Source organism: Penicillium subrubescens (genome assembly GCF_028828155.1).
Source record: "Penicillium subrubescens strain IBT 31985 chromosome Unknown utg000006l_segment0_segment0, whole genome shotgun sequence".
Taxonomy (NCBI): domain Eukaryota; kingdom Fungi; phylum Ascomycota; class Eurotiomycetes; order Eurotiales; family Aspergillaceae; genus Penicillium; species Penicillium subrubescens.
The window spans coordinates 3,340,611-3,408,571 of NW_026643156.1; the positions used below are offsets into that span (position 1 = coordinate 3,340,611).

At 47.8% G+C, this 67,961-nt stretch overlaps 20 protein-coding genes across 20 annotated transcripts in view; 12 read left to right on the forward strand and 8 right to left on the reverse strand.

Moving 5' to 3' along the window:
- Positions 1–4,224: 4,224 nt before the first annotated feature.
- On the reverse strand, positions 4,225–6,482 carry N7473_009728 (CocE/NonD family hydrolase; the record flags this gene model as incomplete). Its single annotated transcript, XM_057155667.1, has 3 exons — positions 4,225–5,357; positions 5,414–6,122; positions 6,189–6,482. The coding sequence occupies 3 exons, from the start codon at positions 6,480–6,482 to the stop codon at positions 4,225–4,227; spliced, it is 2,136 nt and encodes a 711-aa protein (XP_057006797.1).
- Positions 6,483–8,472: 1,990 nt separating this feature from the next.
- Positions 8,473–9,410, forward strand: N7473_009729 (MFS general substrate transporter; the record flags this gene model as incomplete). The annotated part of the gene is made up of 3 exons (XM_057155668.1): positions 8,473–8,600; positions 8,656–9,014; positions 9,082–9,410. 3 exons carry the CDS (start codon positions 8,473–8,475, stop codon positions 9,408–9,410), a joined length of 816 nt encoding a protein of 271 aa, XP_057006798.1.
- A 5,446-nt stretch (positions 9,411–14,856) lies between these two features.
- On the forward strand, positions 14,857–16,145 carry N7473_009730 (FAD-dependent oxidoreductase; the record flags this gene model as incomplete). Its single annotated transcript, XM_057155669.1, has 2 exons — positions 14,857–14,874; positions 14,937–16,145. The coding sequence occupies 2 exons, from the start codon at positions 14,857–14,859 to the stop codon at positions 16,143–16,145; spliced, it is 1,227 nt and encodes a 408-aa protein (XP_057006799.1).
- Positions 16,146–16,786: 641 nt separating this feature from the next.
- On the forward strand, positions 16,787–17,560 carry N7473_009731 (FMN-binding negative transcriptional regulator; the record flags this gene model as incomplete). Its single annotated transcript, XM_057155670.1, has 1 exon — positions 16,787–17,560. The coding sequence occupies one exon, from the start codon at positions 16,787–16,789 to the stop codon at positions 17,558–17,560; it is 774 nt and encodes a 257-aa protein (XP_057006800.1).
- A 765-nt stretch (positions 17,561–18,325) lies between these two features.
- On the reverse strand, positions 18,326–19,988 carry N7473_009732 (MFS transporter; the record flags this gene model as incomplete). Its single annotated transcript, XM_057155671.1, has 5 exons — positions 18,326–18,465; positions 18,519–19,270; positions 19,326–19,449; positions 19,537–19,709; positions 19,768–19,988. 5 exons carry the CDS (start codon positions 19,986–19,988, stop codon positions 18,326–18,328), a joined length of 1,410 nt encoding a protein of 469 aa, XP_057006801.1.
- A 2,134-nt stretch (positions 19,989–22,122) lies between these two features.
- N7473_009733 (fungal specific transcription factor domain-containing protein) lies at positions 22,123–23,588 on the reverse strand (the record flags this gene model as incomplete). Its single annotated transcript, XM_057155672.1, has 4 exons — positions 22,123–22,186; positions 22,272–22,865; positions 23,067–23,435; positions 23,494–23,588. The coding sequence occupies 4 exons, from the start codon at positions 23,586–23,588 to the stop codon at positions 22,123–22,125; spliced, it is 1,122 nt and encodes a 373-aa protein (XP_057006802.1).
- A 952-nt stretch (positions 23,589–24,540) lies between these two features.
- On the forward strand, positions 24,541–25,107 carry N7473_009734 (uncharacterized protein; the record flags this gene model as incomplete). The annotated part of the gene is made up of 2 exons (XM_057155673.1): positions 24,541–24,756; positions 24,814–25,107. The coding sequence occupies 2 exons, from the start codon at positions 24,541–24,543 to the stop codon at positions 25,105–25,107; spliced, it is 510 nt and encodes a 169-aa protein (XP_057006803.1).
- Positions 25,108–25,368: 261 nt separating this feature from the next.
- N7473_009735 (uncharacterized protein) lies at positions 25,369–25,590 on the reverse strand (the record flags this gene model as incomplete). The annotated part of the gene is made up of 1 exon (XM_057155674.1): positions 25,369–25,590. One exon carries the CDS (start codon positions 25,588–25,590, stop codon positions 25,369–25,371), a length of 222 nt encoding a protein of 73 aa, XP_057006804.1.
- Positions 25,591–26,547: 957 nt separating this feature from the next.
- On the forward strand, positions 26,548–28,936 carry N7473_009736 (uncharacterized protein). Its single transcript, XM_057155675.1, has 6 exons — positions 26,548–26,828; positions 26,885–27,187; positions 27,267–27,638; positions 27,702–27,758; positions 27,840–28,430; positions 28,505–28,936. Exons 1-6 carry the CDS (start codon positions 26,590–26,592, stop codon positions 28,701–28,703), a joined length of 1,761 nt encoding a protein of 586 aa, XP_057006805.1. The 5' UTR covers positions 26,548–26,589; the 3' UTR covers positions 28,704–28,936.
- A 1,869-nt stretch (positions 28,937–30,805) lies between these two features.
- On the reverse strand, positions 30,806–31,149 carry N7473_009737 (uncharacterized protein; the record flags this gene model as incomplete). Its single annotated transcript, XM_057155676.1, has 2 exons — positions 30,806–30,938; positions 30,986–31,149. 2 exons carry the CDS (start codon positions 31,147–31,149, stop codon positions 30,806–30,808), a joined length of 297 nt encoding a protein of 98 aa, XP_057006806.1.
- Positions 31,150–33,235: 2,086 nt separating this feature from the next.
- Positions 33,236–38,241, forward strand: N7473_009738 (glycosyl hydrolase family protein; the record flags this gene model as incomplete). Its single annotated transcript, XM_057155677.1, has 2 exons — positions 33,236–33,634; positions 33,688–38,241. The coding sequence occupies 2 exons, from the start codon at positions 33,236–33,238 to the stop codon at positions 38,239–38,241; spliced, it is 4,953 nt and encodes a 1,650-aa protein (XP_057006807.1).
- Positions 38,242–40,562: 2,321 nt separating this feature from the next.
- On the forward strand, positions 40,563–42,740 carry N7473_009739 (glycoside hydrolase family 32 protein; the record flags this gene model as incomplete). Its single annotated transcript, XM_057155678.1, has 2 exons — positions 40,563–40,964; positions 41,028–42,740. The coding sequence occupies 2 exons, from the start codon at positions 40,563–40,565 to the stop codon at positions 42,738–42,740; spliced, it is 2,115 nt and encodes a 704-aa protein (XP_057006808.1).
- Positions 42,741–44,634: 1,894 nt separating this feature from the next.
- N7473_009740 (sugar porter family MFS transporter) lies at positions 44,635–46,418 on the forward strand (the record flags this gene model as incomplete). The annotated part of the gene is made up of 4 exons (XM_057155679.1): positions 44,635–44,732; positions 44,795–45,120; positions 45,181–45,964; positions 46,025–46,418. The coding sequence occupies 4 exons, from the start codon at positions 44,635–44,637 to the stop codon at positions 46,416–46,418; spliced, it is 1,602 nt and encodes a 533-aa protein (XP_057006809.1).
- Positions 46,419–50,960: 4,542 nt separating this feature from the next.
- On the reverse strand, positions 50,961–51,900 carry N7473_009741 (fungal specific transcription factor domain-containing protein; the record flags this gene model as incomplete). The annotated part of the gene is made up of 2 exons (XM_057155680.1): positions 50,961–51,162; positions 51,215–51,900. The coding sequence occupies 2 exons, from the start codon at positions 51,898–51,900 to the stop codon at positions 50,961–50,963; spliced, it is 888 nt and encodes a 295-aa protein (XP_057006810.1).
- A 408-nt stretch (positions 51,901–52,308) lies between these two features.
- On the forward strand, positions 52,309–52,683 carry N7473_009742 (uncharacterized protein; the record flags this gene model as incomplete). Its single annotated transcript, XM_057155681.1, has 1 exon — positions 52,309–52,683. One exon carries the CDS (start codon positions 52,309–52,311, stop codon positions 52,681–52,683), a length of 375 nt encoding a protein of 124 aa, XP_057006811.1.
- A 2,629-nt stretch (positions 52,684–55,312) lies between these two features.
- On the forward strand, positions 55,313–56,878 carry N7473_009743 (glycoside hydrolase family 32 protein; the record flags this gene model as incomplete). The annotated part of the gene is made up of 1 exon (XM_057155682.1): positions 55,313–56,878. One exon carries the CDS (start codon positions 55,313–55,315, stop codon positions 56,876–56,878), a length of 1,566 nt encoding a protein of 521 aa, XP_057006812.1.
- Positions 56,879–58,832: 1,954 nt separating this feature from the next.
- On the reverse strand, positions 58,833–60,796 carry N7473_009744 (putative MFS alpha-glucoside transporter; the record flags this gene model as incomplete). Its single annotated transcript, XM_057155683.1, has 8 exons — positions 58,833–58,982; positions 59,033–59,137; positions 59,216–59,943; positions 60,003–60,043; positions 60,098–60,139; positions 60,203–60,326; positions 60,380–60,703; positions 60,763–60,796. 8 exons carry the CDS (start codon positions 60,794–60,796, stop codon positions 58,833–58,835), a joined length of 1,548 nt encoding a protein of 515 aa, XP_057006813.1.
- Positions 60,797–62,617: 1,821 nt separating this feature from the next.
- On the forward strand, positions 62,618–63,982 carry N7473_009745 (glycoside hydrolase family 172 protein; the record flags this gene model as incomplete). The annotated part of the gene is made up of 1 exon (XM_057155684.1): positions 62,618–63,982. The coding sequence occupies one exon, from the start codon at positions 62,618–62,620 to the stop codon at positions 63,980–63,982; it is 1,365 nt and encodes a 454-aa protein (XP_057006814.1).
- Positions 63,983–64,633: 651 nt separating this feature from the next.
- Positions 64,634–66,584, forward strand: N7473_009746 (fungal specific transcription factor domain-containing protein; the record flags this gene model as incomplete). Its single annotated transcript, XM_057155685.1, has 5 exons — positions 64,634–65,112; positions 65,172–65,525; positions 65,578–65,652; positions 65,704–66,318; positions 66,356–66,584. The coding sequence occupies 5 exons, from the start codon at positions 64,634–64,636 to the stop codon at positions 66,582–66,584; spliced, it is 1,752 nt and encodes a 583-aa protein (XP_057006815.1).
- Positions 66,585–66,646: 62 nt separating this feature from the next.
- Positions 66,647–67,961, reverse strand: part of N7473_009747 (glycoside hydrolase family 32 protein) — a gene marked incomplete at both ends in the record, with an annotated part of 1,789 nt that continues 474 nt past the window's right edge. The window contains one exon of the mRNA XM_057155686.1: positions 66,647–67,961. This exon is cut by the window's right edge and continues 313 nt beyond it. Within this exon, the coding sequence (XP_057006816.1) occupies positions 66,647–67,961 (1,315 nt within the window).

Sequence of the window (67,961 nt, forward strand, 5' to 3'; positions counted from 1 at the left end):
TCTTATACACACACGCATCTTTTCCTTCTTCTCTTCTATCTTCTACTACTAGGCCTATCACATGGACTTCTACTAGCCCTACTATAATCACATAACCCATATAACAATCTGATTCAATCTATTTTACTGAAAACCTCCACCTCCCCACCCTACCAACCATGGATTTTCCAGAGTCTCATACAATACCACCCACGCTACCACTAAGCCTACCACAATTCTATGCAACTATTAACCTTACAAAGGAAGCTCTTCAAGAATCAGCAAAGGAACAGGGTTTTACCCTAGTAACAAGAAGGTCTAATCCAAAAAGGATTGAACTATCTTGTTCCCTTTAGCCAGAGCCTACTAGGAAAGACCCTTTAGTCTTATCTAAGGCTAAATCTCGCGAGGTTATCAAAATTAGGACTGATTGCCTGTACATAATATATATCAGCTATCGGAAGGGTAAGAAAGGGGCCTCTGATTATTATAAGATAGTGGTTAAACATAGTGAACACAATCATAGCCTAACTCCACTAAATCTCCTAGTTCCACTACGGCAAAAAGAGAGGAAATGAAAGGAAGCGCGACTCCTTAATTACTTCGAAAAAGGCCTAAATCCCATAGCAATGTCAACACTTCTAGAGCCCGAAAAGAGTCTATTAAACTTAAGAGACCTTAATAACCTCCACTCCCGAACTAGATCTATTTTCCTTGCCGGGCGCACATCAATTGAAGCAGTAGTAGAGAGCCTACCTAGGTGGATTATACAATATAAATTATATAGAAGGCAGCGGCTAATCAAAATCCTTTTTATCTTAAGGATAAGCCTTCAATCTCTTTATATTTATCTAAATAATCTATAGATTGATACTATATACAAGACAAATCGGTAAGATAGGATAAATAAGAGAAAGATAAGAGGAAAGTAAGAGAAAGATAAGAACTAATTTACTTCGGGTAACAAGGTATAATATACCGATAATCAATATTGTCGGACAAACCTTAACAAGGAAAACCTTCTACGTAGCCTATTGCTTTGTTAATAATAAGCAAGAATCGTCGTATCTTTGGACATTTCAAGCTCTTCAGACACAGCTTACACAAGCAAAGATTCAAGCTCTAGGTATTATCTTCTCCGACGACGTAGACTCTCTTCTAAATATATATAAGGAGATCTTTAAGGATTCAACTTACATACTCTGTCTCTAGTATATTATAAAGAACATTAAAACTCGTGTGCGGCTAATAATTTTAAAGCAATTACTCTTATAAGACCCTGATTTAAACGTTCTAAAGAAGATGTCAACATGAGTGGGTGCATAAGCCCATGAGAGCTATCGAACTTGACAGAATGCGACGGAACGTCCACGTGACGACGATCTTCAACGATTGACATCAACAACTTGCACACATGACGAAAGAGCTTCAACACTCTATATTTCTCTTGATTTCTATGAGATTCTAGTCTGACGTATTGCCTCGATTTCATGAAGTTATAAATACTGCCTGTTTTCCATAGCTAGTTAAATCAAGTTTAATGATTGTGATGAAGTTGGAGCATTCTTCTATCATAAGTTAACTTCCGATTCTGAGCCGAATCGTACGACCTGACTTGACCTATACGATTCTTCGCCAATCGTATACTGATTTGACCAACCGTGCACACTCGCTTGCTTGTGCACGCCGAAGGATTTATGCTGACCCCGTAAATCCGACACATCTCCTTCCTGTTTGGGCGATAAGACTATATATAAATTGACCTATGTTGAAGAGGTTTTACGATCCTCAAGAAACAGTCTTTGACTATCTCACACAATTGACTTAGCTCCGTTTTTTCTTACCTCATTGACCGGCCTCTACCCTGACTTGTAGAGTATCCTTACAACTAGTTATATATAGAACTCCTGTGGGTCCTTATCTTTTATTTAGCGGGCCCTTTTAAGCTAGCTTATTACTTCAGACTAGAGACTAGCTATATTTTTAATAAGAGTTAGGGTTTAAGTCCGACTGTTGTGATAGCGGCTTAGATCTCTCTTAAATAACTACTTGAGGTTTAGGAGCTATTCCTATTATTACTGTAATAAAGAATTAAGAGTGAACGTAAGAATATTTTTAAGCCGAATATCTTGATCCTTTCCTAATAAATCGTAGGGGTCCTAGTATAGGTTCGATAGGGTTTCGATTAGGTTTCGTCCTATAAGCTATAATCTAAGCGCTTCAGCTTCGTCTTAAAGGTCTTTAAGCCTCTATAGCTTCTCTATAGTAGCTTAAGTAGCTATAAGGTTAGCGTTAAGATCAGTCAGGGTTAAACCCGGGTCGGTCGTAAGTAGGATTTCCTTTACAATTCAAAGAGGGTTCGGTACCCCTTTAGCAGAGAGAGTAGAACAGGTCCTTAGTGCTATTTCTCCTAGGTGATCGAAGAAGAAGAAACAGAAATTATAAAGATATACTCTATAAGTCAGGGTAGAGGCTTGTTAATCAGGTAGGAGAAAGGAACTAAGTCATTTATTCAGAAAGGTCAAAGACTGTTTCTTGAGCAATGTAAAACCTCTCTAACGCAGATCAATTATATACAGTTATATCGCTTAAAACAGGAAGGAGATATATCCTTGGTAGGGGAATAGGAGCGGGCAAAGCACGAGGCTTGTGTAACCTCTACAAGGGTCATCCTTGCAGGAGTTCGTACACGTACTAGCAGCGAAGCCCCAGTGAACCTCCACCGAAAGCTTGCCGGCTTACCAGGGCCCTGGTAGCCTGAGACGCCAAAATTTGTGAATAACCTCATGTCAGGTGTCCCGTAACAATCTATGACAGCTAGAATAGAGCCACCACCATCGGGATAGTTTCGTACGCCGAAATAGCCGCTGAAAGCTGTCTTCATGGTTGCTCATGCGGGGAAATCTCTCTGACAGAGTTTCTTCCTTTCCGGCCTAGTTTAGATTCTTTATCTAGGATCAGCTCCTTTCCATATCCCTGTTTTTCTTGCACGCAAGTGGCTTTCCATCGGCTTGAATTGTTTATTGTTGATCAAGACCCCTTCCCCTTCTTCTACTTGTCAGGAGGTTTCGTTCGGATCATCGACGGCTATACCATCATCTCCTCCTGTCGTACTTTTCTCCTAGCTTTAATAGATTCCTAGATCGCTAGATTGACAACATTCTTTCTCCCCCACTTTTTCCTTTTGCGTAAGATTCACCCGCGAAAATAAATTGCGATTCCAGTAAATAGCGGCCTAAATACTATTAATACCCCTTAGATCGAACTTAGGTGAATACCCCTATTGTCAATTGGGATTGTTTTTGTACTAGGGCCGGGCATTTGTCAGCGTAAAGTGGTTCATGGAATTCATACATGAGTTATGCTGGAATTTGAAAATGTCTATCTTTGCCAAGCATTTGCATGCCTCTTTTCGAACTGTTACAAACGTGTCTTGATAATATTACTGAGAAGATATCGTACTTCTGGTGAATAAAACCAAGCCAAATCTCGGCGCAAGAATTTGTCCCTTTAACAGTAGCCCAGGCCTGCAAACTTTGGTGTCGGACAGGAGGTCCCTGGTTTGTTGATCATTCCGTAGCTACGACGACGTACTCCGCACATGTGCTAAGTAGTTAACTAGTTACGTTAACGTTATTAATAATTATTCATTACTAAGCAGTTTAGAATACTCCAACGTCGATCGAAAGTGATCTCCATTTACTAACACACTATTTTAACTACGTATTCTCAGGCCGGGCGCACCTGATCTTAAAACTGCTTAGGCCTTTCCACCAGACCCGTCGCTTTGCTTCTAGCAAGCAGTTCAGTCTGCACTGTTTGCGAGGGTCCTTACTTCTAAAAATGACCTGATAAGCCTATTTCGTGCCGCATCCTCGTCGCCAAGTCGATCTGATGTCCCTCAGCTTCAACCGGCTCTGTATCAGCATTTCTACCACGTCCTTCCACTCAGCAACGAACTTGTGGTCTAGAAGCTATCATAGGATTTATCTACGCCATCTAGCCTCGCTCGGGACCCCTTCTTGACTACAAAAATCGGCACGAGCGTAGAAAGAAGTTGGTCTACCTGCGCTCCGGATGGGGACATTTGTCGAGGCTTTTTATCTAACCGGGAAATTATGATTTGTACCTGTACAGCAACGATAGTAAGGGATGGTGTGCAGTGATTCAAGCTTAGTTGTTCAAAAAAGTGACAGAAGAGCTCCGGAGAGAAGTGGCACAGGCGCAGAGAAACCGGCTGTGCAATCAAAGAATCACATTAGGATAGTCCTCCTTTGGCGGCACCACAGGGCAAAGCACATAATTAGTTCGACCTCCTCCAACAAGGATGGTATTTGTCCCCTTCTCATGAACTTCGCCATACATCACTCTAAAATCTGGCTTGATGTAGCCTGGGATGTCAGGTTGATCCTCGGAAGGGGTAATATCGACTCGGAGCTTCCATCCCTTCCGGATCTTTGCTGCCGCCGGGTAGATTTCAACATCAATCTGGACCGCCTCACCGGGGTGTAGTGGCGCATTGTCAGCCTTTGTATGTGTGTGCCATGGCCTTTCCGGGAGCGTTTTAGCGCCATCGGTCTTGCGATGGCTTGCACGCAGGAAGCCTTTCGCCAGTGGTTCAGGCTGGCCCCTTGCGCCCAATGGGACCACCTGCCCGTCTCCATGCACGGGCCATAAAGTCACCACCACGTCCGCTTCAGGCGCAGACGAGGAGATACTCAGGGTTGCACTAAAGTGACCCGCGAATTCGACATCTTCCTCAAAAGGAGAAGAGTAAAAGCTAACCCCCGACTTGCCCGTCACCGGCGCTTTGGTGGAATAGGCAAACTCCGTGGCCGGATCTTGGCCCGGGTCCGTCGCAAGCATTCCCTCTGCTGTCAGATGCCATTTCTTGTACTGAATACCAGGTACCGGCCAGGTCTTTTCCTTCCGCCAATACCATCTTCCGTGCCCCAGTCGGACGTGGATTCCGACTGTCTCCGGCTTCGGATGTTCATTTCCCTTCAGGTGGTGGTCAAGGAATTGCATTATCTTCCCTGCAGATTCACGGCTAGGCCAGGGATAATAGTCGCGCGCAACGAGCTGGAGGTGAGTGTTTTCTGCATTGCAGGCTCTCCACGCTTCATACGCACCTCGGCCGTGGATCATGAAAATTTGAGCAGCGGCTAGGAAACAAGGTATGTCACACTGGTCCAAACTTTTATTGGTCATTTCCCAAATTGCGTCATAGAAGGGATGTTCGTTCATCAACTGCATAAGGTCCGTACTTTCCCCCCATTGAGGTGAGCATGCTTGGACCCGAGAAAACCAATCGGCCAGGTAAGTGATGGCAGGGATCCCTCCAGTATAAGCCGCTTCACGATATAAATCGAGATCCGCTGTAGCCAAAATAGTCAGTGGCCCAAATAGCCCCTTTCGTCATTCAGAAACTCACTCGCATAAGGCACGAAACACTTCAGCCCCTTGGGCTTCAAGCGCGCAACATCCCACTGGGTATTCGCACCGTAAGAGCTTCCGACCATAGCAACATTACCGTCGCTCCAGCTCTGCTCGGCGGCCCATTCGACAGCATCACGGAAATCGCTGGTAATCTGGCCTGGTATACCTCTAGTACCCGGTGTCTGGGACACGCCCCTCGGATCAACTTTCACCATTGCATACCCGCGGGGCACGTAAGTGAAAGTGTTGAAGGTCCCAATATTTTCGAAGCCTCTTTGCAATGCCCAGCTTTTGCCCCAGGGTTCTCTCGGAACTTGTATTTCGACGGTGGAGGCAGTTGAATGCCACTCATCCTCAGCCCGCTCAAAAGCGGCAATTTCATCCTGGCTCTCCAGGTTTGGGCCGGAATAGAAAACCCGACGGCCATATATGGTGCAGCTAACTAAGACAGGATATCTCTTTTCCGGTTGCAGAGGCAAGTACACATCTCCCAGTACATAGCTTCCATCCTGCGTGGGGATCTTCAAATCGCGCATTACCTTGAAGCCCGCTTCGTAACGTCGCAGATGGTTTCGAGTATGCGACACGGTCTTGGGAAAAAGGCCCAACTCATTGCAGATACCGGCGAGAGGGACATCAATGTCTGACAAGTTGCGAGAATCCAAATCGATCTGAGAAGCATACTTCTTGATAGCCTCTCGAATCTTTTGGGTAGCAGGAAATCTGGTTAGCGACTGATTGGGTAATTATAACTCCCTTGGATGACCGACCTTGCTATCAATAATAATCGGGGCTTCTAATCCTTGACCCGTGGTAAAGCTGAAGAGAAGCCTCGCTCGATTGATCAATTTGGGATCGGAATAGGACGTTTCAATGGGGACCAGGTCGTAGATGGTAAGGAAGTTCTTGCCAACAGACTGTCCGATTACCAGGTCTCCAATAGAGAACGTAACGACGGCACCATCATCATAGGAGTATGTGCAGTCCGTCGCGGTAACACCAATAGTGGAGTTACAATGATACGAGAGCCCGACAACGTCGGAAAAGATACCCTGTGCGCTCATAGTGTAAAGGAAGAATACTGGTTTGCAATATGCCCCACGAAAGTCATTCCCGCTTTGGCGATATTACTGCTATCAATATATATGTATGCGGTGGAAAATTTAGCGGCCCATTCGTCTAACAATTCAGGATGTCCCGGCAACAAGAATAATTCCGAAGGCGGGATCATCTTAAGAGGACTATCGGAGAGTTCTAATTACGTGATTCTTTTTTGCAGAAATTCGAGTCCCTTTGTCATCCCGGAAGGGCCTCTCAGCGGGCTCTCTGTGCTTCTGAACTTGTAATTCTGGAGCATCACGGCAATTGTGCCTGATCTTACTTTGCATTGTTCCTTGGCTACGCGATGGAAACTGACTTTCCAGAGCTGTGCCTTAACTTCGGATATTCGGACATTTTCACCTAAGGATGTTAGCGCCTGTCGGAGTTTCGGCTCTTTCTGATTCGCTGTTTCGCGAGGACAACTCTGACCCCTTTGTGTATATACGTAGACTGGAGGGGTTTCTAGCCCTGGTTCTCGTGATCGATTGCCACTCGGAACTTCGCAACATGGATTTCCGAATTCAACGCATCACTTAGGGCCGCTACGTAGATCTCCTGTCTTAAACCCCGGTACCATTTAATCAGGTTAACTACTCAAGTTCTAGATCCTACGATATCATAGTACACTGCGTCCTTTACATGGACATGCCTTACCCGAATCGGAGGTTCGCGGGGCAGTCGGCGTGTGCGAAAACCGTGCCAGCACGATTTAGCGGGGAGGTTTCGCTATGTCCGAGTGCTAACACCGAACACATCTAATATGTATGGCATGTACGTGCCAGAGAATGCGCTGCATCTGGTCTCGCTCTCTGAACAGCGCATCTGTGGGCTGTATAATGTCTTGCTGCAGACTAGGCGTGGAACGATCGTGACTGGTATGTCACTCCCTTTAATGTGAAGTACGTAGTCGGCTACATCGGCCAGCGGCTTTCACGCGAGGAATGTTCATATAAACTGTAAGACTAGAGCGGAAGGCGAGTGAACTTGGAAGCTACTTCTAGCAGAACGTAGATCTTAAGGACAGGGAACAACCGCACTTTACATGGAAAGCTAAGCAAGAAGTTTCATATGCTTTCGCCAGGTTCAGCAAACACTAGATTGTAAAAGAATGGCAATACGACCAGGCTCTACTTGCACAAGACAAGAGTTTCTTACTTTCTCAATTTAAAAGCTTGGAGCCAGAGTCGGGCCATTTGAGGCTCAGTGATCAACAGTACAAGGGTTTGACTCAATTAATCAGACGTAAAGATCAGTTGCTGCTAGCGTATACCGTTGGTGACGATCCCGGCAGTATTGAACCACCTAATTCAACACTTCATGGGCCACAACGAACGCGAAATACCACAGGCAAGCACAAGTCGTCTGACCTAGAAATACTTTCATGCAGGGCATACATAGAACGCCGCAGAAGAGAGACGGACTCGAATACCGATCCCGGCTCCGCATTGGATCAACTTTCCGAGGTCACCTACTCGAAAGCGGTTTAGTCTACGGGGACTATGAACCAGGTTTCATAGCCTGTGTAAGAGGCCTATTACGCAGAAGTAGCCCGTCGGGGGTTCCGGATTTACGGAAGTTGCGCGAATGTCCGAAAGTCCGCAGCAACTGGTCATATCGCTCTGACCTCGGCAAGCCCACAACGAGTTTTAGATCATCGCAATTGAAGTCTCAGACTGACTAGTCAGCTTATATTTCTAGCCCATGCAATACCTTTCGGTGAAGTAATAACCGGATTGTGGGTTTATGATGTCTATTTTCTCAGAACTTAGTCTGAGCTTTCGGAAGCTCGGTAATTTTCAAGAAACTCTTTGGTCTCGGAGTTTCCTAGTGGGCCCAACCAAATGGCAGTTCTTTAGCTAATACTGAAAAACAAAGTCGAATACTGACAACTTATAGCAGCCACAACTGACCAGAGAAGCCAGTCCACGAATTCGTAGTCGTCTGAGAAACAGGATGGCACACCAATTAGGGCCGGATAGTGACCGTCAGCTGATTCTTGTTCCCGAGGAAGGCCGCAAGGGGTGGTTGTGTGTGACTGGTGCCTTCTTCTGCCTCTTCAGTACTTTTGGTTTCCTCAACGCGTAAGTACGCGCATGACCATTGTTCTCTCCCTCTTTTGTTTCTAACCATATACAGGATTGGTGTTTTCCAAACTACCTACGAAGAAACATTACTCAGCGCTTACACATCGTCAGAGATTGCATGGATCTTTTCCGTCCAGCTTTCGCTGATGTGGGCGCCTGGTTCCCTGTTCGGCCACCTGGTCGACACATACGGACCAGCGCCAGTCTTGCTTCCATGCAGCGTACTGTGCGTCTTTTCACTGTGTATGACGAGCCTGAGCACAAGTTACTACCAGATATTCTTGGCTCAAGGGCTGGGGTTTGGGCTTGGGGCGGGCGGGATCTTCACTACCTCCTTAGTTTGCGTTGGACATTGGTTTGTAAGACGCCGGGGTCTTGCTACCGGCATCGCTATTTCGGGAAGTAGTCTTGGTAATAATTTTTCCTGGGCCTATGAAGGGCTTCTCTTGACTATGACTGACAATCTTATACAAATTAGGAGGGGTTATTTTCCCAATCTTCTTCAACATAGTCAAAAAGGATGTTGGATTTATTAATACCATCCGCTACACTGCCCTGTTTATTGGGATCTTGCTAGCGACCTCTTGTTTCCTCGTAACCAGCCGACTGCCACGGAAGAAGTGGGATTCTGGCTCGTCATGGTTTGACGTTAGTGTTTTCAAAGATAAAACATTTTCGTTATACACCCTTGGTGCTTTTTTTGTAATGTTGGTTTCCCTTCAGCTAAGTGGAAGCCACAATTGGAGGCTGACGATTTCCAAGGTGGGGCCTCTGGGCGCCGTTCGATTATCTACCTCAGATGGCTAGGGATAGGGGATTTTCTTCCTCATTATCGCTATACCTGATATCCATCATGAAGTCTGTGGCCTTCTCTCTAATCTTCCGAGCATACAGCATACGAAAATCCTATGCTAACAGGTAACCAGTGCCACATCCATGGTCGGACGTATTCTCCCAGGGTATCTTGGGGATCGAATTGGACACATGAACGTCATAGTCTGTGCAGCGTTCCTCACTGGAGTGACGATTCTATGTCTTTGGTTGCCATTCGATTTTTATAGATCTCATCCAGGGATCATTATGTTTGCTTCCATATATGGCTTCGTGAGTGGAGCATATATATCCCTTCTGATTCCGTGTGCTGCGAAGGCCGGGAAGCTGGAGCAACTGGGGCAACGGATTGGGAGCTTTCAAACAGTCCAGGGACTGTCGTAGGTCCCCCCTAAGATAATCGCCGTGTATAAGTTGCTGACATTTGGGCCAATAGCAATCTTACCGGACTACCCATCCTTGGTGCTATTTTAACCCGACAAAATGGAAACTTTCTGGGTTTAGAATTATTCGCCACTTGTTCGGTTTTTATCGGGACTTGCCTAACTCTTTTCGCCATATTCTTTAGTGTTCGGAATGGCAAAGACTAGCTTAGCCGTTTTTGTGCCGAATCAGAGGCTGGAAATACTTCTCTATTATTCAGTTTATCCGTTTCAGACCTTTTTACGTAGTAAGGTTGAATATGCAAACATGAATGCAGTGGCTAAAGTGAAATCTAGCACTATAGCCGAGGGAAGAGGAAAAAGTCGTGCTAAACTTTGTACCCCTATTACTTGGCATCTGATCTTGTTCACCTCATCTTTTCCTGGTATATGTGTACAATACCTGAATAACCGGTCAAGACACTCTACTGAATGCGTTTTTGGTAAAAGCTTGAAAATCGAAGCTATTCAAACAAAATACATAGAACACAATCCACGAGGTCACGTTCGTCTGGCGAGTGATTTACCCCCCGACTCCATATCCCGGACAGAATTGAGGTCTCAGCACCTCGACTTTGCCAATTGTCAGAGTAAAACATCGGGGCAGACCGAGGTAATTGAAAGGCAGCCTTGTTAAACCTTTAGACACTTTCTTAGGAGCAAATCACTTGCAAGCTGCCGGTCCACTGACACGAAATGGGCCACTGATCAGTTAGATTCCATCATCCAAATGAACCTTTAAGTTGGCTATATTGCTGTTCATTCCGGGCCACGCTAACTTCAAGGTATTCTAATCCTCCGGCAGGCCCTCGCTCTTAACGAGTTTCCTCAGGCATAGCAAATGATTATGTTGACGCAAGATGTCCCAATCAGTCTGGTGAACCCACAAAATATGAGAGTACCTTTCCTCCAAGTTTGAGACCATGAATGGCATCGGTGGCATACTCTTTGAGGCGTTTCGTATTAGCCTCTCGTGCGCCCTACGAAATTAATGGACTCGCTTGAGCCAGTCCATTCATCCCTGCTGTCAGGCCGGTCGGTGATTGCTTCGTAAACCCTGTCTCCACGAACATCCTGCCACCCTGCCCAACCGCGCCGGGGCATCCATTTCAACAGACCTCTGAGAGTTGAACAAGGTTGTACCCGGCCTTACTTATTCCCGCCGAAGCTGTTTGCAATAAGTGCACCATGACAAGGTCCCTCATGGTCCGTCTCACAACGTCGTTGTCCGGCTCCTCCGCGGCGCGAAGGTGTCATGCCCCCTCGAATATACTGCAAAATACGGCAAGGGCGACGGACATATGTCTTGGCTGACTCAGGTTAACGTCACCTTAGCCTAGAAGGGCGTAAAGTTCAGGCAGTAAGCGCCCGGCCATGATGCACAATTTCGATCCAGAAGTCGTTCATATCGTTAAGCAGGAAGGGTAGGTTATTCCACAGCGCGCCTTCAACTGTTCGTGCAATGTCGACCCCGTAGGCCCCTGGGGCAAATCTTGGCGGGCCCTTTCCTTGGATGCAGAGGATGCTGAGGACCAGACGATCGTGGTCAAACTATTCATCCCCTGTGTACCGGCCGAGCTGGTAGTACACATTCCACATGCACTGAAGATATCTGCCCCCCAAGGCTCCTCAGGTTCACCCCTAGCGGCGGGTTCCTGTACATCCTCTCGATTTCTGGAGGCGTTGTCTAACGCCGGCCTTTAGGCGAGGGACTGAGCAGGTTTTCACGGAGATGGCACATTTTCATATGATTGTTGTAATGATCAATGGTCCAGACGGGTGCAGTAACGAGGAAGAAAGTTAAGATAGACAAGGATCCTACGCAAAAGATTCGGCCCAAGATGATATTCATCCACGAGAGTTGTTTCTTCGTCTCATTAGACCTTTCTAAGTAGCAGAATAGTACTTAAGACCATGAGCCTCTTTGATAAGCTTTCTTTGGTTTGGAGGATAGCGTTACTGGGAATGTCTAACCCCCATTCCTCCATTTCAATAACTTTGCTATGGGATTGCTAACTAGTTCGTACGCAGTCGTCCGCTGTATGACCTATTATGCGCCAAAATGTGTATTGCATGGCAAAGTTTCTGCGCTAAAATGGCGTCAGAAGCTTTCGCTTGCCTACCTTCTGGCATCTTGAGAGACTTTCAACGTGCCATCCGATCACGCATGCCTCCGACAAGGCAGGCCGCAGGATCTAGCAATACTGTCACCGAAGGAATGTGGACAATAGTGTTCAGGGGGCGCTACCATTGACAAAAAATTGAAACCTCACCTCCGATGTGGCATGTTATCACGCCTCTCGTGGCGCAATAAGCTGGACCTACAATATTTCACTCACATGACGATTGATACCACTTGCCGATACGAGCAGATGGGCACATCCCGTTTGTGATGCGCTGTGCGCTGGCAAGTAAAGCGTAGTATTCACTCGGCCCCTGGTCCAAGCTGTGGCCGGTCTCAAGTTTCACTTCGATGAGAATGGCATCCAAGTCAAACCATCATCCTCGACGGCTACAGCGCTGGTGGACTGTTAACAGCGAGCCTGTTGGCTCACATTGTTTGCCCTTAGCCTTGACGCTGCCCATACTATCTTTGCGCTAGTCAGTTCAATGCGGCCTTTTTAGTCTCGACCTGGTTGACGATGCTAGCGGACTCAAGCGCACCTAACGCTGGACGATAATCATTAAGCTTACGAAGCTGCTTAGTCCATTGTTAAGCGAAGTATGGAGTAGCCCATACTTGGCAGAGGACGCGGTAGCCGTGTGGAAGAGACTCTTTCCTGGCGGATACGAGCATGCCCTCGGTCACAAGGTGACCACAGGCGAGGGGACACCAAAGACCCTTCTGTATTCCTGCGTGAAGTTTGGGCGGGATTGTGCTGGACGTGAGAGTATACTTGTCGACGTCGAATCGGACCTGGTTTTGGTAAAGGAACGGCCCTGTTCTTGCAGAAGTCCTTGGTGAGACGCACGCGCAGCCTGCGTGGATTTCATCTTAAGGTACCACAACAGACGTATGGTGAAGGCAGTCCTGGCCTTCCTAGAAACTTGTTAGGCAATAGGTACATATGAGGAAGAAATGGTTGGGTCCACTGTGCATCATTAAAGCATTTAGGACTATGCTGCTTGTGGTGGTATATGTTACGCTGTGGTACGAAAAGATGAAGATCAGACACGTAGTCAGTTTTGCGAAACAACGAAGCGTGGGAAGAAAGGTGGAGAGATCATGAGGGGAGATCTAAATACAGGTGGAATGTCTACAGTAGTAGGGTTCAACAACAAGCACTACACACCACACATGCCAATTTTCACAGTATAGAGATTAGTATCGTTGGACTGGTAACTTCAGATCTGCGTAAGAAGGGTCCTCTTGAGTTAGCCGCCCTTTTCGATTAGGAGATATATCAGAGAGCAGAAGTACGTCACAAAATGAAAATTATGGATCCAAGGCCTTATCCATCTGTGAGTTAATATTTACTCTGCAACCGAGTATCTAACTTAACTCGCAAGCCAGCGGGAACATATCATAAAAAGGATCCACTACGCACACATGGCTACCTTTCTGTCCAAGCCGAAGGTAGATAAAAAAGCGTGAACTGGAATGCGGCAAACCAAACCGGACCAAAAATTCGTTTGTACCGGTCGTAGTGGTTAGCTCTAATATACGAAAAGGGACCCGTAAACATGTGAGCAGCGAGTGTATCTAAATGTGGGTAGAAGCTGGCCTGACGATATTGGTGGGCCATGTGCCTTAATACATAATAATTTGTAGTGATAGTCACTAATGCTCTCTATTTAGGTCAGAGTGGTGTGGGTTACTCGTAAGTATGAATTTAGATGACCGTGAAACGATTAGTTGTAATTGGAAGTAGTAGTAGGCGGTACTCGTGAAGATATACGCTAATAATCACAAGGTGTCGGAATGCAGCAGGCAGAGCTAAATACACTATATGTCCACCAAGAATGGTCCTATATTTCGGCCCATCTGAATCACCAGCTAGGGCTTCGGGACCTATTATCCAGCTCATTGCGCACGCTTATATAGTAATAGCATCGTGATAAGATTCTGTTAGGATCTACAGTAGAACTAGGTAAGTATAACTCTGGAACGTTCTTAATTACCTAAATTAGGACTATTTCGTAAAATAGAGAAAATAGAACTACTTAATTAATATCTACAGCTACTAGACAGTATATAATATATCTATATAATATTTTACATCACATTATTAAAAAAAGTGCTTGTCGGATTTACGCGGTCGGCATAAATCCTTGGGTGTACATGAAGCGTTCGTGCACGGTCGAGTCAATCGATCTTATTATAGACCGATAAAGTCGTGCTATCTAACCGTATATCCACGATTATGGAAGAGTAACTAAGAAACAAGAGAGTAGGGTCGGCAATATTAGACAGAAAACGGTCAGGTAGGCCTCGACCTCTACTTATGAATGAAAATCGGTGTTAAACTTCAACCATGTTCGTTAAACTGATCTGGGGGGTATTTATATCTCTAGGCATGTGACAGGAGGATTATAGAAAAACTTTATACTCCGTAAAATCCGAAATAATCATGGGGGCATGATTCCCAACATTCTCCGCTAGGGGTGGTCCTGTTGATCTCTGCGGAGTTCTGAGTCAAGAGGGGGCCGGTGACTTCCAGGTTGCTCCGGGCAGGCCTGGCTTTTCCTATCTGGATTGTCGTCGATTTAGTGAGGGTACTCAGCCTCAGGCTCAATGAGTGAACGTTGTGGCTATGCAATGGTTTCCGTGGCCTGCCGGAAGCGGATGAGGCCAAGACTTTGAAACTCCGAAACACCGAGAAATAAAGTTCTTCAGGGACCCACCTTTTTCTCTTGCACTGTAATACCGATTTGGCCCGTCTGCGCTTGTTCTTAAGTCCCTATGATTTCCAACAAAGCTACATTATACAACCGAATTGCAATTCCCCTTCTCCAATCCAACTCAACACCAACTGTCAATACCAACAGTATCCGTGGCAATGGCGGGCATCGAGAAAGTAAGTGGACAATTTTGAACAACGCCTTAACTGTCAGTGACTGATATTTCGATGATCGCCAGGTAATTATCATCGGCGGCGGTCCCGCTGGCATTGCGGCAGCGTTGGTTCTACAAGAGAGGAATAATATCTCATGCCCAGTCTACGAGGTTCGCAGCGAGCCCACCACGCTGGGAGGTGCCGTAGGCATCCCGTCTAACGGCCTACGACTTCTCGAACGCATGGGACTCAGTGATGCGATGATGGCAAAAGGGTCAGAGACGTCGATGCTCAACCTGCATTCTCTCAATGGCAACGAAGTGGGCCGGATGGACATGGCGTCCTGGAGCAGGCAGCAAACTGGATTCGGCTACCTGAGGATTCGGAGGACTGACCTAATGGAAGTGTTGTTGAACACCGCCAGCGAAAGGGACATACCTATCCATTTCAACAAACGCCTCACTAAAATTGAAGAAAACAACGATAAAGTCACCGTCTTCTTCTCGGATGGCACTAGCGACACGGGGGACTTTCTCCTTGGCTGCGATGGTATTCACTCTACCGTACGCAAGCTATACGTGGACCCGGACTGCACACCGCAGTACACGGGCATTTCGAATGTCTTCTCTTTGATTTCCACGTCTCAACTCCCGCCTGCTGCTTCTTCGATGGACGCCCTCCACGCGACATTGACCTCAGATGGGATGTTTGGGATCAGCCCCGCCACAACCGCTCGTGATATGGTTTACTGGTTCTTCTCGCGTGAAATTGCTATGCCTAAATCCGGGGACACGCGCGATGGATGGGAGGAACGTGGCAAGATGGAGGTCGACAACTTGAAGTCCACCTTCATTACCCTTTTGGGGGAGTCCGATTCCCCATGGGTGAACATGCTGAGAGATGTCGTGCGCAAGACAGACGTGGTGAAATTCTACCCGATTTTCAAGATAATGCCCGGCGGGCCTTGGTCCAAGGGGCGATGCCTTGTCATTGGAGATGCAGCACACGCCATGCCCCCTCACGCTAGTCAAGGTGTATCAATGGCACTGGAAGACGTCTTCTTGTTTTCGAAGCTGCTGAACCACCACTCTCGAAGCCTGGGTGCCCCTAGTTCTCGAAGCCTGGGTGATCTCCTACAATTATACGAGTGTAAACGCAAGGCCAGAACTGAACAGATGCTCCAGACTGCAGAGCGAAACGGCGATGTTCGCAAAAGAAAACGCCAATGCGTCTCTGGGCTAACGAATTGGCTTTGTCGTGGGGACTGCGGATCTATGGGGCGATCGGACTAGATAAAATGGGAATTGGACAGAAACCCCTGGCCTACGATATCGAAGAGGAGCAATTTTGATGACAGCAAAGGTGATTTCACTACATATGCTCGCCAGCAAGGGAATGGACGATACACAACCGATTGGGCTAGGTGTGTACATGATTTAGGACTGTACCATTATTTTAAATGTATTTATATATCTGAACGGGCGCTTTTAAAACAAGGTGACAAAGCTTATGCTTTTAGGAAGTAATGCTACAAGTTGCAATACCCCACTTAATGAAGAGCAAAGAAAACCATCAATCGACGAAAGATAAATGTCCCTAAATGACCAATTCCACAGCCCGCTGTGTGTAAGCTTCAAGTCTTGGGATATGAAGGTGAGAAATTTTATATTTAGTACGGTATTTTGAGATGGCCAGGGACGGTGGAATTACGTTAGTTATTAGTTATTGCAAGGTCTAGTGCTGAGTAACCCGCCCAGATCGCCGCTTGGAAGGCCAATAATTGCCTTCCGGTGTTCTCCGCAGGGTCGCCTGAGGTTGGTCCTATCAGAATTGGAGTACGTAAAAACTCATGTGTTGACTCACTCATAAGATAATTATTCCCGCAACATGAGTTCTTCTTTTTTGCTCGATCTAGCCAGCACCAGTATCAGCCATGTACCTCCGAGCTGTCCATGCAGAGTCCTCCACCAAGGCTCTTTTCGAATTCATCACGGCCAATCCTTTGGGTATCATCACCACCGCCATCCCTTCCACCACCCACCATTTCCTCCAATCCAGCCATGTACCATGGGTGCTTGACGTTTATACCGACGACCCCGAGGCACCTGTCCAGGGCCGTCTACGAGGCCACATGGCCCGGCAAAATCCACAATCTATAGCCATGATGGAAGCATGTACAAACTCCGGCACAACAGAATTGCAACAGGATGTCATGATCCTCTTCACTAGTGCCCATCACCACTACGTTACACCCAAATTCTACACAGAAACCAAGCCTGATACGGGCAAGGTAGTACCAACCTGGAATTATGCTGCCGCGCAAGTCTACGGCAAGGCTACTATTTACTTTGACTCGTCGGTTGCGGAGACATCGGAGTATCTTTCGCAGCAGATCCATGATCTCTCGCGGATGTGCGAGACTTCTGTTATGGGATATACGGGTAAAGATGGAAAGCCGGGGCCGTGGAGTGTGTCTGATGCGCCGGAGCGGTATATTGAGATTATGAAGAAGAATACCATTGGCATTGAAGTTGCTATTGAGAGTATTGGGGGGAAATTCAAAATGAGTCAGGACAAGGGGCAGGGTGATCGGGAAGGAGTTATTCAGGGATTTAGTAACCTTGGTTCGGATGTTGGCACTCATATTGCAGAGCTGGTCAAGGAGCGAGGGGAGATGAAAGAGGCCGAGAAGAATAAGCAATTATAGATACACTACATCGCGAAACCGGCGCAAGATCTCCACTCTCTCAATCTGAAACGAATCAAGCACGAAAAACAAGTGTAGTTGAGCGATAGTACGAACTTGGATGGTTAATTTTGGTACCGTACAGAGGAAGATATGGCATCAATTAAGGATTTAACAATGGCAATCGAGACGCTTGAAGTCCATGGGCAAAAACAGAAGATGCTGCTGGAGATGAGGTTTAACTTCGAAGAGGAAAAGCTTCATGTACATATTATATGATTAGTGTATTATCAACTATGTGACAGCTACGGAGTACTTGGAGATAGGCCAATCAATGCAACGGAATCAAAAGGGGAGAAATTGAGTATATGATTGATTGATTGAAGAACATAAAATGAGGGCGCTCATGGGGGTTGAAATACCCATGAACTTACAGTGTAACGGAGGTCCACGCATGTTGAATATCCTGGTGCCTAATGACAACATAAATGACTGAGATTCGCCATATAAAAGTGTTGCACCATCTAGAAAACAATTGACGTGATGTTCATCCTTGTTTTGGTACGAGTAGCAACCCATTGGGGTTGACATGTATCATCCCCTCAAGCTCACACATCCATTGCGTGCAAGGGAAAACCTCTGCCCGGGAAGGTGTGCAGCCCGCGGGAGTCGATTGTATTCTCCCAGAGTTCCAAAGTTCACATAGTCTCGAGTATATGTATCACAGATCCAAAACATGCAATTGTACAGATAGTCTATACTTTGTTTATATAAATTCAATTTCATCTAAATGTCTGCAGTCTCAAACCTGCTCACTCTTCTCAATTTATGCCCACTCACAAAGAACAGCCAAGGAACCGGTAACAGAGCGACAGCAATGAAACCAAGGAGGCTCGAAGCCCACCCAATGCCGAGCTTGGTGTACACTATAATAAAGTAAATTAGTTTAGAACCCAAAGTAGTCATTAAGAATACCCACTTTGGATTGTAAAGAGAGGGAACGCAGCTGCAAGTCCATAACGCGCCAGACTATTTGCACTCATGGCACTGGCAACAGTTAATCCATGGTAAGTGTCAACAATATACTGCGTGGTGCTGACGAAGACACATAGGTTCCCCCATGCAAATATCATAATTGCCACAACTGGATTAGTCCAAGATATATTTGCGCGTGCTGTCCACCCCAACCAGAATAGTCCAGTCGGAAGACCGATACTCCCGATCATGGCAGGGAAGAGGCGATACTCTGGTGGAATATGGCCACCAGGAAATCCGGCAACCCGAGGTCGATAGAGAAGTACGTCGCAAATAAGTACCGTAAGGGCTCCAAGAAGACATCCGACTACTATGGAGAGAAACACAAGACCGGAGTCTTCAATCCCAAAACCATATACTCCCTGGAAAACGAGGGGAACGGCAGCAAAAAAGGAAAAGAGTGTCGCGAATTGACAAGCCACATAGAGACATATAAAAGCAACGATTGGGTCGCTTAGCAACATTTGGATTGGACGGAAGAGGGCAATTGTCATAAAGAATCGAAGCTTGAAAGCCAGGGGCGGCGATTCAGATAATGCCCGACCGAATTGACTGGCGACTCGACGCTTAATGGCCGGATGGAATGTCTCCTTAGCGAAAAGAGATATAATGATCGTTAAAATGCCGAAGAAAATCATCGTCCACTGCGTCCACCGCCAGCCTTTGCGGTTTACAATAAAGCTGCCAATGACCGGTCTTGAGATAATATCAGCAAAAGATGATTGGGAGAAAGTAAAGTCGTCCAACTCACCCGAGGCCAGGTCCGAGAAAAGGAGTCAGAATAAAAATCGTGGAAGGAAGGGCACGCTTGACGGGTTTGAAAGTTTCGTTGATGGTGCCGCCAGCAATAGCCAGAGATGGGGCAAAGCAGAACCCTGCCAAAAAACGCAGAACACAAACACCTACAAAAGTATGACTGAATCCAACTCCCAGAGTAAATAGGCACCCAAGCAGCACTGTACCCAGGTATACAGGGTACCTCCCCACCGTCTCAGATAAAGGTCCGCCGACAACGGGGCCAAGTCCCAGTGCAAACACGTAAAGCGAGAGGGGTAGTATAGCGACTGTGCTACCCACTCCAAACTCTTCCATAAATTGAATGTGAGCTGGAGATAGGATTGACACACCCACAGAGCTATGGGCCGAGTTAGCTAACTTGACGTATGTCAGAAAATCGTTCCAGGCTCTCTTACGTTGTGAAAGCGGCAGATGCCATCATCAAAACTTGTAGGACTTTTGACTGCGTGGACCAGTTGTACGGATTCTGAGAACTATACTCCCAGTCTTCGTTTGAAACTGGTGATTGTACTTTTTCGTCATCTCCAGTCCCGACACCAGGGGCCGTGGTGGACGGTGACGCATCATCCGCCTCATTCTGCTGATTTTTCGGTTGCGAGGTTTCGACTGTCGCCATTATACGGAGACGTGAGTATCAGATAGAAGCAGCTGCCTAGTGACGGTTACACGAGTTTCGAATTGAGTAATGAGCAAATCTTTCAGTCAACAGGTATTGATAGAGTGGTTTTAGTATTCCGTTTCTCGCGGTGTCGCAATTTGCACCCTGCCGAGCTGATAAATCGTAGGAAACGCATTCAACGGTGTTGAGTGGTCATTTTGTCCCCTTTCCAAACTCCTCTACTAGGCAAATGGCTGGCACGAGGTACCGATTCTTTCCCGAGACATTTTACGATTACTCAACAAAATCCATTTCTTAGCAAGGGATACGCCAGGACCGCGGTCGGTGATCCAGGCAATAAATGATTATTCAACAAGCATTTAATGTTTGTTTAATCGTGCTAAGAACTCGAATGAAGATTGTTAAGCTGATCGAGCCTCGGGATTTAAGAAATTTAATTTTAGGCCACGGCTCGATGCCCCCGGAGTGGTGATAATAATAATTCACTACAAGAAAGAGGAGGCAATTGTTATATATGTTTCTCATTCTGCTCACATCCCGATAATCTTAGATGACAACTCATTTCGCCCGCATCGGAAGAACGTTGCTGAACAGCCATGCGCCACCTACTTCTAGCCACAGTCACACTCGTTTCCCCATGGTGGCTAATGGATGCCACTTTTTATGATGCAGTCAGCGCGACATAATTGGATTGGATGAAGCATTTGACAATTAACTATGACGTGAGCAGCACTGCAAAATAAATAAATAAATAAATAAATAAAATAACCAAATGCCACGTTTGCTCTCTCACAGCTTCAGCCACCTATCATGCCACGAATTCGCACTGAATCCTCGCAGAAATCAGCTAATCAGGAGGAAAAAATGTGTTATTAGCTCTTGATGATATTAAAAACGGCAGCATAAAATCTATTCGCGCAGCAGCAAAGCTTTACGAAATCCCTTTATCAACTCTACCTACGCGTGTTCACGGCCAGATTCCGCGTGCTGAGAAACGCCCGATCGGACTTTAACTGACCCAATTAGAGGATTCGTTTACTACATGGATTCTCTCTACGGATTCGCGTGGAGCGGCCCGCTACTGTTCGAGAGATGGCTAATATCCTCCTGGCCGCGCCTGGCAGCAACCCTCCGCCTACTGTTGGCAAGAATTGGCCATCAACCTTCGTTTCACGGCGTGATGACCCTACCACCGATGACGTGGGCAGAATACAGGGTCGGTTGTCAAGCACAGGCCCTTATGCTGACTAGCTGCCTTCCCTCGATTCTGCCACCGCTTTCAAAAACCTGCTGATGACTCGAGGGGACAGAACAGTCTTGAGAAGTCTTGACACTGCCGCCATAGATGGAGGGTGATGTCTCGTACCGAAGCTGTCCATCTCGGTTGATGTAGATGAGGGCGAAATGTTGAAAACATTTTCTGTCATGTGAAGGTTGTCGCAACAGGCCCTTTTATGTTTCATCTAGTGAAACTCCCTCCGGGGGTGGTGAGTGGCGGTAGAGCGCCAAAAGCAGCCGTTTCTGGCCTCTTTCTCACCGTGTCATGCATATTAGTGGTACAGCAAGATTAGTATACCTTATTGATGGAGATCCGATAGATATCTCCCTCGAGGGAATCCCCGGCCGGGATTCCCTCCGTATGTACGTTTAGGAATTAGTAAATGCTTGCGGGGTTTAAACAGTTAATAATAGAAGATTTGCATGATTAGCAAGCTTCTAAAAATATGCTTCAAAGTCCCTTGTCTCTTCCCTACTGGCTGATGAACTTGCAATTTCAAGCTGCAAGTAAGTGGGTGCGCTATACACTGTGATAATGTAGTTCTATATGTTTAGAGAGCGACGTCCCTGGGTGCAACGTTAAATTATCTCAGAAAAGGATGCCAACGCCCCTGGCAAACTTTATACGGTACAGTGAATAGTCAAACACTTGATACTATTCAATGAGGTTTAGATCGAATTAATCCCCAAATAGCCAGGAAATCACGACTTTTGAGAAGGGTTTCGTTTTCACAAGAGAACTTAACACCTATTCTGATCCTTGGCCATTTCCAGTCGATCTTTCAATGTCTCGTGCATATGCCGTATAGAGGGACTAAGCTCACTTGGCCCATGGAGAGCATCCACCGAGCCCTCAAGGGATTCCCAAAGCGGTGGTTCTGTGAGCAGCCGAAGGCACCGGACTTCGATAGCTCTCACTGCAGCAAGGGAGATTGTATACATACTGGTGCCAATTGTTAAGCATACATTTTAAAATATAAAAGAAGACCTGCAAGCACATACCTCGCATACAGAAACCAGGCCTTCGGAAGACATACTCCAAGGGCGATTTTAGCTGCATCAAGAAAGCCGGTCACCGATTGAAAAAACAGGGACCCGTACGGTAGGGACTCGGTATTTGCGATTCCATCGAGTATGATGCGGTAGATGACCGGCCAGTAGATTGAGATCTCGTACATATGGTACTTAGCACGACAGATGGGACCATTGACGTTCTGAGAGCCGAGGCCATTATCTGGAGACAATGTCTCGGATGAGGAGCCCGGTGCGTGACTTGAAGTTGCCGCCCTCTCATGGGGGGTGTCATTGTCATATGTACTCCATACATCCGTTGCTGAGGTAGAACAGCCAGCCAGCTCTTGTTGTAAATTGATCTCGGTACAAAAGTCGACTAACGTCGGCAGCCTCTCATTTGGTGAATAGACTGAATTGACTTCGCTATTTTGAGGGACTCCGGACAAAGATGAGCCCGACGGTGTATTCGAACTACCGAAAAGGTCCCACATGTATGTTCTTGTTGGCATCATTGGAATATTTGTCAATCTGCCGCGTAGCCCTTTGCCGAAGCATGGTAGATTAAAATGCATGGATATCTCACTGGGTGCTTGTTAGTTCAGAAAGTATGAAGAAGTTTGCAGTGCAGACCTCATGATTAATTGAATTGTCCAGTACAAGCGCGTGACAAGGTGTGACTCAGGCGAACCATCCAAGAAAAACAAGCGACTTATTTCATCAACACAACCTAAATTAGCAATGGCAAAACTGGCAGTCGATTTTTTGATGCAGATAATGGCGCACCTTTTGAGAAACGGCTGGATTTTCAGAAAGGCAGCTTGTATGTAGTCATATGCTTGTCTTGGCTGGAGGAGACAAGAGAAGTATATACTAAAAAGGACCAAACATTGAACACTCGTAATGCTGTATTCTTGGATCGCTATTGGCATCATGGACAAGGCAGCTTCATACTGTGCGGAGTGAGGTCGATGATCGACTAGACTTGCAATTGCTCCAACGAGGAGCGACAGGCACGAAGTTGTAGAGCACGGAAAGCCGGCAGCATTGGACTCGATAAATTGGGACGTGAAATCGGAATGCAGGATTGGATACCATTGATGAACTTGGTTATGAAACCAGTGGAAGATACTGGCGGTGGAGTCAGTTGAGTGGCTATTGGTTTCTTAAGTCTTCATTATTGAGAACTCACAGGTCAGTAGATTCGACACACATTGATTCAGTCGCAGATGCGAGCGTCCGAGGAACAGCAGTTTCCAAGCGATACAAACCAGATGCTAGATCCGATGGTAAGCCGAAAACTTGCATGAGATGAGGAGACTTGAGGACGAGAGGTGGGCAATTCCATGGAGGGGTATTGCCATATTGTGCTGACGACTGCAGCCGAGGTTCCAGTAGTGTGGTAATAGACTCCAGTCTTTCTCGAATTCTCATGAGTTCCTGTACCAATCTACGCAATAATTTAAGGAATAGTACATGTCATTTTGGGGGAATGGTCAACTTACTGTGGAGGCTTAGAGTCAGGAGCGTGTCCATAGACACACTCTATACCTTGGGACACGCAAAATGAGCACTTAGGCCTGGTTCGGTCGCATCTCCTCCTGCGGAGGCGACACTGGTCGCAGACCGATGCCGTTATGTATGGGAGCATGGTCGTAAGGACGCTCATGAATATCGTAGATTGTCCTGGGCTGATATGGCGGCCTTCTTTTATGACCGCCAATTATGAAACTCCCTTTTCCAGCTATTGTTCAAGGAGCTTGTGGTATCAATACCGGTACTGAGGTTCTTGTCGTAGCAAGTACTTCGTCAGGGGACTGTGACTGAGGGGCGGGGACTGAGGGCGGGCGGGTTATGGGGATACTGGCCCATAGTTAGCCGCAATATCTAGCTGCAATGTGATTGGATTGTGTTTGGCGTCCTTGAAAGGCTCCAATCAGAGGGGCCGATGTTAGCCATCGCGGAGCGGCTCCTCCTCTCCGCGGGACGCTTTGTTCAGCCCAATCGCTAATTCTCAATCCCCGCAGTTTGAGTTCTAGAACTTAGTCGTAATTGTTCATTACCTTAGGCGATTCCCCAGATTCCTCACACTCGGGATTGCGGGGAGAGTGTTCTCCTCTTCCCTTCTCGCTTGTGGCGAGAAGGGAAAAGCTACATATTTTCTTCTCCAAACCCGGAACACCGCACAATTTGTTGCTTTGTTGCTTTGTTACTTTGTCTCACCGGGCATCAATACTGTTCCTCCAATGTAATTGCGACTATGACAGGCTCGAATAGTATCGGCTCATTCACACTCTCGATGAAGGAATCTAATCATGCGCGAAGAACAGTGCATCGGCCAGTTGATGATCCTGCTGCTCTAATCCTGGAAGCCTGGTCGCAGGGCCTTATGACGGGTTCTCTCCTCATCATGGCTGCGGTTACTTATGCGAACATGCGTCCAGGTGTGTTGCTGCATAAGTTGATTTTATTAGAGGTAAGCTTGCTGCCATTGATGTGGTATATACGCACTGACGTCGCCACTTCCTGATAGTTGATTCTGGCCCTAGCCCACGGAACATTCATATTCGCCCCGGACCCGGTGTACGGCTGGTATCTGGCTGCATCCGCGATTGGATTGATAATATCATGGTCTTTGCACAATGTGATCGCATGGATGAAGAACAGGCCGTTCATGGGCCGCAAAATTTCGCTCTTGTATGTCGGCACGATCATCCTGGCTCAGCCGTACTGGGCAACTGAGATTTACGCCAACTTCGCCTACTTCAATAACGTAAATCAGACCGTTTACGAGAAGATTCGACCATGGGAAGCACTATTCCGGTAGGAATTGTCGTAGAGGGTCGTCTTTCTCATCACTGGCTACCTCGACTAACCAACTCTTGACTTAGCGATCCGTGGTGGATTTATACGACGTGCAACCTTTTTTGGGTAGTCAAGAAACACTACAACTTTGGCATCCTCGAGTTAGTACGCGAATGTCCTCGATTTGGTCTCATGCTGGTCTCAATGTGTCTCTCTATTGCGTTCATTCCTCTCGATGTTATCAGCGTGACCGGGGCGCTCAGATCCGCTATGCCGCTGGGCATCAACCCTTTTGGAAAGTGCGCTTCCCTTCAGTTTCCACCGGAAGCGTTTTAATTTCTCTTATATCCAGTGCTGATGGTTTTGTATACTTCAGCTTTGTTTTATGTTCAAGTGCCTGTGCGATACCGTGATTCTGGACGATTTCAAGACTGCGCTTGACAAGCTTAGCGCTAGATGGCTTGCGAGGCAAGGAATTCACGAATTCCATACAATAGGTGGGCATCTTTTCGATATCCTTTCCATACCAACCATGCGACTGAGTCCTGACGTATCGAGTATTCCTAGATTTCAGAAGCCACCCGACCTTTACTGATGAGCGTGCTACGCCACGCATGGGAGACATTAGCTCATTGAAGCGTCCAGCGAGCGCTGTACATATTGAGTGACAGATAAGGAAAATTGTGACTAACCTCTGCCTTGGAAATATAAGACGAAGAATACACCATTTAGTATAACAGAGAAACATTTCTATCAAGCGGAAGTGGGAGAGGGAAACATTATGTATGCGGGTGCCAAGAAAAAACCGCCAAGAAAAATGTACGCCCTGGGCATAATGTAAAAATCTGCCACATTCCATGAACAATGCGTATCCTCCCCTGTTTGAGTAATCAAGGGTCCATGCTGTAGGCACTTGGACTTCGCCACCTAAAGAATCTTCGCTTATCTTGCATGGAGCTGTGCTGATGAACCGAGACTGGATGATCTGTGTCTCGAAAAGGGCTGGACGACTTCGGACTCCACTCCTCCGAGTAGTACAGGGATCCCTTCCTGGTTGTTATCTAGATTCTCACCGGCTCAGCCCCAGCCAGTCCCATTCTGGTATAAGGAGAGGAAAGTTAAATACCCTTCGCACCGTTTCTCAGTCTGTGTTGCCCGAAACTAGTCCTAGTGTGCGATTTTAGTGGCTGGCGGCATTGCTCCACGCAGAATGGAGTCAAGTTTACTCGTGCCCGAAGCCGTCGGGTGGAGGTTCTGATTCCTGATTCGACAGCTATCCTTTTCCTTCGTTGTCTTTCCCCGCACTACGTAAGAAAGGGTTATTCTTCGTTTGTTCTAGAAACATGGTGCCATCGGGCTAGATAGTCTGGAACGCTTGTGCAAAGCGTTGGGCCTCGAGGGTACATCACTGGTGTACCATACCTTGTAAAAGAAGAGGCTAGTCTATCTATTGCTGTTTCAAATTTGAACCCGGTAAAACCACCTGTCCACAATTGCTAAACATATGTTTTTATCATGGAATGTAGACAGCCGTGAAGCATCTGGCCCAAAAACCCGCGAACAGAAAATGGATATTGACAACTTCCCGGGTCACGGCAGACGGAGGCGCCGGAGCGCTCTCGCATGCAACACATGTCGGGAAAGACGGACAAAATGCGACGGCAGGCGCCCTAAATGTTCCTTTTGCATTGAACGTGGCAAAGACTGCTTCTACCCGGAGACGCAAGTCCTACCCCCTTCATCGTGAGTGACGTTCCCATCAACAGAAAGAAGTGAGCTGATGTCTAATATCATCTTAGGTTGAAGGTGGAACTTTCCAGGTTATGGGAACAAGTAGATCATATTACCGCCAAAGTCCAGGGCCAAAGGCCACGGAGCTCTTCCTCCCAAGATGGGCGACAAGAATCTTTCACTCTTACCGCCCCCAGGCCATCTCGAGGTTTTCCATTCATGGTAATGCAGTGTGAAGCATTTATGAATTTGCTTGGTCTTGAGCAATCGATGCCTGCGCTCCTCGAACAGGGAGAGCGCTGCAGAAAAGCCATCCCAGCTCAATCATATGGCGCGAATATTGTGATTGTCGATCTCCAGGAGGCATCAATGTACGTCAATGCGAGTTGCAGATACGTTTCTCTGCCCTTAAGACGCCGCGTTACTAACATCGAATTTACCTCTATGTAGACTTTTGAATGCTTTCTGGGAGCAGGTCCATATCTGGTACCCAATCCTGCATGCAGATGATACCGAGGAATTTATTCAGGCAATAACATCGTGTTTCCCCTTGTCGGTAACATCCTGCCTTACTCTCCTCGTATTGGCTATCGGCTGCGTGGTGGAATGCAATACCGTCATTGATGCCCTACGAAGCCGCCCAGAAGCACTATACATTGAGGCAGCCATGAAAATGCTTCCGTGTGCATTTGCACACTGTGGCCCACGTAGCGCGCAGTGCCTGCTATTGTTCGCCATATACCACCTATGCTACGGACAGCCATTTCAGGCTTACGAATTCGCCGCTATGGCGTCTTTCAAACTACAGAATTATATCATAAAGTGAGCGGAGAGGCCTCGGGACTATCTCAGCTCGGATACAATCGCTGACAATGGGCTCACCAGTGAACTTGACGCCGACAGTGATGCCACTCAAATCTCGATTCTCGCAAATTGCTTCTGGTCAGCGTTACTGATTGAAAGGTTCCATTCCTCGACCGCACTCGTACCAATAAAACGAAATCAAAACTGACGGGCTTGCAGCGAGATTACCGTCCAGCTAGACCTCGTTGATACCGGGTTACGCACGATGACTTCATTTGTGCCGGTCCCAACAGGTTCGGACCACTGGACATGGGGTTCAAGTCAACTTTTCGAGTCATCTACACCCAGCGACAACGATAGCGAGTTCAACCCCGAAAGGAGCGATCTGTCATATTTCGTCGCAGAGATCGCGATGCGAAAAATGCTCCAGCGCTGTACGTGGTCCACCAGTACATTGGCGCAAGGTAGCCATGTCTATGCGCCCATCGTTGCGGCAGAGCTCGAACGCCAGTTGGACGAGTGGCTACAATTACTCCCACAGCAGCTATCTTTCCGTCCCTCCTCTGCCACCAGATCTCGCCCGGGGTGTGATCCAAGCTCAGCCCATGTGGAGTTTCTGCGCACGCAGTACTACGCATTTAAGGCGTCGATCTATTGGCCAGCGGTGTACGAGGCCCTTACTGCGGGAGAGGCAAACAGCGACCTTCTTTACCACTGTGCAAAATTCTTTACTAGTTTCGCTGAGTTTGTTCCCAGTGCTGTCGCTGCAATAGCCGTCTGTAAGCCAAATCTGTGGACACTATGTACAAGGTGAGCTGTGCCGGTGTCCTATATCGCCGTAGCGTCCACTGGTATACAGCTTGCTAACCTTTTCTGGTCTATAGTGTGTTTACTATTTCAATGGCAGCTCTGGCAGGGGTGACTGAACCATGCCTGGTCGTGGTTGTTCCTCGAGAAGCTATTCATGGCCTAGAACTAGCAAGCAAAGCCTTCGATGGAACCGCGGAGATCAGCCCCTCGCTAGCGGACATGGGTGCGATACTGAAGGAAAGCATACAACGCTATCATCATAGTTGGATGTAACAATTGGCAGTTGCCACAGCTCGACCGCATGTCCTTACAATCAGAAATTTCTAGTCACAACGGCAGATATTAGCCATTACAACCAAGCCCAGCCCGTTCACAGATGTCACGGCGGTGTCACACCCCTGCTACCTAATTTGGGCCCCGTCCGGGGTCAGTTACCCATAATGAACCAGAGAGATAATGGGCTAAACCCAACGGATCTCTCTGTCAGAAAGCATGAAATCATTGAGACTTAATCGCAAAGACTACTGCCTATGCTCACTTAAGACACGTAGTGAACCAAGCACCGGCGTTCAGATTTGATGGGTCCTTTGGGATCATCAATAGGCGCATGACAACGGATCTCTTCTTTTCTAGAGTCCCAGCATTTGATTTGAATCACAGTCACGAGAGCACAGTGCCCCCATAACTTCATAACTGATGCAACACAAGGCTGTTGACGTTAAATTAAGACGGATCTAAAGCTAGCCATATGGAAAGTCTTCTTTGCTGGCTTTCCATCTTCTTACCATGGTAGAAGAGTTTGAGAGGGACACATGTCTGCTCCGCTTATTTATTCCTCTCGGTCCGTTCCGGAGCAAACTTTGGCATGGGACCTCGCCTTCTGAGCCGGACCATCCGGTAGGTTTCTAGGATTTGAACTTTGAAGGCTCCAAGAGAAGCCTCTGGGGGCTAGAGTACATGTTCACATGCGGTGGCGAGGGTTCAACGGAGGATGCTGACCGTCACTTTCAGGTCGCCAAGTTTAACCACCATTCCCACTTTACGAGTGCCGAGGGATTTCCAAATATCGACGAGGCGAAAATAGCCCCAGGGAAAGATTATGGGCAATGTTTTAGGCGTAATTTGTGTAGCACCAAGCCAACACCCAATACAATATGCGAGAAATATTCCCTCCTGGCGAGACTTAGGTATACTCCTATTATAGACGCCAGAGTACTTGGCGGGCACACGGAACCACACGGAACCCGAATTCAGTTTGGTCAATCAATTGGAAATATAAAGACAAATAGATAAAACCAAAGGTAGTGGGTATGAAACGAAATCGGATTTGTATTATTTCATGTCCACGGAGGCCTGGGAAATAGAGAATGTAAATCATGACAGCAAAGTAGACTTATACTGGATTGGAAACACAAATTTATAATTACTTGACACAACTCAGCAGCTCACACTAGCGGTAATGAGGGAATCTCATGGCTCGCACTTTAGGCGAAAATGCCGCGCACTTTGACAAAGTGCAAAGTAGCCAATCGGCGGTCACGTTCAAGAAAGCTCGGCAGAGGTCTCGCTGGAAAAATCAAGTCGGGATCACAACTTTTCCTTCTCCACCAAATATCTCCAGCGAGCAAATGCTGAGCAGGGCACGGAGATAACCCCAGAACCATCTGGTTTTAGAGAAGTACTGTGGACTCTGCATGCAGCGGGGCCGTAGGAGATGTCTCCATTTGTCGTTCTCAACGGATAACGACGAGTTTGCCTAGTCATACGGGATTACCGTCTGCTCCTACGCCGCCTTGGGTAATGCCAGCAAGAGTTTAACGGCTGCACCAACGTTAAAGGCAAGATTGGCAAATAAGGCGGCTTTGCGAATCGATGACCGACATTTGCCCGGTATTCATCGTTTAGATCTGTATTGTCGTCGGCTGGGAACAAACGAACACAATCTCGGTGCCATGCTGCGAGACCAAATGTCGCTTAGGGGTTTTCCTTCAGGCAATGGCTCGGGGGGGAAGAAATCACCTCTTTCCAGGTATTGGTTGGTGGGTTAACGTCGTAACTGTTCAAGACAGAGGTAAGTATCCGCCGCCCATCTGTAGCAAAGACCTTTCCCAACTCAAAGCACCGACGTCATCGCAAATGTAAACGAGCCAAAGCGTTAGAAGGATTGCCAGGGTTAGATTTAAATGTTGATCCATCAAAGAAACCCGCCAGGGCTGGGGGCACCGCTACCACCAGCGGAAGATCCGTTTGTGGGGGTTATAATCAACGTCCAGGTGGTCCTGTTGGTGCCCAGGATAGGCAGCTCGAACATACAAAGCCCTTCAGTCTATGTAGCAGTAGAGGGTAGGCCCTCGATCTGGCCAGCAGAGAGGTCATCATTTGAAGATGCCTAGAATGGCTCCCAGCCCTGTCCGCCATGGGACCATGACCCAACTCTTGGATGCTTGGCGGAAAGGACCTTGGGGTAGCGTGTCTCCATTGCCCCCCGTCGTATCATGCGGTTGGCTCCTGGGCAGCCGGATAATGAGATTGCCCTAGTCCTTCCTCCGGGTCACGCCATCGACGCCAAAGGGAAAACGCTTGTCCTGAGTCTCATTGGTAGGAAAATGTCCAGTGTACTAGTCCAGATAGGGTGGGCTGGTAGAAGATCACAAACCAGAGACGTTGTCGGTATCATTGTAGCCGGTTTCCAGTGAACGCCTCGACGCCGCCCTCGCATATTGTTACAAGGGGCTCGTGAGTCCCGCGGACTAGGCTACTATAGGTTGCTTAAGTAGGATTGTCCTGATAGAACTGGTGCCAGGTTGATTTGATCTAAAGCATACTGTTGTTCTCGTTCATCCAGTTCTTCTCATTGATAAAATGAGAGACCGGGTGGAAATTATCCGCCACAACCCGAGTGGGGAAAATAGATGCTAAGGCGAGGAAGATGGTTGCTGCAAGGGCACATGTGCTTGTAAAGCGGTGGGTAGAAGTGTTGACAACCATCCTTAGTTCTGACGACAAAAATCATTATATTCCTTCAATATTTCTTCAAAATTGTCACTTGTGGCCTAGTAATTTGAGATCGCCATTCAAGACCGTCGCTCAAGGCGTCCTTCTTCACCCAGGGTAGGACCATGTCAACTTTTCGTGTTCTTCAGATAGCGTAGCTCTTAAAAGCGTGCAATTACCCCTGCATATCACCCCCACATGTTCGCTGGAAAACCCAAACAAGGAGCACTAGAAGCATCGCGGACCATCTAGCCTGTTCCGCGAGGATCTGGGCCACTAGAATCATCGCGGACCATCTAGCTTGTTCCGCGAGGACCTGGGCCCACATTGATAATTGGGGAAAGCATTATTGCGGGGAAAACGCCATGGCTTGCGGGTTCAGTTACTCCCCCGGTATTCTCGGAACGTATCACAGTAAGACCGGGCAGTTGCGTATTTCGTATTCTAGTATGGTCTTAAGCTGTTATTGTCATGACGTCCCAGCCGAGTCCAACATCTATTGTTCAGCTTAGGGTCAAACTGCCCGCCCAGCTCAAGCACAAACGCTCGGCAACAGAGAGCCAATTAGTTCCAGTGTCAAAATTTGCCGCCCTATGACTTGTTTCACAGCTAACAAAAAATGTATTAGGGTCACAAAGGTAAAAACAACAAGGCTCGGGGAGCGCCAGCCATTCAGCATGCGCTCCTAAGGTCGGGGATGAGGTGTCATGTGGCCTTCAGGACAACACCACTGCATTGATTTCCCGAAAGGCGGCCCGGTGAGCGGTTGAAGGCCTCATACCACCTTAGGGGTTTTTTAAAAAAAAGCCTGAAAGTGGTGCATAATCTCGCGGACATTAGAAGCGACAGCGGTAGCCAAGCGCAACCACTACCCAAGATTAAAATGAGGGGGAATCAGTTTTAGGATACAGCCATGCATGATCAGTAGCACTTCCGCGAGAACCTAATTTCCCAGAATCTCCTTTTGCTTCTCGCTGTTCGTAATTTCACTGATAATTTTCAAACTTAACATCCCTGTACAGATATGCGCAAATAATGAGAGCAGGGCTTTCCGGCTGCGTGCATATTTTGCGTATGGAGAATCCTTCTCCGTGAAGGAAAATAAGAAATAGAAAACTAGGCTCGCCCCTACAGATGGCGTATTTGTCTCCTGGACCCCTGTATTAGGTCATGCCAACGCTAAATTTATTTTAAGGATAGTCGCGAGTGCAATTTACGGGGAAGATGCCGTCCCCCGACATCTCAAAATCTGTGAGCGGTCTATTGTGTAGATTTCATCTCTAAGGTGGGCCCGCGATGATTTTTCTGCTGGCGGATATTAGGCCCACATCCCACGTAAACTCCTTTGATAGGCAGAATCTGGCCAATATCCTCGTGACTGGACTAGAAGCTTCCTCAATTCCCGGTGTCTAACATCACATAGCACGCATGGCGAATACGAAGTATGGCGGGAATTGGAAGTTGCCCATTACGGACTTGCAGCCGCAGAAAGGAAACCAAGTGCAAAGTATAATCGACAATATATCCTTTCTGGTAGAATTACCGGCTAAAACCTAACGTCGGGATGATAAATGCTTTGACAAACTGGCTAATGCTTACCTGCCTATGATAGTAAGGAAAGTTTTCCCGTGAAAGTTTCGAAAATGATGTTACCCTAAAGAGTAGTACGGGATGCACTTTGGCGATGTGAAACCAGACAACTAAAATTATATATAAGCTAGTACTTCGCCGCAGACAGAGAATGTTGACCATTCGGTATTTCTGTCTCTAGGCCTTTCTCCTTTCCAGGAGTTTGAATTCTTCTCTTTGCGATGGCTTCTCGGCTTGTGACAGCCTTGACTCTGGGTCTTCATTTTTTCCAAGCAGCATTTGCTCAAACCTACGATGAGCTCTACCGCCCTCAGTATCACTTTACCCCCCCTGTGAACTGGATGAATGATCCCAACGGACTTTTATATCACAATGGCCTCTATCATCTGTACTATCAATACAACCCAGGAGGGAACACCTGGGGAGCTATGTCTTGGGGCCATGCCACTAGCACTGATCTGACTCACTGGAATCACCAGCCTATTGCCCTCCTCGCTCGTGGCTACCCAGGTGATATCACTGAGATGTTCTTCTCTGGTTCTGCTGTCGCCGATACTCAGAACACGAGTGGATTTGGTACTAGTGGAAAGGTGCCATTTGTTGCGATGTATACTTCTTATGTGAGTATTTGAAACCTTTAAAGTCGGCTACTCTAACCCTTTTTCGGCCTTAGTACCCTGCATCCCAGAACCTCCCCAGTGGGAAGTTAGTCAACGGGGGCCAGCAAGCGCAGTCAATTGCCTACAGTTTGGACGAAGGCATGACATGGACAACCTACGACGCCGCCAATCCTGTCATTCTCAATCCCCCTACGCCATATACAGACCAATGGCGGGACTTCCGAGATCCATTCCTGTTCTGGCACGAAGCCAGCCAGAAGTGGATCTCTGTGGTTTCACTGGCCCAACTCCACAAATTACTTATTTACACCTCCCCGAATCTTAAGGATTGGACTTATGCAAGCGAATTTGGACCTTGGAATGCAGTCGGGGGTGTTTGGGAGTGTCCTAGCCTCTTTCCACTTGCTGTTGACGGAGATGACGCCAATACAAAATGGATTATGCAAATCGGGCTGAACCCTGGCGGGCCCCCTGGAGTGACTGGCTCAGGAACGCAGTATATTGTGGGAACCTTTGATGGAACAAAATTTGTTGCGGATCCCAACTCTCCACTTTCGGCACATACATCCACCAGTACCACTACCTCAGCATCCGTCACTACCTCAGCATCCATCACTACCTCAGCATCCATCACTACCTCAGCATCCATCACTACCTCAGCATCCATCACTACCTCAGCATCCATCACTACCTCAGCATCCATCACTACCTCAGCATCCATCACTACCTCAGCATCCATCACTACCTCAGCATCCATCACTACCTCAGCATCCATCACTACCTCAGCATCCATCACTACCTCAGCATCCATCACTACCTCAGCATCCATCACTCCCACAACCACAAAAGCAACTGCGACTGCTACTGCAACTGGAGACATCATCTTTCAGGATTTTGAAGGCGCCGGTGACTTCGCCTCTCGTGGCTGGGTTGCCACCGGGGGTTTGCTTGGGGCTGCTCCAGCTAAAGGGACTCTTGCGGGACAGCAAACCGTCACTGGATACGCTGGAAGTCAGCTGGTCAATACCTTCCTAAGCGGAGACTCTACAACTGGCACGCTCACATCCCCGGCTTTCACTATATCACTTCCATATGTCAATTTCCTAATTGGCGGCGGGAATGCTCCAGGGACGGAATGCATCAACCTGAAGGTGCAAGGCCAAGTTGTCCGGACGGCGACAGGCGCGAACGTGGAACAACTCGCACCAACAACCTGGAATGTCACGGACCTGATGGGTCAAACCGCCGTGCTTGAGATCGTGGATCAGCAAACAGGTGGCTGGGGACATATATTGATTGATCAGATTACCTTAACAGGTAATCCAGCTGGAGACATAGTCTTTCAAGATTTTGAAGGCGCCGGTAACTTCGCCTCTCGTGGCTGGGTTGCCACCGGGGGTTTGCTTGGGGCTGCTCCAGCTAAAGGGACTCTTGCGGGACAGCAAACCGTCACTGGATATGCTGGAAGTCAGCTGGTCAATACCTTCCTAAGCGGAGACTCTACAACTGGCACTCTCACATCCCCGGCTTTCACTATATCACTTCCATATGTCAATTTCCTAATTGGCGGCGGGAATGCTCCAGGGACGGAATGCATCAACCTGAAGGTGCAAGGCCAGGCTGTCCGGACGGCGACAGGCGCGAACGTGGAACAACTCGCACCAACAACCTGGAATGTCACGGACCTGATGGGTCAAACCGCTGTGCTTGAGATCGTGGATCAGCAAACAGGTGGCTGGGGACACATATTGATTGATCAGATTACCTTCACCGGCAGTACCAGCACCAACAACCTCCACAAACGCAGCGTTTCTAGCGTTACTTGGGATTTCAATGGTACTAGCACTTTTGCAGACTATGGCTGGACTCCGTCTGGAGATTTTGTTGGAAAAGGGCCAGCCCAGGGCACACTTGCGGGACAACAGGTTGTGACTGGGAATATGGGAAACTTCGTCAACACATTTTTGAGCGGAGATGGTACCACTGGAACACTCACGTCCCCCGCCTTCACCATAACTCAGAAGAAGATTAACTTTCTCATCGGTGGAGGCAATTCTCCGGGCATGGAATGCATCAATCTCAAGATCCAAGGCCAGGTTGTACGAACGGCTACAGGCGCTAATGCAGAACAACTCGTACCAACCACCTGGGATGTCACCGACCTGATAGGCCAGTCTGCGGTCATCGAGATTGTTGATCTCAGTACGACCGGCTGGGGGCACATTCTGATCGATGAGATTTCCTTCTCAAACATATCAATTGTGCCATATGGGCCCAACTGGTTGGACTATGGGCCGGACTTCTACGCTGCAACAACATTCAATGGATTATCATCCACAAATCGAATCGATATTGCGTGGATGAACAATTGGCAATACGCTAGCGCAATCCCTACTTCTCCATGGCGCAGCATGCTTTCAGTTGCCCGGAAGCTTTCACTCAAGACGATCGACGACAGGCCAAGACTGATCCAGCAACCTGAGGCAAACTGGACGAGTCTACAGACAACAACGTATTCTACCAGCTTTGATACAGTTGCTGAAGGGAATCAGCTCGTACAACTCTCCGGAAAATTGCTTGACATCACAGTGGCCTTTTCAGACAGAGTTGCAGCGTCGTCCTCATCGCAATTCGGCATAATTCTCAGAGCAACCTCTGACCTAGCACAGCAAACACGGATTGGCTATGATTTTAGCACAAAGAGGCTTTTTGTTGATCGAACGAAATCTGGAAATGTTGGCTTCGACGGGACTTTTCCCAGCACCTATTTTGCTCCTTTGGCACCCTCCGGTGATGGCCGAGTCACAATGCGCATTCTTCTTGACAGGTCCTCCGTTGAAGTCTTTGGAGGCCAGGGCGAGGTCACAATATCCGCTCAAATCTTTCCGCAGGACAATGGTGTTGATGTCCGGCTTTTCTCCGGAGGCGGGAGTACAAATGCTATCACGATTGATGCAATTGTGCTTGATTCAGTTTATGATTCATCCACCCCAAGTGCTTCTCTCAGTACGAGCTCAACCTCCATCGGTACTGTCACCACCACCTTCAGTAACACCGTGACTACCTCTGTCGGTAACACCCTGACCACCAGTACAAGAACCGTCACTAGCGCTAGCCCTACGTCTACAGCGCCCTATGATTTTCGTCCTGTTTTTCATTTTGTGCCAGAAGAGAACTGGATGAATGAGCCTAACGGACTGATCAAAATCGACTCTACCTGGCACCTTTTCTTTCAACACAACCCAACTGGAAACTTTTGGGGCAACTTAAGTTGGGGTCATGCTACTAGCATTGACCTTGTGTCCTGGGATTATAAACCGGTTGCGATTTCAAGCGCAGATGGGATTCAGGCTTTCACAGGAACCTCATACTTTGATGCGATGAATCTCTCGGGGCTTGGGACATCATCAAACCAGCCGTACCTTGCCTTTTATACTGGCTACGCACCTTCAAGTGGCATACAGGATCAAAGGCTTGCGTATAGCTTGGACCAGGGAGCGACATGGATGAAATACCAGGGTAATCCAATTATATCCCAAAGCCAAGAAGCGCCACACGACATAACCCAGGGTTTGGAGATACGTGATCCAAAGGTGTTCTACCACAGTCCGACGAGCAGATGGGTTATGATCCTGGCGCACGGAGGACAAAACAAACTAACATTCTGGACGTCTACCGATGCAAAGAACTGGACCTGGAGAAGTAATTTCGCTGCAAGCAATATTCTTGGATTCCCTAGTGGGGTCAACGGTTGGGAAGTGCCAGACTTTTTCGAACTTCGGATTCAAGGTACTACGCAATATAAATGGGTGTTGATTGTGACCCCCGCCGCTGGATCGCCTGCTGGTGGTAATGGGGTCTTTGCACTCACCGGATCTTTCGACGGCGAGGTATTTACAGCAGACGCGGTTGACCCTACCACTCTATGGCTCGATTATGGTCGCGATTGGGATGGGGTAATGAGTTGGGAAAACGTGCCTGCTTCGGACGGGCGCAGGGTTCTTGCTGCAGTAATGAACAGTTATGGTGGCAACCCCCCAACTAATACGTGGAAGGGAATGCTTTCATTCCCTCGTACTCTGGAACTCAAGCAACTTAATGGCAAACTCCGATTCCTCCAATTGCCCGTGAGCGAACTAGACGCGGTCGGTGCTTCAGTTGCGACTATCACGAATCAGACTCTTGCACCTGGACAAACATTGCTCTCTAACATCCATTCCCGGTCATTGGACATCCTTATTACGTTTGTTCCAGCCCAGGGCTCTACACTGTCTCTCTCCGTTCGGAAGGGAGGGTCTCAACAAACCGTGATTGAATATGTCCAGTCCAACAACCAACTTTCGGTCGATCGCAATGAAAGTGGAAACACCTCATACGATCCTGCAGCTGGCGGTGTCCACAGCGCCGCTCTCCACGCTGATGAGAATGGGAAGGTGCAATTGCGAGTATTGGTTGATGAATGCTCCATTGAGGTCTATGGCGGGCAAGGGGAGGCGGTGATCTCTGATTTGATATTCCCCGATTTTTCCTCGGATGGCCTGGCTTTGTCCACTAGTCAAGGGAACGTGGTATTGGAATCAGTCGACGTGCGGTCGATTTTGCTCTGAGCTTGCTTTATAATCAAGGATATAACGTTCATGCATATGTGGGGGTAGTAGGAAGAGGTCTCGGCATTCGCTTCCTATATTGACCTGACAATCGTTATTTTCGTCATAAACCGTATGGGCACATGTTTGCTCCTGTGTGGGTTGCTTCTGTCTTCCCTCCTCTTGCAGAGTTGATCATACAAGCTACATCATGTACTCTCCTTGTATTGGTATTGAACATGCCAGGGACTGCCTATAGCTATAAGAAAGAAATGCCAAGAAATCCGACTTGTGCGCAGTAACCTAGAGTAAAAGGATTTGTACAAATACTATTTGAGAGCAAGGAATCCACTTTATGGATGTAATATCATTCAATCTCCATTAAAATTTATAATTGTGTATATATCATAGATGAGTGCAGTAAAACTCAAATGAGATTTGCGGATGGGTATGTAGATTCCAATCTTCTTGACAGTCGTGCCATCCTACCCATGATCTAAGCGTAAGCAGCTTCTAGTTAACTCTCTCTATACTGCAATAGTTCACTCGTATACCATAATACTGACCCATCAAATGACAGCAGATCAAGACTTCCATACTGCCGGACGACTGCAAGATTACTCACTCAACACTTTACACACGCATCCGAGCGCTCACCCAACTGCCGGGATCGACCCCCCAGTCAGGCAAAAACAAAGGAGGTTTCTCAGTTTCCACAGACTTCCAACAAACAAATTTGTGAGTAGTGTTTCATTTTGCTCGTGGCTACTAACCACATAATCCTGTCTATCAGATCGTCCAGCCCTCTTTTTAGACCTTAGCTTCTTCAACAATCCGTTGACTCTTCTGTCCTATCTTCATAACAGTTTCCATACCCTACACATTTATCCAACCGCCATGGCATCCACTGAGTGCTAGAAGCCCGATGATCCTTCACCATAAGTAGGGAGCTTCCCGCAGCTTTTCATGTTTACAGTAAGTTAAAGACTGATAGGCGGATGTTGAACGTTATAGAAACCCATTGATGAATTATTTATTCAACTTTCTCACTCCTTGGTGATGAATATCTATCAATTCTAGTCAGACCACCACACATTGTACGGGAGATATGTCCCGTTTCCAATATACAATTGAAGCCTTTCCATATTCAAGAAAGCCGAGCTCAAGAAAGCCAGCATTCCTGAATTTTCACATACGTTACTTAGCAGATTACGTTCCAAGGGAAAAGATACAAATGGCAATACAGACCTCCAACAAGAGAACGAGAAAGATGATACAAGGAACATAAAATAATTCCTTCTTTGATATCCCCTTCCGCCTTCCAATTCTAAGGGTTCCTAATTTTCCCAAAATTCAGTTCCGTTTAAAGCCTTAGTTCCTTATTTCCCTTAGCCAGGTTCATACCGTTGCTATCCTTGATTTAGCTCTGAAAGTCTCTCACCTATCTCACACTCCGAGAGCCTGCTGGTCATGTGAACGTAATACATAATATGCCTGGATCATCTTGCTAAGACGCCTCAGAAACCATGTGGTCCGACAAATAACCATTCGTTTCTCCGTAGACCTTCTGGAAATAGGGCTTAAACCTTCCATGGATGATAATCCGCCGATCTGAGACGAATACCCAGGGCCATCAAGTAGAAGAATTATGAGAGGTTTAGATGAGAGAAGAAAAGGGGGAAAAATCGCGGACATTTGGACCCCTTCCGCGATCCTTTGCAGCACTGTGGCGCCCGTAACAGACGTACCCCCCGCACTTTAGAACATTCGCCGGGGCGGGGGGGTGAGTTTTGGAAATTACCATCCAGCCCGTGCGCACCTACGAGGGTGTCCCACAATTCACAGTTATTATCTCTTGAACCCCAGTCCCTTAGGCAACCCGGGCTGGGACAAGCGGGGAACTTCCAGACTCCCTGAAGGTTCCTGAAAATTTCTTGTTGAAATTAACTTTCGACTTTCCCGAAGAAGCAAAATTAAGAGTAAGTTCCGTGTGGGCGCCTCGCTTGTTTACTTCGGAGTAACCTCGGAATGATGGTCCTTGTCTCAAAGTTTTCTAGAACTGCTTACAAGGGTGTTTTCGCCCTCAGTCCATCCGTCAAGTTCACAAGCTTTCACTTCGGCACTGGCTGGTAGTTCTGATGTCTCCGCGGTACGACACCCAATACGGCAAGTGGTGGTCGAAAGCCGTATCGGGCGTATGGGTATTTGAGGAGAGAAATGGATAGACAAACAGGCTAGCGTATATAAATGGCTCCATATCCATGCTGAATATCCCAGAATTCAACCTTACACTTTCCGAATACCTTACCCACGGGCATCGCGGCCGTTTCTAGGACCTCGCCATGGTTATTATGCTTAAAGCCCTTCTTCTAGGGCTCAGCGCATTCCAGGCTGTGTCTGCAGAAAAGCCTAGCTATACTGAGCTCTACCGTCCTCAGTTTCACTTCACTCCTTCCAAGAACTGGATGAACGACCCCAGTGGCCTCTTGTATCATGAGGGGATCTACCACCTTTTCTATCAGTACAACCCTGGTGGAGCGACCTGGGGTGCCATGTCATGGGGCCACGCCACTAGTCGTGATTTGACTCATTGGGAGCAACAACCTGTCGCCCTCCTCGCCCGTGGCTACCCGAACAACATCACGGAGATGTTTTTCACCGGATCTGCCGTGGTCGATGTTGACAATACAAGCGGTTTCGGCCACAGTGGCAAGACGCCTTTGGTTGCTATGTATACTTCCTACGTAGGTTCTTCACACCAACTATCATACTTCTTCTCACGAAAGCGGCTGACGCTCATCCTTTAGTATCCTTACGCACAAACCATGCCAAGTGGGAAGACAGTCCAAGCAAACCAGCAAGCCCAGTCCATTGCCTATAGTCTGGACAACGGCATGACTTGGACCACGTATGATGCAGCGAACCCGGTGATTTCGGATCCTCCCGCCCCATATTCCGATCAGTTCCTCAACTTCCGTGATCCCAATATCTTCTGGCACAAACCGACGAAGAAGTGGATTGCTGTCCTTTCTTTGGCAGAGCTTCATAAGCTCCTTATTTATACATCCAAAGACCTTAAGAACTGGACTCTTGCCAGTGAATTCGGGCCCGTAAATGCCGTCGGCGGGGTGTGGGAGTGTCCGAATCTCTTCCCACTATCTGTCGACGGTGACGATGACAACCTGAAATGGGTTGCAATGATCGGACTCAACCCTGGTGGGCCCCCTGGAACTATCGGCTCGGGCACGCAATATGTGGTTGGAAACTTCGACGGAACCACATTCACCGCCGAGGCCGACAGTTTATATTCAGGGACCACCCCTCCTCCAAGCGACAGTATCGTTTTTGCAGATTTCGAAGGTACAGGGAGCTTTGCCGATCTTGGTTGGACCCCTGCTGGAGACTTGATCGGCCAGTCACCAGTTAACGGCACCCTGCGTGGACAGAACCCCGTAACTGGCTATTTGGGCAAGCGCCTCGTCAACACATTCTTAAATGGAGACGCCACGACTGGGACACTCACCTCTAGATCCTTCACAATCTCCAAGAGATACATCAATTTCCTCATTGGCGGCGGCCATGATTTCAATAATACAGCCGTGCACTTGAAGGTGGATGGCCAAATCGTGCGTTCCGCTACGGGCACGAACAGCGAGAGCCTCTCATGGCAGAGTTGGGATGTCGGCTCGCTGCTGAATCAGACTGCCGTGATTCAGATTGTTGATACCTCATCTGGCGGCTGGGGCCATATAAATGTCGACGAAATTTCCTTCTCGGACTCTATGGCGCGAAGCCAAGTGGCTAACTGGGTAGACTGGGGCCCGGATTTCTACGCGGCTCAGAGCTATAATGGACTACCTCCAGATGAGCACATCGCTATTGCCTGGATGAACAATTGGCAATACGCTGGGGTGATCCCTACTAGCCCATGGCGCAGTGCAACGTCAATCCCTCGAGAATTCTCATTGAAGACGATCGATGGAAAGGCTACTCTGGTGCAGGCCCCCACGGAGAAATGGGGCTCCATCGTGAGACGCAAGGCCCTCGATCGGTCATGGTCTTCCTTGAATCAAGGCACAAAGTCACTGGGCTCCGTTGGAAAGGCACTGCAGATTGAACTCAGTTTCTCTGACCGAGAACCAGCTGCCGCGGAAGCCTCTCAGTTCGGAATCATTGTTCGGGCTACCCCAGACCTTAAACAACAGACACGCGTTGGCTACGACTTCTCAACTAAGGAAATATTCGTCGATCGAAGCCAGTCTGGTGATGTTTCATTTGATGGCACTTTTCCCGCCACCTATTACGCTCCGCTTGCTGCTACCGCCAAAGGTCAAATCAACTTGCGGATTTATGTGGACTGGTCTAGTGTTGAGGTCTTCGGAGGCGAGGGTGAGACTACAATGACCGCCCAGATATTCCCAAGCGATAGCGCAGCCCATGCCCAGATCTTCTCCACGGGAGGAAACACCCAGAATGTCCGAATTAGAATAAACGAGATTTCTTCGGCGTGGGCTGATTAGTCAGCAGGGAGAATGAGTGCTCCAAAAATGAGGAAACTTGGACGTTTTCAATCGTGATGTATTTAAACAATACTAGAACATTACAGAGCGGTCCAGTCATATCGAAGCGAGTGGATATAGCCAGGTGCTGACATCACCAAGAGTGAAAAAAGTGTTCCTGCCCGGGTGCCATCCATGTAGTAGGTCATTAAGGTAGACAACATTGGGGACCATAACGGTGTCAGGGACTGTGTATGCATCTGTGGCCACATGGAACGTATTACACGCACATTATTCAATGTGTTGTCTTGGGATAAACGAACCTAGAATAGCCACTGAACAATTCGTGTCACCCTAGTATCTCAGATATAGTATATCTTAAGGTAGGCTACACCAGCCAGCGTATGTGGATTTCAGTTATTGTTATTATGCCAGTACGTTGGGTGTATAGCCTTGAATTAAATTTTTAATAGATCCAAAACTCTTTTTATGAATATATGGTGAAAGAATCGAGAATATCAATCTGGCTTCTAATCCTTGTATGACGCCCCGACGCTACTCCTAGTTGAGAAAGACTAGTCATACTGGACCTTAGTTCACGTAGTTCCGGGCCGAGCGAGAAACCCCAGAACACCATACTAAACGTGAAATTTCACAACTTCATATTTCAACGCTCAAGGCTTCTGAAATGATAGTGTAGTAATGATGAGTTTTATAGGTTTCAATTAGTAGTTCATCCGGTTCATGACTGTTGTATGGTATTACAATGTCAATATATATCTTCAAGACCCGCTCAGACCGTATTTCGGTATTCCAAGTGAATATTGATCTTCTGAATCTGGTATCACTGGTGCTAAGAAGACGCGTCCTACAGAGTATCAAGCAGAAAGCTTCTCGTTAATATAGCTCGACCTTAAAATTACATTTAGTTTGGTGCTTTGAGGTGTCTCGCTCAGCCGGTTACTACGTTTAGTCGGCACGCAACTGACACATTGGAATTTGTGGGAGCTCTTGTGACTCTAGATCTCGTCCTTTGTCTGAATACCGGTTGCTGAATTGCGAATATTCGCTGCGCTGCTTCCTATATCAGCGCAGGCCTTCCATTTACGCCCCACGATCAGCTTATTCAGACCGAATTGCTCTGGCTGAATGGCAATGTCTACCTCTCTCCCGGTTTCCTTCCTCTTTGGGGAACTCCTAGACGGCATCTACCACTAGGATAGAGTCTTAGTGGTGGCGACTACCAGCAGGGAGCGGGGGATCTTTAGCCGACTGGGTATTAACCCGAACAAGCCGGTCAAAGCAAAACCTGCGTTGACGATGATGCCACTGGATGGAAGCGTTGGTGTCAAGTTCGGACAGGGGAATTCGTAATTTTGATTTAGGCTGCCCAAACTCAACAGCACAGAGCAAAGCCTGCCGCTTGGCGGAGAAGTAAACAAATATTTCATAATAATGGACGGAAGAAGCGGAGATTGTGCGGGGCCCAGTACTCCGTACGGTCGTACGGGTCGTGTGAAATCTTTACGCTTGCGCCCGACAGCCGGAAAGCCCGATAGCCCGACACACAGCGACGGCCAGGAACACCAATCTCAACCCGAGAACTCTGCCTCTTCCCGAGAAGATCGCGGAGAAGCTCCACTCCTCCGCAGTAGAACTTCTTTGCAGCTTCTGTCCTCGCAGTAATACCGCCTCATCCACGCCTGGACTGCTGTCGGACCACATGTTCATAAAATATGATGGTTTGAAGGACCTTTTTGAGAAGCACCTCAGTCCACGTATGTTCTCTGGAGTGTTGAACATCGAGCGATTCTTCCAGGGTTGCCCATAAATATCACGTCTTTTCCCTCCATCCTCATCGTTCCAGCAACATCTTCTCCTCAGTCCTCAACCCAAACCATTATTAGTGGCGGAGATGGGTATCTTGATCAAACAGCCAGAGGGAACTGCGGGAAAGGCATGGCCTGCTATTCTAATTAGCGGGTTTGTTGCCTTTGGAGGTATTCTTTTCGGGTAAGTTGGTTGGATGTAGTCTCCCCGTCCTGAGTACAAGCTTGAGCTCATCCTTGGCGCAGCTATGATACAGGTACAATAAGCGGCATTCTCGCCATGCCGTACTGGGAGAAGCTGTTCTCTACCGGCTACAGAGGCTCCGATGGTAATCTTACCATCACCTCCAGTCAAGCTTCGGCCATTGTATCTATTCTATCTGCGGGTACTTTTTTCGGCGCACTTGGTGCAGCCCCTATGGGAGATTTCATTGGCCGTCGTTGGGGATTGATCTCTTCGACTGGTGTATTTACACTCGGAGTTATTTTCCAGACTGCTGCGACAGGTATTCCTCTTTTTTTAGCAGGACGTTTCTTTGCGGGCTTCGGTGTTGGTTTGATCTCAGCACTGAGTGAGTGTTTATCTATCCCGTTGCATGAGTTACCCAGCGCTAACAGAACATGTTGATAAGTCCCGCTTTACCAGTCCGAAACGGCCCCGAAATGGATTCGCGGCTTTATCGTTGGCTCGTACCAATTTGCCATCACCGTAGGTCTTTTGTTGGCCGCTGTGGTGAATAATGCTACCCATTCGCGTAATAACACTGGCTCTTACCGCATCCCGATCGCGGTCCAATTTGCATGGGCTATTGTCCTTGTGGTTGGCATGTTTCTCCTTCCGGAAACACCCCGCTACATGATTAAGAGGGATAATCATCAAGGTGCTGTTCGGAGCCTAGCTAAGCTCAGACGTCTCCCAGAAGATGATTCTGCTTTGCTTGTGGAACTTGCCGAAATCCAGGCAAACCATGAGTATGAGATGAGCATTGGAAGCGCCGGTTACGTCGAGTGTTTCAAAGGTAACCTTGGAAAACGCCTACTTACAGGCTGTTTCCTCCAGGGCCTTCAGCAGTTAACCGGTATTAACTTTATCTTCTATTACGGCACCCAGTTCTTTAAGAACTCTGGATTCAAGAATGAGTTTGTCATCAGTTTGATTACTAGCTGTGTTAACGTTGGCTCTACGATCCCTGGTCTCTATGCTATTGACAAGTGGGGAAGACGCCCAGTCTTGCTTGTCGGAGCTATTGGCATGACTGTGTCTCAGCTTCTAGTGGCCGTCCTTGGAACTACAACCACCAGTCAAGACGCCTTTGGAAATATCATTGTCCACAATGAAGCTGCTCAGAAGGCAGCCATCGCTTTTATTTGTATCTATATCTTCTTCTTTGCTGCCTCATGGGGCCCGATCGCCTGGTAAGTTTAACATCTTTCTCTTGGTCCTCTTCCTGGTAGTCGAAGCTAATACTATAATAGGGTGGTGACAGGAGAGATCTTTCCTCTTAAGGTCAGAGCTAAGTCTCTGTCTATGACTACCGCCACCAATTGGCTGCTTAATTGGGCACTGAGCTTCTCTACGCCTTACTTGGTCAACTATGGGCCTGGTAATGCGAATCTGCAATCCAAGATCTTTTTCATCTGGTTTGGCTGTTGCTTTCTCTGCATCGCTTTCGTGTATACCATGATCTATGAGACCAAAGGCTTGACCTTAGAGGAAGTCGATGAGCTCTATCGTGAGGTCAGCTCTGCTAGGAAGAGTGTTGGCTGGAAGCCAACCATTACCTGGGCTGAGAAGAAGGAAGCGTCAGACACGTTTGGAGAGAAGGGCCAACTTGCGGAACACGCAGAGTTCCACGATGCGCAAGCTTAGTCAGAAAGGCTTTGCGGGCTCATGAGGAATATCCAAACGAAGGGTTCGTTGGTGATAGAGTATAATGGCGTACTGTGTGGACAATTATTAAGTAGACGCATCCCGGATTGTTGGTTGGGGGGCGCGGCGCTCCAGGAGCGCTTTTCGAGGCATATTAGCATGGAAATGTGAACTCCAAGCAAGCTAAACCAAATAATGCAGATAAGGGTTTGTCCATGAAGAATTATTGATCTTGATAAAGAAGAGAAATCAAACTGAATGGACAGAAGCTAGAGACATGACCAAGTTTCCTAGCCCATTATATCATTATTAAATTTCTTTTAAAGGCATTATTGATACATCGTTGTGAAATTGCCATGCTTGAGTTGTTCTGTCATTCTGGGAAAGATCACTTTGCGATGTCGTAAACATAGGGCATTGTCCAGCGATTTTGGTGGTTACTTCACCCAATCTATACTCTCTACATTTTTGGACCTTGGAAAGATTGCGCAGCTGCAGGTTTACTCTACGTTAGCAAGTAATCTATCCGAGACCAGAGGAAATTCTAAGGATATGAGCAGCATAAATATTCAGGCATGTGAGAATGATAGAAAAACTTTCTCTCGACAAGATCAAATATTCAAGCTTGAGTTTCGGTGGAATTGGGCTGGTAGGTTAGAGGTTATACAAGAAGTGAGAAACCTAAGATTGTTTGTAGCCCCTTACAACAGTGGCTACAACCAGATACACAAAAGAAGCAAGAGACTCTTCACCAAAAGTCAGTTACCCAAGTGCAAAGGTCGGGGTTACCGCTCTCGCTATCAATTCAATTTTCAAAACCACTTCGGAGTTCTCTGTAAGTTAATGTGGCTGGAACAATACGAGGCTTCAACGTTTTGGCTCTACTGGCCGGGGTCCACAAGCGGGTTTTACAGAATGCGCTGGCAGCTAGGGCGTTATCTGCTCTTGTTTTCGCTACCAGTAAAATTAATTTTTGGTAGTTGGAGGTGTACCGTGGTTGCATTTGCTCATATGATTATTCTCTAGACCCGTTCACTGTGGCCAGAGAAAAAGCCTCTAAGACGACACAGACCGAGCAACTAGAGGTGCATGCAAGATCTTGTTATCTGTCCAGCGATTACTTCTATTACCCTACTAGGAACCAATAGGTACAAAAGCGTTCTTATTCAACCAGCAGATAGCGGTTTTGATAGATGAAGTCTCGACAGACGATTCGATTCTTTCAATTTTTGCCCAACTGGTAGAGAATCAAGGGTAGAATTAAAACAAAAATTAGAAAGATGTGGAGAAATATATGACCGGGCAGATGCTGAATTTAAAGGCCGACATAGCTGTCAGGCTGGCATCGCGCCATTGCTCTAACCAAAATGGCATCGTGAGAGCAATAGTAACTCAAAATCAATGCTCCAGCCGCAGGATGAGAATGATAGTCCAATGGTTTTTAAACGACCGACGCTGTATTTTGCTCTACCTATTGTGCGTTGTATTCTCAACCAGAGCCAGCTTGCCTTTCAAAAAGGTCACACTGCGTCGCATTGAAGATTGTTGCATTACACATTACAATATCTTCCTTCACATTTGGAGGACACTCCTAACCGTTTTCTTAAGGAGAACACGCACACCTGACCTAGCACGGACTTATCTCCCACCCCAGAGAGAGTAACGGGGTAATCTCTGAAAGCTCTACACTCCCCTGGTGCTTTCGTGATAGTCAATATGCCTATGGCAAGAACTGATACATTACCATCACTTCAACGCCTGCCATGCTGTTCTACTGTCAGGCGAGTCATACAATGCTCTGTAGTTGCCATGACGCGATATGTGGTGCGGCGGATTCATTGACTACCATGGACTCCGATTCTCTGTTACGTTAATATCTTTTAGCTGGCAACATCACTGGGTGGACAATAGTAACGAAATTCTCAAGTAAATGGTAAAATGTTTTCAGGAACACGGATTCGTTATTAACACCACTGGGTATTGAGTGCTGATTTACACGGATCTGTGCGATGGGTCAGAATTTGAAGTATAGGGATGGCCAGGATAGCCCTTTTCTTATACTACATGACTGTACCATGCGCAAGGCTCCCCATGCGCTAACATACTGACGTATGCTAGTTACTTGGTGTGCTCTTGGGCTTGCGAATTTGAAGTTGATGAGTAATAATAGTATTCTGAGAAAATTTTAGAAGCTAAACTAGATTCAGTGCCTAATATTGGGCAAAGAAGTAGATCAGAAGTATGCACAAGCCATATTTCCAGTTTAGATGTGTATTCACAGTATTGGGTGGAAGCTATATACCCGGTGAGTCATAGTACTATGATCTCGATGATTCCCGCTATCTATGCCTTAATGCTTATCAGTGGGCTTGGTGTACTTTGAGTATTGAGCCAATTCAAAATAAAGTCGAAGGGGTAGAATGAGTCTTCCAGAGGCAAAATAAAATAGAACAACAAAACCAATAGTCCATTTTACGCAACATCTATCCAGTGGGTGTGTTCCGTGCGTCGCTCTTCGTGAGGAGGATCCAGCCGTTGTAAATTCTGTGCAAAATCTCCAAGTCAACAGCGGCGGGGCTCGTAGCCAGCCCGTACTTTTTAGTTAGGAGGGATCGATAGAGAAGCGCCACCGCACATTGTGAAAATCAGCAATGTACCGAAGAAATGGACGCCAATTGCTGCATCAAACTGCCGGGCCAAAGAATAAAGTACTGGGATCTTTGCTACTTCCCTCCCCAATATTGTTCACCACACTGGTTAGAGTTAAGCCGTACGGAATAGATATTACTCGAGGGTGGTGCGATTTCGTTAAATTGTGCAATATAGATCCCTTCGGCAAAATTATGGTTCATTTTAGCACTCCTTGGATGGTACGCAGCCACGTCGAAGGGAAACAAGGTACGACAACCCAGGTGTAAGTTTCAGGGGACACTCACAATATGTAGGTTCTGCTCTCCCTTCCCCTCCCCTCCATCCCCTTCGGAAGTTACGGTTCCGATACCATAGTCACTCAGTCCAAAACCCATTTGAATGAGCTGATGGCCCACCCCAATAGGTATGGTCGCTTGGCGCATACGCCAAGATAAAATTGTTCACCGGGCTTACTTTGCCGTTGCTTCGAGACCCAAGGAATTGTAGTCGCAGCCTAGGATGCTGGCGCGACGTCCCGCTGGTGAAAGTCTCTCAACGCGTCCATGCATCTCCAGCCCATGATTAACGGTAAGTCTTTCTGTTATTAGTACTAGTTTCTCAGCTGACCAATCTCTCTATTCTAGAAAGCATGGAGTGTGCCTGTCGCAGGTTTCTCTGCGACCCCCATCTCTTCACTTGCAAGGGCTCGATCCTAATATGTCTCTCTAATAGTTAGTTAAGTTAACTAAATGCCTTATCCCTTACTAAACCACAATATTTTGATTCCTCCTTGTTTGAACAGGTTGTGGTTTAGTATGCTCTTTATTCGGAACCTATCGTTCCGTACTGGCTTGTGCTTCATTGCCCGTAGATTCCTACAGGAATGGTACAGAGGACCTGACTGGCCCATTTCATGCTGACTGTCAGTGCGCAGGGTACAACGATGAATGGGGCTCGGTTAGAAACATCTTGAGAAGTTGCGAAGAACTGGTCATCACAGTTAATGACTGGCGGTCAGGCTTCCTGGTCTTAACAGTGGAGAGTTTTAGCAAACTCGATCTCCACAGAAAGAAAAAAATTGGGAAGCACAGTTTCTGATTGACGCTGGCTGCGTTTCCGAAATTCGTCCAGTTCGGTGCCTCTCAGATCGTGACTTGCGTATTCACGTGTTATTGGAATATCCAAGCAGTTGATATAGAATACTCCAGCTCACAGGACCTACCTGTCTGGTTCAGGTCAGGCAGTAACTGAACAGGGCCAATCTGTGCGCTTCCTTCTGCCCTTTGTGATTACGCTGTGAAAGAAACGTGTTTGCTAAGCTCGCTCGCTAGCTAACAGTCCCTCGTTTGAATCCTCAATCCTTCTTGCTATATAATAGACGTATATCATGTACTTGCTTACCAGCCAGTTAGATGAATCTCTTCTCCTATCAGCTCCGTTGGTCATACAAGATTATGCCTTCGTCGGGAGAAACAATTATTGATAAAACTCCTCGCATATCAGTTCTACCAATCACTCTCCAGAACTACAGTGCCAAGTCTTCAAGGCAATGCAAGGGCAAGTCTGGCTAGCCTTATTAGGCAGCACTCTTGTCATCCGCCAGTGATAACTCATTATATATATGAGAAAAGACTTACAAGGACAAAGATTGAGACTGTACCGGATGGGAAGGAGGGGACATGATGATGGAAGTGGGGTGGAGAGCTGCCAAAAGCAGAGCGGAGCCCTTCATAAAACCGAAAGTAATTCTGCCACATGGATGGACGTAGCTGTCCCCTGCCGGTTCAGGCATTTATCACTTCCCGCACTAGACTTTATACCCCCATTGAGCGGTACGAATGATCTTTCTTTCGTCTGTGACTGCAACAGGGATGAACGTTTTCATAGTGATCCAGACATTAAAGATAACAATCAGATTGATATTCCCCTGCTCATTTTTGCTACCGCATCAGCTAGAATGCCCTGCATCATATGTAGCGATGGACCAAACGCTACTGTATCGTCGAAGAGCTGCATCGCGGCATGGAAACTCTTCAAAACTTCTAGTGGAATAATAGTAGATAAAGCGGGGCTTTCTTTAGCTCGAAGTGCTGCCATTGTGATAGTAAATACACTGCGTTATCATTTAGCGTCCATCGAAAGACCGCAGAAAACAACTGTCATACCTAGCATAAAGTGTCCATGTATTGGGAAGGCACTGTGGTATACAGGCAGCAGCACTCAAAACAAAGCGATTATAAGCCTGGAAAAATTCAAGGCAGAATGGCAGGAGCGTTTTATCATATTGCTCTCCTTCTGCCACGACCTGGTGGACTGCCGGCCACAGAATTGACGCCTTGTACGCGTGATATTGAGTTCGGAGGAAAAGCAACTGAGGGTTGATATTGCACTCAGAAATGCAATAACGATCGAAACGAAGGTATTCCGGTAGGTGCGAGCGCCACTGGTCGAGCTGCAAATCTAACTCAGTCGATATAACCGGAGCGAAAATACGTTTCCCGCTAGGTAATGTCCGAGTAGATGTTGTACAGTGTTGGAGCATCCGCCGCATGGCGGACTCTGCCAAAAAGTATGAAAACAGCTTACTAGAGGGCTGAGAACTGCTGAACGAGCCACCAGGAGAACCAGTGTCAACTGGCGCGCTGAAATGGGACGGGTGTGCCTCGTCTACCGGATGTGACCAAGACTGCAAGGGGATTTCGTTCTCGAAGGTCCAGAAGCTGCGAATAGTCAGATCTAGCTGGGTTGCTAGCTCACTTTCGATCAATAGAGCCACCCCTAATGCACGTTGAATGAGTTCTTGGTTTTCTGCGTCGAGAGAGGCACTCTTCAGCATGTTCCGGGCATGCATGGAGGCGATGAGAATATAATCGTGCGCTTGGCAGGGCTTGACCAAGCGTAAATAATACGTGCTTATATATATTAGACATTGCAAGGCCGTGAGACTATATTCAAGGAGAATACTTGGCAGTAGAAGCAGCGCCTCTTCCATTAATGGAATGTCGGGTCGCTCTCTGAGCGCCACGGGCAGCGACTCATACTGGGCCAACGAACCTATCGCCATTAATGTAAGGTACAGACAGCGATCGGAAGTGATTTTTGGAACGTCTCTTGTGTCAAGGAACTTATCGCGTAACCGGCAGCTAAGAATTGGGTACCAGGTGTGAATTTTGTTGAAAAATGCAGAAAGCGTGCTACCACAACCGATGGATTAGGAATCTTGATACCAGGTCCAGCATTGAAGGGTGGGTTACTTAGCATGTTGCAGCACGAACCTTATTGGGCTGAAGCCTCTAGAAAAGAAATTGTGCACTCCAACGGGCGATTGATGGAACGTGGGAGCTATTGCTCGTTCAGCATCGGCCATGTTTTGAGCAAGGTCGCGTTTGAGGCCAAGAAGTTCCATGAAAGCCGCGTTCTGAATCACCATGCACGGAACGGAAGAGAACTTAAGTTCGTCTGCTCTTCCACTCTGCTCTCGGTCCCAGCTGGAAACCTGTGCAGCGGTGGGCGCCTTGTTTACCAAACAGCATCCGCGCGTCTCGACGGAGGAAAGCAGATTTTCGACAATATCCAGTCGATCCCGGAACATGCACAACTCTATTTCAACTCTGAAGCTGTTAGCACTACTTGAACCCCCTTATATCTCTCGGCAGGACCTGTACCTCGATTGGACCCGGACTCAGCACTTCCGAATAAATACAGTCAACATTCCGCCGGGCACAAGTCCCACATTTGGGTCGCGATCTGTCGCACTTTGTCCGCCGAACACGACAAAAGTTACACGCGCTGAAGTTGCGCTGTCGGCGGTTTGTGTTGACCATATTGGATGCGGTAGTTTGGTACCAAGTGCCAAGTGGTGTCTCAATTGTCGCCGAAGACACCGAGATTCCGCAAGAGTCATATGAGGGAGAGGCGCTCCGACGTAAAGACGATAGATAATGTCGCCCCGTAAAGCGCCCTCGCGGTTTTAAATATGCTTATTAGGAAACAACGGCAAATCGATCTAGCCCAATGACCTTCTCGGTCAAGATGTAGCAACCAGTAGCCATCGAGTTGCAGCCAGCACTCATCCAAAGCCTCAGGAGTGTCCAGTTTCTTGTTTATTTCCCGCGCGAGACGCCACGATCTTTTCTCTCTGGGAATCTTACCGTATTTTGCCTGTGATTGGCAAGGCTGCGGAGTTAAATACCACAGCGGGTTGCTGTGCTCCGCGGTCATCCTGGGGTGAGCATGCAAAGTTTCCACCACGAAGGCAAATCTTGCTGAGATTCTCCACGGTAATTCGATTTCACCTTTCGAGATCCCCGCATTGAAATACGTTCTGGAGCCCGGAGCAAAATATTCCATTCCAATTTCGGCAAAGGAGTTCGGGGTTTCTATCCACATCATAGCTCAAAGCAGTTGATCCAGATCCGGTACCACCTTAACGCTAGGCTCCCGGGTAGGTCCTCTATATAAAACACGAAAGGCAATTTGAAATATAGTTATATCCACGAGGGGACACTATCTCCTGCTACTTATGATGTGGAAGCGAGATGTTGTGCGGTAGGATTCATTGAATATGGCCGTCTACTTGACTTTGACAAAGAAGCGATCATATTGTACAACATTTTCCCACACTTTTTAGGGCCTGCGGCGGCTCTATTTTATGCCGAGGATCCCCTCTGTGGATCTGATATCCAAATTTACGAGGCTGAATGAGTGGTGACCTCTAAAATTCTAAAGTTCGTTAAGGGAAGTTAACGACGCCTTCGCGAACGGTGGAAACTGGACATTCATCCGTCTCTGGCCCGGATCCTGTCTCGGACATTATGACTTCTGCAAACATACGTTGCCTCTACACGGAGAAATGAAGAAATAGAGTGGTGAACCCTTCTGGCTAGGATTCGTTATATTAGCGTAATAGAACGCTGATTTATGCTGTGCAAAAGAGTAGAGCTGCCGGAAACACAGTGTTAAATTGGCAAACATCACATAAAGACGGCCCCTAAATGGTTTTCGGCGCCCCCTATGTTAGGGGAGGCACCGCGTATACATTAGAAGGTCCTGGCTACTATTGAAGCAAAGAGTTTGGAACATGATAGATATCATGACGGTAAAGGCACCTGCTAAGCTAATCTAGGTAGTAAACTTTCTTGCCTGCAACACAAGGGACATTATCCTAGGTCCTTTGTAGCATAATGCATTGCAGCGAAATCTATCGGAATGCCTAAACTGGACTGGCTTACAATCCTGTATCTTTGGGGAAATAGAAAGTTAAACTTACTAGGACATTTCTAGAAGCGTTTAGGGAGTCTGTGGACGGTCCCTGCCTTTTTCTGCCTAGGGTATCTTGAAACACTTGGGTCCGAGACATGGTGACATTATCAATTGCAGGGTACTGCCTAGATGAACAAGGGCTAGGTTCTAATTTTCAGATATCACCCTGGGAACTGTCTAAAGTGGAGTAGGTCTTCGGTTAATTGGGCGCGTTATGCTACAAGGTGTCGCGGAAGGGGTCCAATCTTCCGCGGCCTCCTTTTTTTTTATTTTCTTTCATCCTGAATCCCTCATATTCTCAACGCCTGATTCCAACAGACGTGCACCCATGGCCGTCAAATGCTACCTACCCGTAGAAAGTTTAGCTCCTATTTCCAAGAAAATTTGCGGGAACTACCGAGTTGTTTCACTTGCTTCCGCAACTCTGCAAACATAATTCAGTTATATTCATATGGTTAGTGGACGTTGGAGTGCGAGGTGGTTGGATTAAAAATGGAGCTAAATTCAGGATAGTGAACGAACGAACCAGGCCAAGAGGAATTTAATGCCGGAATGGAACAGAATCTAGGAACCTATAGAGTAGTTGGAATAGGTGGGATGCCTGAGACACCAAGGGAGGACTTGTTTTATGTTCTTGTATTTTCATTCGCATCTTCTTCTGGATATCTGTATTATCATTGAACGTATTGCCCCGTTGCTCCAGTCAAACACGGAGAAGATACACTCTACACTCCAGATATGACGATCTACGTCGCGAATCCCCACTCTGCCACGTCAACTGCTTTATAAGCGACACTACGACGTTTCATTTGCTTCACGCACGTAGCATAAACTCACAGGCTATAATGTGCTCGGGTTAGAGGAGACCACTGATTTTCGCGAATACTATTAAAAGGGGGCATGCAAGGCCGGTATTAATGGTCGTATCAGATCTAATCATTGAAAACAATCCCCCTTTCATAATTCTTCTGAGAAACTTCCGATTCACTCTGGATACAATGATGACCACGGTCACCCGCCAGCCGTGTAAGCGGCATCTGATACTTACTTTCCTCTTCGTGTCTTGCAGCTTCAGTTATCTCGCTGTCGCTGATGACTTCCGCCCAACGTATCACTTTTGTCCAGATGTGAACTGGATGAATGAGCCCAACGGCCTGATTAGAATAGACTTGGACTGGCACTTATTCTATCAACATAATCCCGACGGAAACTACTGGGGAAACCTGAGCTGGGGGCACGCAACTAGCACCGATTTACTTCACTGGAATTACCAACCGATCGCCATTTCAAGCGCAGACGGTATTCAAGCATTTACTGGAACCTCCTATTACGATATTTCCAATAGTTCTGGTTTAGGCACGCCGGATGGTCTGCCATATCTGGCTTTTTTCACCGGCTATTTCCCGTCAAATAGAGTGCAAGACCAGCGCCTTGCCTATAGCTTGGACAATGGAACAACATATACCAAGTTCCAAGGCAATCCTATCATATCGCAACAGCAAGAGAGTCCCCACGATAGCACTGGAGGATTAGAGAGCCGTGATCCAAAAGTCTTCTTCCACGAATCAACCGGTCAATGGGTTATGGTCCTCGCACATGGAGGACAAAACAAAGTGACGTTCTGGACATCGCCAGATACGAAGTCCTGGACCTGGCAGAGTGATTTCACATCGAGCAGTATTTCGGGACTGCCATCTGGTATTACTGGTTGGGAGGTACCTGACTTTTTCGAACTGCCAATTCAAGGAACAGCATCGTCAACAGCCTGGGTTTTGATGTTGACTCCTGCTAATGGGTCTCCAGCTGGTGGCAATGGTGTTCTTGCATTCACCGGTTCGTTCGATGGTAGGGTATTTACCGCCAATTTAGTTGATCCAAATAATCTGTGGCTGGATTACGGACGGGACTGGGATGGAGCCATGAGCTGGGAGAACGTCCCTGCGTCTGACGGGCGTAGGGTAGTTGCCGCTGTGATGAACAGCTATGGCACTAATCCCCCAACCAGCACGTGGAAAGGAATGCTTTCCTTCCCTCGCACGCTTACGGTCCAGCAATTCAACGGGACACTACGATTTCTCCAGCAACCGGTGATAGAGTTACACACGGTTAGTGGGTTGCTCGTGGACATTGCCAATAAAACCATTTCACCCGGGCAAACGCTTCTGTCAACGACCAATGGAATAGCGCTGGATATCACGATGTCCTTTATACCAACCGCAGGTTCCACGCTCTCTTTAGCTGTCCGCAAAGGAGGATCTGAACAGACGTTTGTAAATTACACGCAGTCAAGCGCACAAATGTCAGTGGATCGAAATTTAAGCGGTGATATCTCATACGACCCGAATGCAGGCGGTGTTCACGTTGCAAAGTTACAACCCGATGCCACTGGAGCTGTTCAACTCCGAGTACTTGTGGATACATGTTCGCTGGAGGTTTATGGTGGACAAGGTGAGGCTGTGATCTCGGACCTGATTTTCCCCAGTTCTACATCCGATGGCCTTGCCTTGACCGCAAGCGGGGGAGACCTCTATCTGCAGTCAGTCCAAGTCCGCGAGGTTGCACTTTAGCCAGAGGCTTTCAGCAGGACATGTTATCTTGGAAAGTTCGTGATGCGATGCTGTTATGTACAACCGGTCAAACCCGCTTATCGCTGAATGGCCTTAGCATTTAGCCACTGCCCACACTCTATGCTACTTCCATTGTTGTTTAGCCTGTTCCGCACCTTTCAAATTCCAAGCTTTTTCGCACAGCTTATGACCCGTCGGATTGAATCTAAGTCTCTTTTTAGCCCCCCTTCACTTTCTGATATTCTCTGCTAGATCAAATTTTATAATGACCAGTTGGATATCAACTAGGAGTACTGGAAATTTGGTTCCCTCTGGTTTAGTTCCTTGAATAGCTTGCGGTCCCACCGTTATCCGTCCGGCCCAGTCTCTTCTCCACGGGCAGGCTTCACAGCTTTTCTAGGGAAAAGCAAATACTGGCATTGTATGAAAGCCAATAGCAACTCAGAGTAGTGAACATTTGTGGGTCGTACGCTCAATACATTGCTGCCCCACTGCGTCAGCCTGTCACCCTGGGTTACTACATAGGCAATTCAATGAAAATAAATTGGGAGAATTGTCAAATTGTCAAGTTTTCCTTGTCTGCGCCATCCTGTATCCTCCTGAGGATAATATAAGAGAGTGCTTATCTGAATAGACTGCCCGATACTTGTCCGTGATAAATTATACTAATGGGTAGTCTCACTCTGATCGAACGAATTAATGCAATACTACGAGCATTACGACCCTATTCCCCGATAGAGTCTCGCTCTTCGCATAGGCTCTCATCGTTGGCACGTATTCTGAGTTCGATAAATCCCGCTTCAGATTCACCAGTTCTTCCTTGTGACGTGATGTATGGCCAGACACGCTCTATAGAACCTACGCTTAAAAATGAAGAACAAGTGAATATATATATATGAGACTAACTTACCCGTAAGGCGCATTCGCGAAGCGCTGGACTCCGCTCGATCGCTCACTGGAATCCAAAGACACCAGGAAACAATAACCTTTCTTTGGGGATTCCAGGCCATACGTCAGTCATAGACTATGGACGTCCAGGACGTCCAAATCATGGCGTCAAACTCCAGGGGAGCTGCAGGGACACCACCGGTACAAGATGCTTATTCCAAGTACATTACATAGTTGTCAGAATCATACGGTGCAACAATGTGCCAAACGCTTAATTGAAATGTTGGTTAACGTAAAGCATTAGATATACTGCGTCGATAAATAAAATGCTTGATGTCCTCTATTAGAAGTTTAGCATTATATACTTCGCCCCTCCTTTCTGGTAACTAGCATAATATAGTTAAGCGATGATACACGACTACGTATGTCGACCTGTTGTTTATCTTGACCCTTCGCTACGCAGTTAACGCTCTCTAGTATCTAAAAGAAAACCCGCGGATCAGAACATTAGGTGGTAAGGTAAGACTCGCGAGGTCCTAATAAGGGGATTGTTTCTAGTAGCATGAGTAACGATAATATCACCGAATTTATTAACTATGACTACCTACTTCTTTTCCTAATTAGCTATAAACAGCTTCCTTAGCGGGAAAGGTATTGTATACTTTTAAGATTGTGTAGAGACTCCTCAAGCGGTACTTTAACATGCAACGCTATTGCAGAGGGCATAACCGGGCAAAGTTATATTAAAGTAGTGTTGAGCCTCGAAGTGGAAATAGGCTAGAGATAGAGAAACTACTACCTATCGCAGGTTAACATTACTTGTAGGCTTATTGGTTTGCTATGGTGATCATCTAGTCCTTAGTTTCGCCCGTATTCGCACTTAACAAAGTATTTGTGGGTTTCTACATATACACGATGGGACTCACAATCGGGAGGTTTCAGGTATTTGACGGGGTTGCGGAGACGGCGACTACGTACGTTGCATTACATTTAACAATCATAATAGGCCTTGAAGATATGGTGCAAAATTGTGAATGGAGTAGCCCGTCCCGGTCTTCTGGTAGCATCAAGCTTCAATTTGCTCCGCATGAACACTACGGGTGTCCAGTTTTACCTCGCCTGTGACGATATGTGCAGTCTCCTTCGCCTTCTGCTTGAAGTGCCGTGGTTTCACCTTGAGAGCAAACAGTTCATCAAGTTTCTCAAATGATATTCCCTGAACAGACCATTAGCATATATGCGCTGCAAGGTAGAGCCTAGACTTACCTTGGTCTCTGGATACAGGAAGAATCCTCCCACAGCAGCAATTAAACCAGTGGCCAGGAAAATGAATCCTACTTTGCCTCCGAGGTTTCCGGCATCAGGGTTAATCTTCATGGTACAATGTTAGCAGGGGCGAAGCCGAGGGGGCATATTGGAGAGTGTATGTAGCAAGGAATTAAGACGTACCATGTAAGGAATAGTGAACTGCATAATAAGGCCCCAAACAGCGTTCGAAATGGTAACCAGGCCTTGAGTCGCACCACGGAGGCGCATGGTGGCAAGCTCCGATGCAAGCACAAATCCTGTAGCCCCAATAGAAAGCTGGTAAATAATAGCCCATACGTATATAAAAGCAACGATGCCCCAACTCGCTTTGGCACGATCGGGGATGCACCCCATGACTCCAATGAGCAGAAGCATAGCGCAAAGGGCAAACTGAGGTCCAACAATCAAAGTGCGGCGACCGATAATCTCCGTGAGTGGAAAAGCAGCCATACTCGCGAGAAGCATGACAACATACAAAGCCACAGACGCATTAAAATAATCATTGACGCCGATGAGCTCAAGAAAGTATGTCGCGTAGCCTATAACGAAAGTCGCACCGATCATTTGTTGGGCGCTCGCTGCGAAGATGGCCGTCATTGTCCGTTTGAGGTTGGTGCCTCGGAAGCACTCGGCCTCGGCCGAGAAGTTGATGCCACATATTCGGCCACGGTGTCTCGCATCGATATCGCCCTGAATATCTCTTGTCACACGGATCTCCGCTTCCATACGATTGATTTCGGCGTCATAAAATGATTCATCCCTGAAGCCGTACACAACCTTAAGAGATTTTCGGCCCTGGGCCGTCTTGCCCTGGCGGATTAGCCAGTAAGGCGATTCTGGGAAGAATAGCCAACCAGATACGAGAATGACTAGGCACATTGGTTAAAGAGGCGCATCTCTTAGAAGTATGGAGAGGCAGAGGGCTCACGCGGAAAAATGTACATGGAGACAACAGGTAGCCACCATTGCCTGCAAAGTGAAGTTAGTATCGGTCGCAAATACAAGTACAGCCTTGTAACTTACCATTTAGTTGTCAGATAGCTGCTGCCTTTCGATACAGCCACACTAAACAAAACAATAACTTTATGAGTCGAGTTCCATCACCATATCCAGGATGGTTGCTCTCACATTGCAAATTGCCCGAAGACGATACTTGTATTGAAGAAGCAGAGAAAGAACCCCCGAAGCTCGGGGCGACAAGTCTCTCCAATCCAGAGGGGAGAGATTGTAAACATCATCCCGATGGCAATGCCTGTTCAGGGATCAGTAACGCGAACTGAGAGTGCGAGTGATCGCAGGATGTACCATTGATGCCACGGCCGGCAAGGTGTACTGTCCAATCACCTGCCAGCTGCTGGAGGAGGATACCTCCCGCGGAGATGAAGGCAGCAACCAGAATCCCAGGCTTCCGCCCAAACTTCTCGAGCAGTGGCGCGAAGATAAACGTTGCGACAATCTCACAAGCCGGAGCGATAGAGCTCCACGCAGAAAGATAATGAGCAGGAATCAAGTAACTGCCGTTCGCCTCCAGAATGCCAAATTTCTTCCGGAACTGGGGCAGGGCCGCTAGCTGACCACCACCGACGAGATCGTAGCCCTGCATTACCACGCCGCTGGATATCCAGAGAGCTGGTTTTAACGAGTCAGCACCGACTGTATGACGGGATATCGGGGGAGAGAGCACGTACACCACAATGCGAAGCGCCATTGTTCTCTCAGCATGCGCCACTTATTGGCGGAGTCGATGACCGAGTAGTCTACCCTGCAGGATGAGCCATTAGCTGGGTGTTCAGCTTGCGCTTATGGGCGGGCTAAAACGCACCGTGGGAACTCACATGGTCGCCAGAGTCTCGCTCGTTGGAGAAAGCCTGATTGAAAGGGAAGTGGTCTTGCAATTAGGATCCTCAAGATTGCCAGGGAGTCCTCAGAAGGCTTTATAGACATCTCACGGCGGCTTCAGCGCTTGGAAAACGTCTCTAGGAGTTTAAGGTTTCGAAAAACGAGTGCCAAGCCATGGGGACACAATATGGGGAAGAATAAGCGTGGATTGAAAAGCTGGGGGAACTGTCTTGAGTTTACACGGACGGGTTCGGTTTGGATCTTTTAGCACCTCCGACTTCGGCGCGGAGCAACCTGATAGCTCCGCGATACGTCACGGCCATTCCCGCTTTCCTTCCTGTATCAATCATTATGCCATAGAATGGATATGCAGCATTTTTCTGCATACCTCAACACAAGACTTTGAGAAACAGCAATACTACAAACTGATCAACACCGAACCCTGAACACTACGAAGCCCAAACTCGGAGACGACGTGTCAAAAGTTGAGCCGTGTCTTTGGGGTGTGGAGAGAGTCGTCACGTGCCGATCGGAGTCTCCGTTGGCCGGTGCAGCGCACGACGCGGGTTTGATAATAGCGACATGACGGTTCCTGTAGATCGCATTTCCTTCTTCGTGTACGACATGCTTCATATGCTAGAGTTGTGCTTTTGTTCTTGTTTCGGTGGCGTGCTTCCATAGTAAAGGGTACTCTCAGTATGAACTGCGGAGGGGGAAATGGACTCCGCTTTTGTCGGTACCCCGCTCTTTGACCCAACTTGACTCGGCGGAGAATCAACGATGCTCCGCGACACCAAAACCCCCTTCCTGTATCTTAGGTTAGTAGACTCTGGTGCATGCTGGCGCTCTTCGCGGCTCGAGATGGTTAACCGCGGTAACAGAAGAGAATCCTCTCCCGGAGGCCGAGCATGCCTATTCCGATCGCGATAAGCCGAAGCTCTCAGCTTTATTGAGGGGTTTTGCCAAGCTGTGCTACAGACTCTCAGCGCCCTCCAGCCCGCAGGCCACCAAAAGTGGTAAATAGGGCTTTCAACGATATTACCTGCAGGCGTTGGTGCTTATCGCCATCCCACGTGGTTGGCCGAGAATCTCCAGTACTGGAGCATTCGCCGATCGGTCGCACCCATTTGAAAGCGAGATTCGAGGTTGGACAGATTACGATTTGACTTCATGGTCTGCGGTCTCACTGCCAAAGATGGGACATTAACGCGAGGGCATACATACAATTTTGACGAGATTGGTTTTTGATTGGATGGCGGTCAATTCTCGGACATATGTAAGGCTTATGCGTCTTGGTCAATTGAACTTCCAACGGCCAATCAGCGTGAATCAGACCCTGCAATCGAATGTGTGGTGCCAAAAGGACTTTGGGGACTGCGAGCAATATATTTTCTATAGATCCATTACATTCCATGTGGACATTCGGGATGGATTACATGTTTTGCTTGAAAGTTCCATTGCGATCAGAAGTTTGATCGCACCCAAGCCCAACAGGAGCCCTACTCCGCGGAGGCAGGCGTAGAGACAGACGCTGTTTGTCGCGGAGGTATTAGTTTATTCCGCGTGTCAGGGTCAATAATCGAGCCAAGGAAGAACCTGATGGCTTGGCAGTATAGCTTGAGGTTATAAAAGAACGCAAGGACGGCGTCCTAGATCCTGGTTGCGTCAAATCCATCCTTCGACAAAACCGTCATCTCTCGCAAAATGCCTATCGGAAGTGATCTTCTAGCCAGCCTGGCCAAGAGAAAAGTCGCCCGCAGTGCTCGGGTAGCTAGTTGGGACCATACGGGCCTCAACGAAGACGCCTTTGTCGTGCTACCCGGAGAGTCCATTGTGCTCGCCGATCTCGAAGGACCCGGTGCTATAACGCACCTGTGGTTTGTGCAGACCTGCCGCAAGATCCTAGGCCCAGGATTGATTCCCTACTCCAAGTCTGGGGTCGCGATGATGGAGATCCACAACGCCCTCGGCCTCAACTATGAAGTCAGCGACCCGGACTACTACCGCAAGGTGCTTATCAAGATGTACTGGGATAATTCCGAGACTCCGAACGTTATAGCGCCCATCGGGGACTTTTTCTGTCTCGGTCATTCCATGGCTGCCAACTTTCAGTCTCTCCCATTTACGGTGTCAGTCAAGCCATCCGAGGAGAAGAAGTTTGGCGGCGCGGCGGCGTTCAACTGCTACCTCACTATGCCGTTCAATAAACGCGCACGCGTTGAGATCGAGAACCAGAACGACGAGGCGTATTTCCAGTACTTCTATATCGACTATGAACTGTACCCGGAGCCTTTGCCGGCGGATACGCTTTACTTCCACGCTCACTGGCGCCGCATGAACCCCACGAATGGCTGGGCACCGTCCCGCATCCAGACCAATAGCCTCGAGACGCAAGTGCCGAACCTAGACGGAAAGGACAACTACGTTATTTTAGAAACTGAAGGCAGCGGGCAGTACATTGGCTGTAACCACTCTGTCGCACACTTCCAGGGAACCTGGTGGGGTGAAGGCGACGATATGATCTTCATCGACGACGACACCTGGCCGCCGAGCATGCATGGCACTGGTGGGGAGGATTATTTCACGCAGGGATGGGGCATGCAGAAGAATGCGTACCCTTTTTGCGGCACTATCATCCATGAAGAAGACGTGCCCAACTACCAGGTCAGTTACCGCTGGCACCTGACGGACCCCGTGCGTTTCAACAAAAGGATTAGAGTGACTCTGGAATCTGGGCATGCGAACCATCTGCGGGATGACTGGAGTACTACAGCGTACTGGTACCAGACCCTTCCCGGTCCAAAGCTCGATATCCTGCCCGTGGAGAAGCGCATTCCGCGCAAACCTCAGTTCCCGTCCGCGGATGATGTACCTGAGCCAGATGTGAGCAGCATGAGTGCCGAGAAGCAGGCTATGGTAAATCAGCGCGATAAGCGAATGGAGGCATTTGTCCAGGACAGGAATGAATGGTTGGCACGGAGGGCGCGCGATTCTCAAGCGCGTGCACGCACTAATGTTGAAATTTGCAAGGACATCCGGCAACGCTTCTTGGGGGGCTTGGGCATGTAGCGAGAAAATGCAGTCAATACCGATATCGCACTCGAATCTCATAAACCTTATTGACTCTTGACTAGACGAGTCGAATGTTCTGAAGTTTCTTTAACAGAATTGGGGAAGGTGGATGTGGTCGAGTTATCTTGCTAAATAGTGAAGTGCAGAATCGTATACCTTGAACAACGTGCAATTAGTCGCGATTAAGCGCGTGCGTGTAAAATAGTGTCTCTATACATTTAATCTTTCCTGACGGAGAGCAGTGTTGCTGGTAGATTCGTCTTGGTGAAAGCTACCTATCGATAGGTGGACAACGCAGTGTCCTTGGAAGTGGTTGGCTCTGGGTGGCCAATATACGCAGCAGGAGGTACAGCTCAGTGCGAAATATTCGACGGAGATGGTGGATTTTTAACCGATTACCAAAGCCAGATTATGCCTGAGAAACCCATCCACCCAAACTTAAGGAATAGAATTTGCTCCGCGGGGAATCGCCGTTCTCTACCGGTGTCAAATGCTGGGTAAAGTGCGGGGTACCGAACCCACAACAAGCGGAAGCCACGTCCTCCTCCGCGATTTATACCGGGCGACTCCGTCAACGCTTCCACACCGTACCCTTGACTATGGAAGAACGCCGCTCAAGCAAGAGAAAACGCACCACCCTAGCATGCGATGCATGTCGCACACGGAGAACCAAATGTGATTCGCAGAAGCCGTCATGTCACTATTGCCAAACTCGCGGCGTGCGCTGCATCTACCAAGAGCCGCCAGTGGAGCCCCCCGATCGGTAGGCGACCACTCTCTCCGCACCGCGAAGACTGGGCTAACATTCGGGATAGTGTCGAGGAAGCACTGAGTGCCATGAATAAACGTCTCGATGTACTTGTCAGCTTGATGCTTCCCACACAGCCCATTTCCCCCAGCGTTCATATGGGAGGATCCCGGTCGGAATATGAGGTCTTGGCAAGCCAAGAGGACTCGCCATTTGACTTGCCTTCCAAGCTGCTTAGTAATTCATCACTCATGGATGTACTAGGATTAGACGCCGATTTCGCGCAGGTTCTGCTCCGGGGGGAACGGACTATCTCGTCTGAGGCCAACGCGAGCGCAGGTACACGGATGCTTGTTGTTCGTCATCGGCATATAGTGAGGTAGGTGAAGCCCAATGCGAACAAGGTAGTTAACTATCTGCAACTAATTACCTCATTAGCGCCTTGGCTGCATTCTCCGCACACGTCCACATCTGGTATCCCATTCTCCCGTTAGGATTTTCACAAGAGTACTTTCGGGTACTCTCTGGATCCTTGCCTCCCTCTTCGGAAACTTGCCTTTCCCTTCTTGTGGTCGCCATCGGTCTTGTTGTCGAGGGAGACGAAGCAGTCCCAGATATCCCATATTTTCAAACCGCTCTCACCTTGCTGCCAATCATCATCTCCGAGTGCAGTGTTCGCAGTGTTCAGTGCTTAGTGTTAATCAGTTTGTATTATTGCTGTCTTTTGAAGCCCTGCCAGGCACACGACTATTGCTTGATTGCGTCTTCCAAGATCCAGAACATCATCAAAAGGTGATATACCCATCCTGGCCATGGTGAAGCAATGCTGACGTATTTAACCCAGTGGGCTGGAAGGTGATAATCCAGATACTGTTGACCAAACTCGGCGTGCATATTGGGGTGCATTACTACTCGAGAAGTATGCAGTCCGACCCTGCTAATTATGATTCGTCGCTGACTTCAGTTGAAGTGAAATTGCTGGCCAATTGGATGTCCCCAAGAGTGGCATATGGTATCTGGATGAACATGTCCCACTGCCACTATGCCAGCAGACATGGGAATTTCAACCACGGAACATGTCCCTAGCTGATACTGCACCTGCTCCCTCGGGTATTGCACTGTCTGCTCTCTCAAACAGGGAAAATATGGAAAATACGCGATCCTACTTCCTGGCAGAGATTGCCATGAGGCGTATGCTACATCGATGCAACACAGCTGTTCAGGCGACATCCGCGGGGGAGTACGTTTATGCACCGAGTATCGCACTAGAGCTGGAACACCAACTGGAAGAGTGGTATCTTTGCCTACCGGAAATGATCCGTTTTGAAAAGGGCGACCTGTCTCAGCCCTTAGAAATGGTCAAAATCCCGCCCTGTCCTCTGTCGAACTTTCTGCGGGTCCAGTACTACTGCTGCAAGCTTTCCATATACTGGCCGGCCGTTTATCAGGCGATGCAGGATGGAGCCGTTTCCGACCGTCTTCTGGATCATTGCCGGACATTCTTCGATTCCTACATGATGTTGACACCGAGTATTGTTGCGGCGTTTGATAACTGTCGGGTGAACAGGTGGACATTATTCGTCAGGTTGGTTTGGAATCTCTCTATGATTTGGGGGACTTAGTTTACTAACATTGCTTGATAGTATTTTTATCACTTCCGTGGCCGCCATGACTGCAGGGAATACCCCATGTTTGAGTGAGCTCTGTTCACCCCAGTTCCATCAATGTATCCAAGCATCAGGTCGCGTCGACAAGACGGTATTGCAGCAGAGCCCATCTTTGATGATGTTGCAGGAAGTACTGGAAGAGCGACTTTCAGAGGCTAGTTTGTACGGAAAACGCAACAATTAATGGCAATACGTTTTGATAAGTTAATAAAAGTTGAACCCTCTTGACATGTGCTCATCCGCGTCTTATTTCCGAGTACTCGATAAGCCATTCCAAACAGTGACGTCTTCGATAAAAGCGCTCCCTGGGCCCCCATCAGCAAATGCCGATAGGGCGGCAGGGCCAATACCATCCGGAGAATAGACCATCGTTGCAAGAGCAAAGCGATCATTTGCAAAGATCTCCAAGACGTCCGCATCTGCGATAATGCGAATACACAAGTCCTCTAATTTGTCTTTGGATTCGGCTTCTTGATCGTTGGCCTTATAGAAGAGCGTAAAGGGCCCTTGCTCCGGGCAATTGCGTATGTTGTGGTTGAATGCTGGTCTCCCCTTGTTGACGCTGATCGTTTCTTCCTGTGGCGAAAAGATGATGGCAGTGCATACGGACGGGTCGCCATTGTGGCTGATAGAGAAACCTACCTCAAGGCAGCGACTTGGGTCAATGGTAATAGTTGCCTCGAGCTCCCAGGTCGTGAACAATTCGGAGCACAGTGCCTGTTTTGCTTGGCCTGCCGAAGATGGGAGTGAAATATGACGGCGTTCACAAACATCATTGCAGGACCCGCGGAGTTGAGTAATCTCTTCCACTGGCCGAATGCCGAGAGTGTATAATGTGACTGAACCGTCTCCATCTGGAACTTTCTCAACAGACGCTATTTCCGAGAGAGGACTATGAAGTGCTCGAGTAACACTTGGTATGGGAAGGAGATAGAGTTCGCGGGCAATAGCTAACGCACCGTTCCACCCTTTGCTTTTGGCGTAATCGGCTGTAATATCCTCCTCGGGTATCCATGCGTGCATTATATGTCTCCTGGATAACGCATCGAAAAACGAATTTGCCGCATATAACGACCCACAGTCCAAATAGCCGCCATGAGTGAAGTTAACACGAGCGGAGTCTCTCCCAGCCCGCAAATCACCAAACATCCACAATAGAGAACGAACAGTCCTTGGAGGAACGTGTAGGTGGTTTTTAAAATTCCGAATGTGTTCCCGTTCCACGTCTCCTTCCGCACCAAGGATGAGGCACACGCGGCTAGCGCTATGGGATCTAAGCGTCAGGAAATTTGCGCATTCCCAGTTGACGCCGAAGTTCCCAGACCACTTCTGCGAGGGTTGAAATCGCGCAGACATATCGACCAAGGGACACAAATAGTGCCATTTGGATAAATTCTCATGCAGCACGGAATATAGGAAGGCCGTCGGTCCGTAGCCATCGATTCCGCCCGAGACAAGACCATACAGGGACTTCTGTCCACGGAGTTGGTCCAAAGCCGGCCATTCCGATAGGAAGGGATCACGGAAGCCAGTTACTCGAATCCCCTTGGGTTCGCCTATC

Bases quoted from the DNA above. Each gene is read 5' to 3' on its own strand.
- N7473_009736 (XM_057155675.1), top strand. From the start codon at position 26,590: ATGTTTTTATCATGGAATGTAGACAGCCGTGAAGCATCTGGCCCAAAA. The intron at 26,829-26,884 runs GTGAGTGACGTT...ATATCATCTTAG, and splicing joins CAAGTCCTACCCCCTTCATC to GTTGAAGGTGGAACTTTCCA. The intron at 27,759-27,839 runs GTCAGCGTTACT...ACGGGCTTGCAG, and splicing joins ATTCTCGCAAATTGCTTCTG to CGAGATTACCGTCCAGCTAG.